We start from the raw sequence: 72089 nt of genomic DNA on the forward strand, positions 1-72089 counted from the left end.
ACACATATAGTAAAATGTCATAAGAAATAAAGGTACAATAACGACAAATTGAATGGTTTATTCATAGATAATCATTCATTGTTTCACCAAGAAATATTTCCTCTATCAGAGTGGTTGCCAAGCAACGCCTAGACTCATTCATAACTTCAAAGACTGGAACTAATCAGTTTTAGGCTAAATTAATTTGGTAAACAGGACTGAGAAGTGGAAGGGTAATATGAAATTCATATGTATGTTATTACTTAAAAACTGTGTGAATTCATTATGAGTTGTTTTCATTGATAATAATACCGTATAATTTCAGTAATCTCCCAATAATCCCATGTTCAAATAAGTATCTGAGTCGTGATCAGTTTGATGGGAATAGCATGTGACTTTCTACACACATTGAAAACATTGCAATCCTGTTATTGATATTTTAGGCAGCGCGAGATAGTTATAGCGCAACTTGACTAGGCGGTGTCTGTGTTGGCCAACTCCATAGCGCAGTTGTTGATCAGCGCGCGATGGTCTCTGGTTAGCGCAACTTGACTAGGCGGTGTCTGTGTTGGCCAACTCGATAGTGCAGTTGTAACATTGGACAGCGCACGATGGTCTTAGGTTAGCGCAGCTTGACTCAATAGCGCGAAGTGCAACTGAATGGGTGGTGTCTGTGTTGGCCAGGCTTTTGATTTGTTTGGCTCGCCATAGCAGGTTGTTTGCGCCATGCCCAATTTGAGGGGAAAACATTCCCTCAGAACAAGCCAGAGTGAACCGGTAGACATGTACCAACCACACAGCTAAGAACCCCCTGACAGAAGAAAATTATGGCTACAAGCCATAAGAAGAGAAGACCGTATGACACTTCTGGTCACTGAGTGGGGTTGTTGCACCACTTCGTACTCGGGAGACTGAAGGGACATGTTTTTATATTAATTGAATTAAGCTTTTGTAGGTATCTTTCACGGTCAACGACTGGCAAAGTGGTTATGTATTGAGTGGTCATATTGATTTGTGGTATTTTTTGTTATTATTTACTCCTGCGATTTCTGTACGAATTACGTTTATTGACCCTAATTTGCGTTGGAGTTAATGAGAGGGGTTGTTTGTTTTCCCCCCGAAAGGGGCGGGAACGTTTGTCACGAGTCAAGTTCCCGGATGTGCCGGTCTAACGTATAGTGGCTGCCCAGAGGCATTGAGCATACTTGGAAGGCATTGTGATAAAAGGTGAATGGGCCTAGGCGCTAGGGCTGACAAAAAATTAGGGAGACGGGAAAAATAATAATAAATATAACCGCAAGCGGTGATTTACGGGGTCCGAGCAAAACGAACAAGATTTGGATCAAATCTTGAAAATGGCTTGTTCAAAGGGAAACAAGGATCATGAAATTGGATTAGATCACATAATCTATTCTTAGTTTTGATCTGGATAAAACCTTCACTTTGTGTTGTTCAAAACTTTTGAGTTGGATTGGAATAAATTTGATGGATAAAATTAGGATTACCCTGTGCTGTATAGTTGTGTTGTACGTTATAGTGTGCTAACCAGGGTGCGATTTGTGTAAAAACCAGAGGGGGGGGGGGATGATTTTGAATAAGTTTGTAACCCCCCCCCAAAAAAATGAACGAACGATTCATAGCCTAGTAATGTCATGGCTAATAATAGCCTATATTAATTTTGCCACCTTTGTAACATTTTAGTTTTAGTTTACCGTGGTGTATGACTTTAAACAGCTAGTGTGTTTGGTATGATGATCAGCTCCTCTAATGTAGGGTAGGACTACGTTTTGACAAGCATACAAATTCACCTTGTTCTTGCACCATCTGAAATTACTCCGCTACTTTTGCTGCCTCCATCCTTTCTGTATTTGTTGTGCTAAAAAACGTTGTATATGATGGCACTGAAGTCTTAAGTTAGTGAATTGGCTAACAGTGTTGTAGGCTACGTGCATTCTCTCTCCTGCTGATTTGCGTTGAAAAAGTTGAAAAAATAAATGTGTTTATTGTAGCCTACAGAAAATAAATAGCCTACTATCATACTGTCAGTTAATTGGCTACAGTGCAGTGAAGAGTTTGGAGAGTAAAGTTATAGGGCAACTTGAAGTTTTATGAAAATAATTTACGAACCAGAACATGAAGCTTCTATTTCTTGCAGCTGTTAAAACACCCGCTAGATAGTTTAAATACCCACCAACATTCGTTTTTGCAGTACAAATTATTTCTGAAAGTTATTTGTCTACTAGGCGTAGCCTAGGCTACTGGCTGATTTATCAAACAAGTGCTTTCTCGTTCGTCCTCCGCAAACTACAGGTGTTTCGATAGAGAGCCATTGAATAAGCGATGCCAAGCAATTTCTGTAACACTTTTTGTGACATTCAGCAAATATCTCCTCATTTAATGTAAGTTCCTTCGGACAATAGGCCTATACGTTCTACTCTACGTGCAGTTGTCCTTCATCTCAGTTGCATCAGTTTTCTAATTTTGAAGGTTCTAAAATATGACTATATGCTTCACTGAATCCTTCTCGTATTCTTTCATTTGTCCAGCTAACTTTTCTATTGAAACTAGCCATTTATGATGGATTACACACTCGACATTCTGAAATATCCTGCACGATCAAGGCCAACTTAAGTTATCAAGCAGCCACTGCGTCATCACAGCAGCATAAGTGCTGACGGTGATGGTGCATTTCTGATGTCAGATTATTATGTAGGCTAGCCTACTAGACTGTTCTCACGTTGCAGCGCTTTACTTATATGAAGTAGCATTAATCAATATGAAGGGCAGAGGGGGATAAATGTTGTCCCCACCGGGGATAAAAATAATTTAGCAGAGGTAGGGATAGGAAAACCAGAGGGGGGGGGGAATCCTCACCATCCCCCCCTACAAATCGCACCCTACAACCTAATAGTATTCTAACAATACCCTATTCTAGTGTGCTAACCTCCACAACCCAACAGTATTCTAACAGTAGTATTCTAGTGCGCTAATCTCCACAACTCAATAGTATTCTAACAATACTCTATTCTACAGGACTATGCATTGGTCATGGATAAGATGAAGGGTCTGATAATGGAAGGCAGTGTTTCCCACAGAATGTAATTGTATTTGTGGTGGTAGGTGAAGGGGGTGGGTTCTGTGTTGGAGTCAATAAGATGAACAGTCTATAATTATGCAGTTATTCTTGCCTTGCACCACAAGTCCTGACAAGTAGCTGTAACGTTATAGTGTGCTAACCTCCACAACCCAACAGTATTCTTAACAGTATTCTATTCTAGTATGCTAACCTCCACAACCCAACCGAAGGAACTGTAGGGGGCGATGTGGGTCGAGGTAGAGTGAGTGTGTGGCGAGCAGGCAGAGCCTCAGTCAGAAGGCTCAATGGTATGGAGTGATGACGCGGAGATGGCAGGTTTCGGTGCAACACAAGTGAACTTTATTTGAGTTTCAATTCATCTGTTCTTTACTTGTATGTGTGCTGCATCAAAGAGGAAACAAACAGAAAATGCAGTAATCAGTGAAATGGGGTAAATCAGTACAGATCCCAACTCGCAAACAAACCAATTGACATTTGAACAATAAACTGAAATCATATGGCTATATAAGGTACAACTAAACAATACTTGACATCCCAAGTCAACCAACATCACCTAATCATCTCTCACATGGGACTCAAACACACCAAACCAACAAAGACCTTAACTTTACACATGATGGCAGAGCTACTCTACAAACTGATAAACATCACAAAAGTCATAGTGAGGGTCAGTAAAGTGATGACTTACGTTAACTCAAAGACGCACACAGAGCAGGACACACTGGAGTGCTGGGTTGAGATGAACAAAAGAGTGAACTGAGGGCGAGCAAACAATTTATCCTGGTCTGAGCCCCTGCTCCGGAGCTACAGGGTTTCCCAGCAGGTAAACACTGCATGAAAAGTGTGATTTTCGTCCCCGTAAACGACCGGAGATCTCCCTCATTTTCGGTAGTTGACGACAATTTGCAACCCGCGCTTGTCGCCGTTTGTCTGTGCCACAAATTGTCGGAACCGGACAATGACGTATGTGGAGAGCTTTCAGAGTGCTAATGGCCCTAATTAGCATATGAATGCAGCGAAACCGCGGCTGGCCTGGCTTGAATATCCTTACTCAGTATTGGATGAAACCACTACTTTCAAACAAGAAAAATCACTCGTGATTGGCAGCAAAACCACACCTGGCCAGGCCAGGCTTGAATATCCTTACTCAGTATTGGATGAAACCACAACTTTCAAACAAGTAAAATCACTCGTGATTGGTTGGCAGATCCCCAATAATAATGTAGAGACCCAGCCAACAACGCCATCTTCTTCGTCAGACATGAGGTCTACGGTGGCGGACTTCCAGAGTTCCACCTAGTCATCTGCTAGCACACTCTGTCTCGATTCCAGCAGCTGGAAAAAAAACAATGAATCAGTACTGTGTGATGCGATGCACTGCGTATGGACACAACACATCTATCAATGCACCTGAAAAATAGTCACCAAATAAAGTCTTACCCTCTTTCTTCTCGCTCGACTCCGAGCTGAACTCTTCGCAGCTTCCGCCCGCAATGAGTTTTCTGGCTGGGTATATCTAAAGCTCCTGCGTACCGTCTCGTAATATGTCTTACAGGCGGCTGGAAAACAATTAAATGAGAGTGGTATGAATAAAAACAAACGCAAGTCACAGTAACATTAAACAAGGAAGGAGAAACAGTAAAAACAAGTCACTTACACACAATGTCGTCTATCAACATCGTGTAAATCTGGACTTGCAGATATTGTTCCGAGCAAATAGGAGGTCACCGCCTCATTATGAGGCGAGATTAGTCTGTGAAAACAAAATGTACAGTTATGATCGGTATCTATCCTATGGTGTCTATACGTATCCATTTCCTTATAGCCTACCGCAGAATGAAAGCATATTCTTTAAATCCTACCCTTGCTCCAGTTCGTAGCGCCTGCAATTTGTCTCCGAGTTGTGAAGGCGGCGTACTGCTTCCTGTAAATGACGACACAAAAAAATACACTTTAATAAAGCTGGTTCTGCTCACATGTTCTTTTGCAAGGCTACTAGGCTACTCTTAGCTTTGGTTTTAGGCTAGGGTACTTTTAGCTTAGCTAGCAGTCAAACATATTCTTACCGCAAGCTTGGGATTGTGCACCAGTCTTCTCTTCTTAAAGTTTTTCTCTCCCACGACCCCATTAAGAGGCAAAGTTAGTCTGTGAAAGCAAAATGTACAGTTAAGATCTGTATCTATCAATGTAGCCTATCTATTTCCTTATAGCCTACAGCAGAATGAAAGCATATGTAACGGAATGACACGGGTGTTTATATAAACTCAAACCATACCATTTCAGTTACATAAAAAAAAGGAGGAACAAGCAGACCAGAGGCGGAAATTATTCGTTCTACCATTTATTAATTTGGAATAAAAGTAGTCTGGAAGCAGCTGTGGGAATAAATCATTGATATAATAATTTATTATTAAAGCAGATCAGTGCAACGGACACATAAAATAGCTACAGCTACAACAGAACTAGCAGTCTTCCAGCCAGGGATTTAGCCAAGGCTCCAGGAGAAGCAGCGCTGCCTGTGAGGAAAAGGGTGGAGTGTCAACTACTCAGGCCATCCTTAAAAATATTTTTGTTTGCAGTAACAGCCAAAAATAAAAATAAAAAAATGGGTCGGTAGGTAGGTCAATATTTTTTTTTTTCAAGATTCAAAGTAAAAAAAAAAAGTACAATTTTGGTCATGGTGATTACGTAGGAATGAATTTACACAAATGTGCATATCGTGACGTAACTGACTGGGTCTTCAACCCGTGCCTTCAGGCGCACCATTGCAAACCTCATTCTGATGCAGGTTATATAGACCAGCCTTTCTCAAACTTCTTTGACCTGAGGCCCGGTCATGGCAGACTTTTGGGTCATAGGGCTCATCTACATGTACCCAGAAAGAAGGCTACAATAGCTCTTGGCCACGTTATATTGAAATTTGACTATAGGCTACAATACTCAATGCTATACAGTGTATTATACAGTCTCTGCTCTGTTTCTAAGGAAGTTCCAAAAAACAACGTCGTTCTATTAAGTTTCGTTAAATAAATAAATAGCCTTCCAACAGGTTGAAGCGGAGCTTTGATACCAACGTTATCGATTAGTTTCAGTTTCTCTCGCGCAGACGCGCACTGAATGAAGGCTCATACCACCACTTAATTGTAGGGCTCCATGTTTAATGACATCGATAGCAGAAACGTTTGTTTTCTTTTTTCGTCGATCCGCGGTTTCTTGATCAACTGCGCAGCAAATTATCAGATGAAGCACCGGGCCTAATTTCACTCCACGACTCCGCGGACCAGCAGTCTCCATGTTGTGGACCCATATTTTGAGAAATGCTGAATAGACCACAACCAATTTCAATACTCCGACACGGTCACCGTTAGACTAGGGGGAGGAGGGATGAGAAAAGATCTGGCCACAGTTCTTCCAGAACTTCGTGCCAAGTAAAAGCGTTATCAGTTTGTGTGAATGAAACTAAGCGTAGGCCATAGTGTGACATGCGTAAAACCAATGGTGTAGAGATGACGCCACAGGTTTTTTTTTAAGTGAGCCACGTTTGCATGTAGGCAATTTATATTCACAATACTTGGGCCTACTAAAAGAAATATTATTTTATTGCATTTGTATTGGTTGTTTAGAGTAAAAAAAAACAAATCGGTCGGTATTAACGCAAGTTTACAACCGGCAAGTCGGTCGGACTAAAAGGGGAAAAAAATAAATATTTTGGTCGGTTCTAAATTGACAGGGTCGGTCGGGTTACGGCAAACGAAAATATTTTTAAGGATGGCCTCACCACTAGGGAACCTCGCAACACATGCAATCACTCAGGTGTTTCGTGGGTACGATCACGCCATGCGCTACACTGCAAGTCTAGAAAATGTGGAGATCAAAGAGTAAGGTGCAAATATAGCTGCAAGCAGCAATGAGGGGGCCAAGCAGATTAGGCCGGACTAGCCACGGCGACAAGATAGAACTCAGCAGACAGTCGCGATCAACACTTTCAACAAGTGTCACATCAAACATAACTGATTTTGTAGGGCTGAAACAGGGCTGAGTATTGCCACCGCCTCCGCCAGCCAGCCCCCCCACCTAATCACCCCTGTCCGTCCCACCCCGTCCTGCCCCGCCCTACCACGCACGCATTAGAATGAACTGGATGGAATATGTTGTCATCTGTTTCACATCCAAAAATAAAAGATCGATAAAACACATCGCAACTACAGATCAAAATGCAATATTGCTAATTGCAGCACCCCCTACAGGTCAAAGGTCAACTACTTTCGAAGTGTTATCATTTTTAATAACCCACGTTTCACAATATACTGTGCAAATAAAGGCCTAGACTCGCGATCAACTAATGTTGTTGCGCTGCATTGCCTCTAAGTGTCGCCAACTGACGATACACATTGGAAATGTGCGTAGGCCTACGCCAGACATGAAGTTTGCGTGGAGGACCTCACATTCTCACGTTCAAGTCAGCCTTCGTACATCCGCACGTGAGCGTGAGAAGTGACGTACGCAGCATTTTTGTGCGTATGCAAGCTTTGTACATGAGGCCCCTGGTCTGTTTTATTTCACGTGAATATTGCAAAGTACCACACACACACATGCTTTCATCATGTGATCACATGTGTTGCATGCATGCACCTGATTACGCAAATGAAGTCGCGCTGACAACGTGTTACAATTGTCACGAGAATAACAGGACACGCAAATATCTCTGCTCTTACCTCAGACGGATGTTCAATGTCCACATCAGAGTCGTCATTAGATGTAAAAATAACCCTGATCTCTTCATCAGTAAGCTGACGCCTTTTCAAATGTGCCATGACTAATATTATCGATGAAATTGTATAGCGTCTGTAAATACTACGAATGTTTTCTGAATGAATGAACTTCGAGATGCCGGTCGCTGTAATGTTTTGCATTGACGGACTTGATGGATGCACTGCTATTGCGCAAATAAAGCTGTGATTATAATGGGACAAGATAAAGATGTATGTGCATTTCTTGTGCGAGTTTTAATGTCATGAATGTAGCAAACTAGGTTTCCTGAGCCGTGCGTTACTGAAAGCTTCATAGCTCGTGAATGAACGATGTTTGTTTCCAGCATTCCGTACATTTCGCGGTCATTTTGATTTTCATCTTTTCAGTGGCCATGAGATTTGACTAAACACTGAATAACATCATCATTTAATTTAGAAAAATCACTCATTTTGCTTGTTTTATTGTGCTTGGTGTAATGACTGACATTCAGAAATATGGCAATAAATGGCAGTGAAGCTAGAAACATTTGTAGCCTCCTGTAAATAAACGTCTTCCCAATACTTGCCACTTCCGTGGATTTTGTCATGTACAGTATAGCCCGACCACACAATCATAATATAAACTAGATCTGCAAAATGTGGACATAACAAAATGGTAGTGGCAAAGTGATTTGCGAGAGACCATTTTTGACTTTGAGAATGTACAATGTCAGCCCATGTTAGCCAAACAGTGGTAGCCCATTGTTAAGCAGCAATTAGAATACTTATGTAGCAACATTCCAAACACAAAAGTGTGACGGTACGCTTTTACGGATAGTTACGTTCTTAAGGGTTAAGCAGTCACAGCAAGTTCCATGCCATACAACCCAAGATTGGCTGAGTTACAAGGTCAAGTTTCACATCAAAACATAACTGATTTTGTGGGGCTGAACCAGGGCTGAGTGTCGCAGCCCCCTCCCCCAGCCAGCCCACCGCCGCAACCGCCTCTGCCCATCCCACCCCGTCCCACCCTTGCACGCACACATTAGAATGAACTAGATGGAACTTGCTGTCATCAGTTTCACATCAAAAATAAAAGATTGACTGAGATATGATCACACTTGCTGTGATTTAAACATAGAGGTCAAGAATTGACGTCATAGGGTGTGTTGAACTCGGCTTGGCCCAAGGATTCCAATGATACCTCATTTTGCCATTCGGGTCAACAGGTCAAAAGTTACGTCCGTGAACACAAGTCCAACTTTGGCCTGTTGGTGGCGCTAGAGCGCTTGAGGTGCCGGCATGAAACTTGGTGAAATGAATTATTGGACTGTCCCCAATTAGTGTGCAAAATGTTATAACTTTTTACCAGACGGTTCTATGGGCTGCCATTGACTTCCATTGCAAAATAATGCGCATCAGCAACTAAATGCATTTTTGTCAATTACGGTGCCCCCTAGAGGTCAAATGTCACCAAATTTCTTGAGCGTCCTCCCGATGGGGTCTGAGGTACATGTACTAAGTTTGGTTTTGATACATGAAAGCGTTGCTGAGATATGAAATCACTTCCTGTTTGGCGGCTTCGCCACCAATTTCGATTGGCTGTTACGGGTGAACGCTTTTGTCAATCGTTCCAGAAAATTAAACACTGATAAGGCATGGTCTGAAGATGGTCTGAGCCAATTTTGGTTAAAGTCAGATGAAATTTGTGACCAGTGAAAACTTTTTAGTGTTTTTGATTAAATTCAATATGGCGGCCGAATCAATTATGTTGACATCACAAGTTGGCCTGGGTCAGCCTAAGGACATCCAAAAGTACTACCAGACACCACTAGTATGTTTTAATTCCAAACACATCAACAGCTACAGGCCAAAATGCATTTTCGCTAATTACAGCGCCCCCTAGAGGTCAAAGGTCACCAGATTTTTTGAGTGCTCTACAGATGGGGATATAAGTCCATGTACTAAGTTTGGTTATGACAGATGAAAGGGTTGCTGAGATATGAGCTCACTTCCTGTTTGGCGGCTTCGCCGCATATTTTGATTGGTTGTTACGGGCGAACGGTTTTAGTTCCGAAGACAAAAATCGATAACTTTTGTGCGGATTGGTCTGAAGATCATATGTATTAAGTTTCGTTAAAATCGGACAAACTATGTGAGGCGTGAAACTTTAGTTTCACTTTCGATAAAATCCAAAATGGCGGAAAATCCATCATGGCGGAAAATGACGTCATAGGGTGCGTTGAACTCGGCTTGGTCCAAGGATTCCAACGGTACCTCATTTTTCAAAATCGGATCAACAGGTCAAAAGTTACGTGCGTGAACGCACGTCCAACTTTGGCCTGTTGGTGGCGCTAGAGCGCTGGAGGTGCCGGCATGAAACTTGGTGCAATTAATTTTTGGCCTGTCCCCAATCAATGTGCCAAATTTCACAACTTTTTACCAGACGGTTCTATGGGCTGCCATAGACTCCCATGGCGGAAGAAAGTATAAATATAGCTGCAAGCAGCAATGAGGGGGCCAAGCAGTGAGATCAGCAGGCCAGATTTGCCATGTAAGTCAATGCCGTTGCATCAGACATATAGCCTTAAGCAGTCACAGCAAGTTCCATGCCATACAACCCAAGATTGGCTGAGTTACAAGGTCAAGTTTCACATCAAAACATAACTGATTTTGTGGGGCTGAACCAGGGCTGAGTGTCGCCGCCCCCTCCCCCAGCCAGCCCACCGCCGCAACCGCCCCTGCCCATCCCACCCCGTCCCACCCTTGCACGCACACATTAGAATGAACTAGATGGAACTTGCTGTCATCAGTTTCACATCAAAAATAAAAGATTGACTGAGATATGATCACACTTGCTGTGATTTAAACACAGAGGTCAACAATTGACGTCATAGGGTGTGTTGAACTCGGCTTGGCCCAAGGATTCCAATGATACCTTATTTTGCCATTCGGGTCAACAGGTCAAAAGTTACGTCCGTAAACACAAGTCCAACTTTGGCCTGTTGGTGGCGCTAGAGCGCTTGAGGTGCCGGCATGAAACTTGGTGAAATGAATTATTGGACTGTCCCCAATTAGTGTGCAAAATTGTAAAACTTTTTACCAGATGGTTCTATGGGCTGCCATTGACTTCCATTGCAAAATAATGCGCATCAGCAACTACTGGCCAAAATGCATTTTTGTCAATTACGGTGCCCCCTAGAGGTCAAATGTCACCAAATTTCTTGAGCGTCCTCCTAATGGGGTCATGAACATATGTAGTAAGTTTGGTGATGATACATGGCAGGGTTGCTGAGATATGAGCTCACTTCCTGTTTGGCCGCTTCGCTGCAAGTTTCGATTGGCTGTTACAGCCGAATGCTACTGTCAATCGTTCCAAAAAGCGATGCACTGATAAGGCATGGTCTGAAGATGTTCTCTGCCAATTTTGGTGAGGATCCGCTGAAATTTGTGACCTGCGAAAATTCGTACGTGTTTTTGATTAAATCCAATATGGCGGCCGAATCAATTACGATGACATCACAAATTGGCCTGGGTCGGCCTAAGGACCTCCAACAGTATTACCAGACACCACTAGTGCGTTTTAATTCTAAGCACAACAGCAGCTACAGGCCAAAAGGCATGTTTCTTAATTACAGCGCCCCCTAGAGGTCAAAGGTCACCAGATTTCTTGAGCGTCCCCCTGATTGGGTCCTGAGTCCATGCACCAAGTTTGGCTTTGATACATGCAAGGGTTGCTGAGATATGAGCTCACTTCCTGTTTGGCGGCTTCGCCGCAAATTTCGATTGGCTGTTACGCGCGAACGGTTTTAGTTCCGAAGACGAAAAGGAATAACTTTTGTGCGGCTTGGTGTGAAGAGCATGTGTGTCAAGTTTGGTGTTGATCGGACAAAATTTGTGACCTGTGAAGTTTTAGTTTCACTTTCACTAAAATCCAATATGGCGGAAAATCCATCATGGCGGAAATTGACGTCATAGGGTGCGTTGAACTCGGCTTGGTCCAAGGATTCCAAAGATACCTCATTTTTGACAATCGGGTCAACAGGTCAGAAGTTACGTGCGTGAACGCAAGTCCAACTTTGGCCTGTTGGTGGCGCTAGAGCGCTCAAGGTGCCGGTATGAAACTTGGTGAAATGAATTATTGGACTGTCCCCAATTAGTGTGCAACATTTTATAACTTTTTACCAGACGGTTCTATGGGCTGCCATTGACTTCCATTGCAAAATAATGCGCATCAGCAGCTACTGGCCAAAATGCATTTTTGTCAATTACGGTGCCCCCTAGAGGTCAAATGTCACCAAATTTCTTGAGCGTCCTCCCGATGGGGTCTGAGGTACATGTACTAAATTTGGTTTTGATACATGAAAGCGTTGCTGAGATATGAAATCACTTCCTGTTTGGTGGCTTCGCCGCAAATTTCGATTGGCTAGTACAGGTCAATGCTTCTGTCAATTGTTCCAGAAAGCAATGCACTCATCAGGCATGGTGTGTTGATGGTCTCTGCCAATTTTGGTGAGGATCCGCTGAAATTTGTGACCTGCAAAAACGTGTACGTGTTTTTGATTAAATCCAATATGGCGGCCGAATCAATTACGATGACATCACAAGTCGGCTTGGGTCGGCCTAAGGACCTCCAACAGTATTACCAGACACCACTAGTGCATTTTAATTCTAAGCAAAACAGCAGCTACAGGCCAAAAGGCATGTTTCTTAATTACAGCGCCCCCTAGAGGTCAAAGGTCACCAGATTTTTTGAGCGTCCCCCTGATTGGGTCCTGAGTCTATGTACTAAGTTTGGTTATGATAGATGAATGGGTTGCTGAGATATGAGCTCACTTCCTGTTTGGCGGCTTCGCCGCATATTTCGATTGGCTGTTACGGTCAAACGGTTTGAGTTCCGAAGACGAAAAGTGATAACTTTTGTGCGGCTTGGTCTGAAGAGCATGTGTGTCAAGTTTGGTGACGATCGGACAAAATTTGTGACCTGTGAAGTTTTAGTTTCACTTTCACTAAAATCCAATATGGCGGAAAATCCATCATGGCGGAAAATGACGTCATAGGGTGCGTTGAACTCGGCTTGGTCCAAGGATTCCAACGATACCTCATTTTTCAAAATCGGGTCAACAGGTCAAAAGTTACGTGCGTGAACGCACGTCAAACTTTGGCCTGTTGGTGGCGCTAGAGCCCTCGAGGTGCCGACATGAAACTTGGTGAAATTAATCAATGTACTATCCCCAATCAGTGTGCCAAATTTCACAACTTTTTACCAGACGGTTCTATGGGCTGCCATAGACTTCAATGGCAGAGGAAAGATGTTAAATAAATATAGCTGCAAGCAGCAATGAGGGGGCCAAGCAGAATAGGCCGGAGTAGCTACGGCGACAAGATAGAACTCAGCAGACACCCGCGATCAACAGGGCTGAGTATTGCCACGCCTCCGCCAACCAGCCCCCCCCACCTAATCACCCCAGCCCGTCCCACCCCGTCCTGCCATGCCCTTGCACGCACGCATTAGAATTAACTGGATGGAACATGATGTCATCAGTTTCACAACAAAAAAAAAAAGATTGATAAAACACATCAGCAACTACACATCAAAATGCAATATTGCTAATTGCAGCACCTCCTACAGGTCAAAGGTCACCAAATTTTTTGAGTGTCCTCCTAATGGGGTCATGAATCCATATAGTAAGTTTGGTTATGATACATGGCAGGGTTGTTGAGATATGAGCTCACTTCCTGTTTGGCGGCTTCGCCACCAATTTTGATTGACTGTTACAAGCGAATGCTTTTGCCAATTGTTCCAAAAAGCAATATATTGATAGATTATGGTCTGAAGATGGTCTCTGCCAATTTTGGTGAGAATCCGCTGAAATTTGTGACCTGTGAAAACTTGTACGTGTTTTTGATTAAATCCAATATGGCGGCCGAATCAATTACTATGACATCACAAATTCGCTTGGGTCGGCCTAAGGACCTCCAACAGTATTACCAGACACCACTAGTGCATTTTAATTCCAAACACAACAGCAGCTACAGGCCAAAAGGCATGTTTCTTAATTACAGCGCCCCCTAGAGGTCAAAGGTCACCAGATTTATTGAGTGTCCCCCTGATTGGGTCCTGAGTCTATGCACCCAGTTTGGCTTTGATACATGCAAGGGTTGCTGAGATATGAGCTCACTTCCTGTTTGGCGGCTTCGCCGCAAATTTCGATTGGCTGTTACAGCCGAATGCTTCTGTCAATTGTTCCAGAAAGCAATGCACTGATAAGGCATGGTCTGAAGATGATCTCTGCCAATTTTGGTGAGGATCCACTGAAATTTGTGACCTGCGAAAATTTTTACGTGTTTTTGATTAAATCCAATATGGCGGCCGAATCAATTACGATGACATCACAAATTGGCTTGGGACGGCCTAAGGACCTCCAACAGTATTACCAGACACCAGTAGTGCGTTTTAATTCTAAGCACAACAGCAGCTACAGGCCAAAAGGCCTGTTTCTCAATTACAGCGCCCCCTAGAGGTCAAAGGTCACCAGATTTCTTGAGGGTCCCCCTGATTGGGTCCTGAGTCCATGTACTAAGTTTGGTTATGATAGATGAATGGGTTGCTGAGATATGAGCTCACTTCCTGTTTGGCGGCTTCGCCGCAAACTTCGATTGGCTGTTACGCGCGAACGGTTTTAGTTCCGAAGACAAAAAGCAATATATTAATTAGTCATGGTCTGTAGATGATATCTCTGAAATTTGGTGTCGATCGGACAAAATTTGTGACCTGTGAAGACTTTTAAGTGTTTTTGATGAAATCCAATATGGCGGAAAATCCATCATGGCGGAAATTGACGTCATAGGGTGCGTTGAACTCGGCTTGGTCCAAGGATTCCAACGATACCTCATTTTTGACAATCGGCCATACGGGTCAAAAGTTACATGCGTGAACGCAAGTCCAACTTTGGCCTGTTGGTGGCGCTAGAGTGCTTGAGGTGCCATCATGAAACTTGGTGACATTAATCATGGGACTGTCCCTAATCAGTGTGCCAAATTTCACAACTTTTCACCTGACGGTTCTATGGGCTGCCATTGACTTTAATGGCAGAGGAATAATAATAATAATAATAAATATAGCTGCAAGCAGCAATGAGGGGGCCAAGCAGTGAGATCAGCAGGCCAGATTTGCCATGTAAGTCAATGCCGTTGCATCAGACATATAGCTTTAAGCAGTCACAGCAAGTTCCATGCCATACAACCCAAGATTGGCTGAGTTACAAGGTCAAGTTTCACATCAAAACATAACTGATTTTGTGGGGCTGAACCAGAGCTGAGTGTCGCCGCCCCCTCCCCCAGCCAGCCCACCGCCGCAACCGCCCCTGCCCATCCCACCCCGTCCCACCCTTGCACGCACACATTAGAATGAACTAGATGGAACTTGCTGTCATCAGTTTCACATCAAAAATAAAAGATTGACTGAGATATGATCACACTTGCTGTGATTTAAACACAGAGGTCAAAAATTGACGTCATAGGGTGTGTTGAACTGGGCTTGGCCCAAGGATTCCAATGATACCTCATTTTGCCATTCGGGTCAACAGGTCAAAAGTTACGTCCGTGAACACAAGTCCAACTTTGGCCTGTTGGTGGCGCTAGAGCGCTTGAGGTGCCGGCATGAAACTTGGTGAAATGAATTATTGGACTGTCCCCAATTAGTGTGCATAATTGTATAACTTTTTACCAGACGGTTCTATGGGCTGCCATTGACTTCCATTGCAAAATAATGCGCATCAGCAACTACTGGCCAAAATGCATTTTTGTCAATTACGGAGCCCCCTAGAGGTCAAATGTCACCAAATTTCTTGAGCGTCCTCCCGATGGGGTCTGAGGTACATGTACTAAATTTGGTTTTGATACATGAAAGCGTTGCTGAGATATGAAATCACTTCCTGTTTGGCGGCTTCGCCGCAAATTTCGATTGGCTGGTACAGGTCAATGCTTCTGTCAATTGTTCCAGAAAGCAATGCACTCATCAGGCATGGTCTGTAGATGGTCTCTGCCAATTTTGGTGAGGATCTGCTGAAATTTGTGACCTGCAAAAATGTGTACGTGTTTTTGATTAAATCCAATATGGCGGCCGAATCAATTACGATGACATCACAAGTCGTCTTGGGTCGGCCTAAGGACCTCCAACAGTATTACCAGACACCACTAGTGTGTTTTAATTCTAAGCACAACAGCAGCTACAGGCCAAAAGGCATGTTTCTTAATTACAGCGCCCCCTAGAGGTCAAAGGTCACCAGATTTCTTGAGCGTCCCCCTGATTGGGTCCTGAGTCCATGGACTAAGTTTGGTTATGATAGATGAATGTGTTCTTGAGATATGAGCTCACTTCCTGTTTGGCGGCTTCGCCGCAAATTTCGATTGGCTGTTACGCGCGAACGGTTTTAGTTCCGAAGACGAAAAAGAATAACTTTTGTGCGGCTTGGTCAGAAGAGCATGTGTGTCAAGTTTGGTGACGATCGGACAAAATTTGTGACCTGTGAAGTTTTAGTTTCACTTTCACTAAAATCCAATATGGCGGAAAATCCATCATGGCGGAAAATGACGTCATAGGGTGCGTTGAACTCGGCTTGGTCCAAGGATTCCAACGATACTTCATTTTTGACAATCGGGTCAACAGGTCAGAAGTTACGTGCGTGAACGCAAGTCCAACTTTGGCCTGTTGGTGGCGCTAGAGCGCTCAAGGTGCCGGTATGAAACTTGGTGAAATTAATTATGGGACTATCCCTAATCAGTGTGCCAAATTTCACAACTTTTCACCAGACGGTTCTATGGGCTGCCATTGACTTCAATGGCGGAATAATAATAATAATAAATATAGCTGCAAGCAGCAATGAGGGGGCCAAGCAGTATAGGCCGAAGTAGCCACGGCGACAAGATAGAACTCAGCAGACACTCGTGATCAACACTTTCAACAAGTGTAACATCAAACATAACTGATTTTGTAGGGCTGAAACAGAGCTGAGTATTGCCACCGCCTCCGCCAGCCAGCCCCCCCACCTAATCACCCCAGCCCGTCCCACCCCGTCCTGCCCTGCCCTGCCCTTGCACGCACGCATTAGAATTAACTGGATGGAACATGTTGTCATCAGTTTCACATCAAAAAATAAAAAGATTGATAAAACTCATCAGCAACTACAGATCAAAATGCAATATTGCTAATTGCAGCACCCCCTACAGGTCAAAGGTCACCACATTTTTTGAGCGTCCTCCTAATGGGGTCATGAATATATGTAGTAAGTTTGGTGATGATATGAGCTCACTTCCTGTTTGGCGGCTTCGCCACTAATTTGGATTGGCTGTTACAGCCGAATGCTTCTGTCAATTGTTCCAGAAAGCAATGCACTGATAAGGCATGGTCTGAAGATTGTCTCTGCCAATTTTGGTGAGGATCCGCTGAAATTTGTGACCTTGGAAAATTTTTATGTGTTTTTGATTAAATCCAATATGGCGGAAAATCCATCATGGCGGAAATTGACGTCATAGGGTGCGTTGAACTCGGCTTGGTCCAAGGATTCCAACGATACCTCATTTTTGACAATCGGCCATACGGGTCAAAAGTTACGTGCGTGAACGCACGTCCAACTTTGGCCTGTTGGTGGCACTAGAGTGCTCTAGGTGCCGGCATGAAACTTGGTGAAATGAATTATTGGACTGTCCCCAATTAGTCTGCAAAATTGTATAACTTTTTACCAGACGGTTCTATGGGCTGCCATTGACTTCCATTGCAAAATAATGCGCATCAGCAACTACTGACCAAAATGCATTTTTGTCAATTACGGAGCCCCCTAGAGGTCAAATGTCACCAAATTTCTTGAGCATCCTCCCGATGTGGTCTGAGGTACATGTACTAAGTTTGGTTTTGATACATGAAAGCGTTGCTGAGATATGACATCACTTCCTGTTTGGCGGCTTCGCCGCAAATTTTGATTGGCTGGTACAGGCCAATGCCTCTGTCAATTGTTCCAGAAAGCAATGCACTCATCAGGCATGGTCTGTAGATGGTCTCTGCCAATTTTGGTGAGGATCCGCTGAAATTTGTGACCTGCAAAAACGTGTACGTGTTTTTGATTAAATCCAATATGGCGGCCGAATCAATTACGATGACATCACAAGTTGGCTTGGGTCGGCCTAAGGACCTTCAACAGTAGTACCAGACACCACTAGTGGGTTTCAATTCTAAGCACAACAGCAGCTACAGGCCAAAAGGCATGTTTCTTAATTACAGCGCCCCCTAGAGGTCAAAGGTCACCAAATTTCTTGAGTGTCCCCCTGATTGGGTCCTGAGTCCATGGACTTAGTTTGGTTATGATAGATCAATGGGTTGCTGAGATATGAGCTCACTTCCTGTTTGGCGGCTTCGCCGCAAATTTCGATTGGCTGTTACGCGCGAACGGTTTTAGTTCCGAAGACGAAAAAGAATAACTTTTGTGCGGCTTGGTCTGAAGAGCATGTGTGTCAAGTTTGGTGACGATCGGACAAAATTTGTGACCTGTGAAGTTTTAGTTTCACTTTCACTAAAATCCAATATGGCGGAAAATCCATCATGGCGGAAAATGACGTCATAGGGTGCGTTGAACTCGGCTTGGTCCAAGGATTCCAACGATACCTCATTTTTGACAATCGGGTCAACAGGTCAGAAGTTACGTGCGTGAACGCAAGTCCAACTTTGGCCTGTTGGTGGCGCTAGAGCGCTCAAGGTGCCGGTATGAAACTTGGTGAAATTAATTATGGGACTATCCCTAATCAGTGTGCCAAATTTCACAACTTTTCACCAGACGGTTCTATGGGCTGCCATTGACTTCAATGGCGGAATAATAATAATAATAATAATAAGAACAAATAGAAACACAATGGTTGCCTCGCAGCTTCGCTGCTTGGCCCCCAATAAATATAGCTGCAAGCAGCAATGAGGGGGCCAAGCAGAATAGGCTGGAGTAGCCACGGCGACAAGATAGAACTCAGCAGACACTCGCGATCAACACTTTCAACAAGTGTCACATCAAACATAACTGATTTTGTAGGGCTGAAACAGGGCTGAGTATTGCCACAGCCTCTGCCAGCCAGCCCCCCCACCTAATCACCTCTGCCCGTCCCACCCCGTCCTGCCCCGCCCCGCCCTACCACGCACGCATTAGAATGAACTGGATGGAACATGTCATCAGTTTCACATCCAAAAATAAAAGATCGATAAAACACATTGCAACTACAGATCAAAATGCAATATTGCTAATTGCAGCACCCCCTACAGGTCAAAGGTCAACACATTTTTGAGCGTCCTCCTAATGGGGTCCTGAACCTATGTAGTAAGTTTGGTTATGATACATGGCAGGGTTGCTGAGATATGAGCTCACTTCCTGTTTGGCGGCTTCGCCGCAAGTTTCGATTGGCTGTTACAGCCGAATGCTACTGTCAATCGTTCCAAAAAGCGATGCACTGATAAGGCATGGTCTGAAGATGTTCTCTGCCAATTTTGGTGAGGATCCGCTGAAATTTGTGACCTGCGAAAATTCGTACGTGTTTTTGATTAAATCCAATATGGCGGCCGAATCAATTACGATGACATCACAAGTTGGCTTGGGTCGGCCTAAGGACCTCCAACAGTATTACCAGACACCACTAGTGCGTTTTAATTCTAAGCACAACTGCTGCTACAGGCCAAAAGGCATGTTTCTTAATTACAGCGCCCCCTAGAGGTCAAAGGTCACCAGATTTCTTGAGCGTCCCCCTGATTGGGTCCTGAGTCCATGGACTAAGTTTGGTTATGATAGGTGAATGGGTTGCTGAGATATGAGCTCACTTCCTGTTTGGCGGCTTCGCCGCATATTTCGATTGGCTGTTACGGGCGAACGGTTTGAGTTCCGAAGACGAAAAGGAGTATCTTTTGTGAGGCTTGGGCTGAAGATCATGTGTGTCAAGTTTGGTGACGATCGGACAAAATTTGTGACCTGTGAAGAATTAGTTTCACTTTCACTAAAATCCAAAATGGCGGAAAATCCATCATGGCGGAAAATGATGTCATATGGTGCGTTGAACTCGGCTTGGTCCAAGGATTCCAATGATACCTCATTTTTGACAATTGGGCCTATGGGTCAAAAGTTACGTGTGTGAACGCACGTCCAACTTTGGCCTGTTGGTGGCGCTAGAGCGCTCAAGATCCCGGCATGAATCTTGGTGAAATTAATCATTGGCCTGTCCCCAATCAGTGTGCCAAATTTCACAACTTTTCACCAGACGGTTCTATGGGCTGCCATAGACTCCAATGGCAGAGGAAAGATGTTAAATAATAATAATAAATATAGCTGCAAGCAGCAATGAGGGGGCCAAGCAGTGAGATCAGCAGGCCAGATTAACCATGTAAATCAATGCCGTTGCATCAGACATATAGCCTTAAGCAGTCACAGCAAGTTCCATGCCATACAACCCAAGATTGGCTGAGTTACAAGGTCAAGTTTCACATCAAAACATAACTGATTTTGTGGGGCTGAACCAGGGCTGAGTGTCGCCGCCCCCTCCCCCAGCCAGCCCACCGCCGCAACCGCCCCTGCCCATCCCACCCCGTCCCACCCTTGCACGCACACATTAGAATGAACTAGATGGAACTCGCTGTCATCAGTTTCACATCAAAAATAAAAGATTGACTGAGATATGATCACACTTGCTGTGATTTAAACACAGAGGTCAAAAATTGACGTCATAGGGTGAGTGGGGGTGTGAACTCGGCTTGGCCCAAGGATTCCAATGATACCTCATTTTGCCATTCGGGTCAACAGGTCAAAAGTTACGTCCGTGAACACAAGTCCAACTTTGGCCTGTTGGTGGCGCTAGAGCGCTTGAGGTGCCGGCATGAAACTTGGTGACATTAATCATGGGACTGTCCCCAATTAGTGTGCCAAATTTTATAACTTTTTACCAGACGGTTCTATGGGCTGCCATTGACTTCCATTGCAAAATAATGCGCATCAGCAACTACTGGCCAAAATGCATTTTTGTCAATTACGGAGCCCCCTAGAGGTCAAATGTCACCAAATTTCTTGAGCGTCCTCCCGATGTGGTCTGAGGTACATGTACTAAGTTTGGTTTTGATACATGAAAGCGTTGCTGAGATATGAAATCACTTCCTGTTTGGCGGCTTCGCCGCAAATTTTGATTGGCTGGTACAGGCCAAAGCTTCTGTCAATTGTTCCAGAAAGCAATGCACTCATCAGGCATGGTCTGAAGATGGTCTCTACCAATTTTGGTGAAGAACAGATGAAATTTGTGACCTGCGAAAACTTGTACGTGTTTTTGATTAAATTCAATATGGCGGCCGAATCAATTACGATGACATCACAAGTTGGCTTGGGTCGGCCTAAGGACCTTCAACAGTAGTAGCAGACACCACTAGTGGGTTTCAATTCTAAGCACAACTACTGCTACAGGCCAAAAGGCATGTTTCTTAATTACAGCGCCCCCTAGAGGTCAAAGGTCACCAAATTTGTTGAGCGTCCCCCTGATTGGGTCCCGAGTCCATGGACTAAGTTTGGTTATGATATATCAATGGGTTGCTGAGATATGAGCTCACTTCCTGTTTGGCGGCTTCGCCTCAAATTTCGATTGGCTGTTACGCACGAACGGTTTTAGTTCCGAAGACAAAACACCACAACTTTTGTTAGGCTTGGTCTGAAGATCATGTATGTCAAGTTTGGTGACGATCGGACAAAATTTGTGACCTGTGAAAAATTAGTTTCACTTTCACTAAAATCCAATATGGCGGAAAATCCATCATGGCGGAAAATGACGTCATAGGGTGCGTTGAACTCGGCTTGGTCCAAGGATTCCAACGGTACCTCATTTTTCAAAATCGGATCAACAGTTCAAAAGTTACGTGCGTGAACGCACGTCCAACTTTGGCCTGTTGGTGGCGCTAGAGCGCTGGAGGTGCCGGCATGAAACTTGGTGCAATTAATTATTGGCCTGTCCCCAATCAGTGTGCCAAATTTCACAACTTTTTACCAGACGGTTCTATGGGCTGCCATAGACTCCCATGGCGGAAGAAAGATGTTAAATAATAATAATAAATATAGCTGCAAGCAGCAATGAGGGGGCCAAGCAGTGAGATCAGCAGGCCAGATTAAGCATGTAAGTCAATGCCGTTGCATCAGACATATAGCCTTAAGCAGTCACAGCAAGTTCCATGCCATACAACCCAAGATTGGCTGAGTTACAAGGTCAAGTTTCACATCAAAACATAACTGATTTTGTGGGGCTGAACCAGGGCTGAGTGTCGCCGCCCCCTCCCCCAGCCAGCCCACCGCCGCAACCGCCCCTGCCCATCCCACCCCGTCCCACCCTTGCACGCACACATTAGAATGAACTAGATGGAACTTGCTGTCATCAGTTTCACATCAAAAATAAAAGATTGACTGAGATATGATCACACTTGCTGTGATTTAAACACAGAGGTCAAAAATTGACGTCATAGGGTGTGTTGAACTCGGCTTGGCCCAAGGATTCCAATGATACCTCATTTTGCCATTCGAGTCAACAGGTCAAAAGTTATGTCCGTGAACACAAGTCCAACTTTGGCCTGTTGGTGGCGCTAGAGCGCTTGAGGTGCCGGCATGAAACTTGGTGAAATGAATTATTGGACTGTCCCCAATTAGTGTGCCAAATTGTATAACTTTTTACCAGACGGTTCTATGGGCTGCCATTGACTTCCATTGCAAAATAATGCGCATCAGCAACTACTGGCCAAAATGCATTTTTGTCAATTACGGAGCTCCCTAGAGGTCAAATGTCACCAAATTTCTTGAGCGTCCTCCCGATGTGGTCTGAGGTACATGTACTAAGTTTGGTTTTGATACATGAAAGCGTTGCTGAGATATGAAATCACTTCCTGTTTGGCGGCTTCGCCGCAAATTTTGATTGGCTGGTACAGGCCAAAGCTTCTGTCAATTGTTCCAGAAAGCAATGCACTCATCAGGCATGGTCTGAAGATGGTCTCTGCCAATTTTGGTGAGGAACAGATGAAATTTGTGACCTGCCAAAACTTTTTTGTGTTTTTGATTTAATCCAATATGGCGGCCGAATCAATTACGATGACATCACAAGTTGGCTTGGGTCGGCCTAAGGACCTTCAACAGTAGTACCAGACACCACTAATGGGTTTTAATTCTAAGCACAACTGCTGCTACAGGCCAAAAGGCATGTTTCTTAATTACAGCGCCCCCTAGAGGTCAAAGGTCACCAGATTTCTTGAGCGTCCCCCTGATCGGGTCCTGAGTCCATGGACTAAGTTTGGTTATGACAGATCAATGGGTTGCTGAGATATGAGCTCACTTCCTGTTTGGCGGCTTCGCCGCAAATTTCGATTGGATGTTACGCGCGAACGGTTTTAGTTCCGAAGACGAAAAGGGATAACTTTTGTGCGGCTTGGTCTGAAGAGCATGTGTGTCAAGTTTGGTGACGATCGGACAAAATTTGTGACCTGTGAAGTTTTAGTTTCACTTTCACTAAAATCCAATATGGCGGAAAATCCATCATGGCGGAAAATGACGTCATAGGGTGCGTTGAACTCGGCTTGGTCCAAGGATTCCAACGATACCTGATTTATGACAATCGGGTCAACAGGTCAGAAGTTACGTGCGTGAACGCAAGTCCGAATTTGGCCTGTTGGTGGCGCTAGAGCGCTCAAGGTGCCGGTATGAAACTTGGTGAAATTAATTATGAGACTGTCCCCTATCAGTGTGCCAAATTTCACAACTTTTCACCAGACGGTTCTATGGGCTGCCATAGACTTCAATGGCAGAGGAATAATAATAATAAGAAAACCAACAAACACAATGGGTGCCTTCGCAGCTTCGCTGCTTGGCCCCCAATAATAAATATAGCTGCAAGCAGCAATGAGGGGGCCAAGCAGTGAGATCAGCAGGCCAGATTTGCCATGCAACTCAATGCCGTGGCATCAGGCATATAGCATTTAGCAGTCACAGCAAGTTCCATGCCAAACAACCCAAGATTGGCTGAGTTACAAGGTCAAGTTTCACATCAAAACATAACTGATTTTGTGGGGCTGAACCAGGGCTGAGTGTCGCCGCCCCCTCCCCCAGCCAGCCCACCGCCGCAACCGCCCCTGCCCATCCCACCCCGTCCCACCCTTGCACGCACACATTAGAATGAACTAGATGGAACTTGCGGTCATCAGTTTCACATCAAAAATAAAAGATTGACTGAGATATGATCACACTTGCTGTGATTTAAACACAGAGGTCAAAAATTGACGTCATAGGGTGTGTGGGGGTGTGAACTCGGCTTGGCCCAAGGATTCCAATGATACCTCATTTTGCCATTCGGGTCAACAGGTCAAAAGTTACGTCCGTGAACACAAGTCCAACTTTGGCCTGTTGGTGGCGCTAGAGCGCTTGAGGTGCCGGCATGAAACTTGGTGAAATGAATTATTGGACTGTCCCCAATTAGTGTGCAAAATTGTATAACTTTTTACTAGACGGTTCTATGGGCTGCCATTGACTTCCATTGCAAAATAATGCGCATCAGCAACTACTGGCCAAAATGCATTTTTGTCAATTACGGAGCCCCCTAGAGGTCAAATGTCACCAAATTTCTTGAGCGTCCTCCCGATGTGGTCTGAGGTACATGTACTAAGTTTGGTTTTGATACATGAAAGCGTTGCTGAGATATGAAATCACTTCCTGTTTGGCGGCGTCGCCGCAAATTTCGATTGGCTGGTACAGGTCAATGCTTCTGTCAATTGTTCCAGAAAGCAATGCACTCATCTGGCATGGTCTGTAGATGGTCTCTGCCAATTTTGGTGAGGATCCGCTGAAATTTGTGACCTGCAAAAACGTGTACGTGTTTTTGATTAAATCCAATATGGCGGCCGAATCAATTACGATGACATCACAAGTAGGCTGGGGTCGGCCTAAGGACCTCCAACAGTATTACCAGACACCACTAGTGCGTTTTAATTCTAAGCACAACAGCAGCTACAGGCCAAAAGGCATGTTTCTTAATTACAGCGCCCCCTAGAGGTCAAAGGTCACCAGATTTTTTGAGCGTCCCCCTGATTGGGTCCTGAGTCCATGTACTAAGTTTGGTTATGATAGATGAATGGGTTGCTGAGATATGAGCTCACTTCCTGTTTGGCGGCTTCGCCGCATATTTCGATTGGCTGTTACGGTCAAACGGTTTGAGTTCCGAAGACGAAAAGTGATAACTTTTGTGCGGCTTGGTCTGAAGAGCATGTGTGTCAAGTTTGGTGACGATCGGACAAAATTTGTGACCTGTGAAGTTTTAGTTTCACTTTCACTAAAATCCAATATGGCGGAAAATCCATCATGGCGGAAAATGACGTCATAGGGTGCGTTGAACTCGGCTTGGTCCAAGGATTCCAACGATACCTCATTTTTCAAAATCGGATCAACAGGTCAAAAGTTACGTGCGTGAATGCACGTCCAACTTTGGCCTGTTGGTGGCGCTAGAGCCCTCGAGGAGCCGACATGAAACTTGGTGAAATTAATCATGGGCCTGTCCCCAATCGGTGTGCCAAATTTCACAACTTTTTACCAGACGGTTCTATGGGCTGCCATAGACTCCCATGGCGGAAGAAAGATGTTAAATAATAATAATAATAAGAAATCATAGAAAAACAATGGGGCTTCGCAGCTTCGCTGCTTGGCCCCCAAATATAGCTGCAAGCAGCAATGAGGGGGCCAAGCAGTGAGATCAGCAGGCCAGATTAACCATGTAAGTCAATGCCGTTGCATCAGACATATAGCCTTAAGCAGTCACAGCAAGTTCCATGCCATACAACCCAAGATTGGCTGAGTTACAAGGTCAAGTTTCACATCAAAACATAACTGATTTTGTGGGGCTGAACCAGGGCTGAGTGTCGCCACCCCCTCCCCCAGCCAGCCCACCGCCGCAACCGCCTCTGCCCATCCCACCCCGTCCCACCCTTGCACGCACACATTAGAATGAACTAGATGGAACTTGCCGTCATCAGTTTCACATCAAAAATAAAAGATTGACTGAGATATGATCACACTTGCTGTGATTTAAACATAGAGGTCAACAATTGACGTCATAGGGTGTGTTGAACTCGGCTTGGCCCAAGGATTCCAATGATACCTCATTTTGCCATTCGGGTCAACAGGTCAAAAGTTACGTCCGTAAACACAAGTCCAACTTTGGACTGTTGGTGGCGCTAGAGCGCTTGAGGTGCCGGCATGAAACTTGGTGAAATGAATTATTGGACTGTCCCCAATTAGTGTGCAAAATTGTATAACTTTTTACCAGACGGTTCTATGGGCTGCCATTGACTTCCATTGCAAAATAATGCGCATCAGCAACTACTGGCCAAAATGCATTTTTGTCAATTACGGAGCCCCCTAGAGGTCAAATGTCACCAAATTTCTTGAGCGTCCTTCCGATGTGGTCTTAGGTACATGTACTAAGTTTGGTTTTGATACATGAAAGCGTTGCTGAGATATGAAATCACTTCCTGTTTGGCGGCTTCGCCGCAAATTTTGATTGGCTGGTACAGGCCAAAGCTTCTGTCAATTGTTCCAGAAAGCAAGGCACTCATCAGGCATGGTCTGAAGATGGTCTCTGCCAATTTTGGTGAGGAACAGATGAAATTTAGGACCTGCCAAAACTTTTTCGTGTTTTTGATTTAATCCAATATGGCGGCCGAATCAATTACGATGACATCACAAGTTGGCTAGGGTCGGCCTAAGGATCTTCAACAGTAGTACCAGACACCATTAGTGGGTTTCAAGTCTAAGCACAACTGCTGCTACAGGCCAAAAGGCATGTTTCTTAATTACAGCGAGCCCTAGAGGTCAAAGGTCACCAAATTTCTTGAGCGTCCCCCTGATTGGGTTCTGACTCCATGGAATAAGTTTGGTTATGATAGATCAATGGGTTGCTGAGATATGAGCTCACTTCCTGTTTGGCGGCTTCGCCGCAAATTTCGATTGGATATTACGGGTGAACGGTCATAGTTCCGAAGACAAAACACCACAACTTTTGTGAGGCTTGGTCTGAAGATCATGTATGTCAAGTTTGGTGACGATCGGACAAAATTTGTGACCTGTGAAAAATTAGTTTCACTTTCACTAAAATCCAATATGGCGGAAAATCCATCATGGCGGAAAATGACGTCATAGGGTGCGTTGAACTCGGCCTGGTCCAAGGATTCCAATGGTACCTCATTTTTCAAAATCGGGCCAACGGGTCAGAAGTTACATGCATGAACGCATGTCCAAATTTGGCCTGTTGGTGGCGCTAGAGCGCTCGTGGTGCGGACTCGAAACTTGGTGAAATTAATTCTGGGACGCAGCCTAATTAGTGTGCCAAATTTCACAACTTTTCACCAGACGGTTCTATGGGCTGCCATAGACTTCAATGGCAGAGGAATAATAATAATAAGAAAACTAACAATAACAATGGGTGCCTTCGCAGCTTCGCTGCTTGGCCCCCAAATATAGCTGCAAGCAGCAATGAGGGGGCCAAGCAGTTAGTTCAGCAGGCCAGATTAACCATGTAAGTCAATGCCGTTGCATCAGACATATAGCCTTAAGCAGTCACAGCAAGTTCCATGCCATACAACCCAAGATTGGCTGAGTTACAAGGTCAAGTTTCACATCAAAACATAACTGATTTTGTGGGGCTGAACCAGGGCTGAGTGTCGCCGCCCCCTCCCCCAGCCAGCCCACCGCCGCAACCGCCCCTGCCCATCCCACCCCGTCCCACCCTTGCACGCACACATTAGAATGAACTAGATGGAACTTGCTGTCATCAGTTTCACATCAAAAATAAAAGATTGACTGATATATGATCACACTTGCTGTGATTTAAACATAGAGGTCAACAATTGACGTCATAGGGTGTGTTGAACTCGGCTTGGCCCAAGGATTCCAATGATACCTCATTTTGCCATTCGGGTCAACAGGTCAAAAGTTACGTCCGTAAACACAAGTCCAACTTTGGCCTGTTGGTGGCGCTAGAGCGCTTGAGGTGCCGGCATGAAACTTGGTGAAATGAATTATTGGACTGTCCCCAATTAGTGTGCAAAATTGTATAACTTTTTACCAGACGGTTCTATGGGCTGCCATTGACTTCCATTGCAAAATAATGCGCATCAGCAACTACTGACCAAAATGCATTTTTGTCAATTACGGAGCCCCCTAGAGGTCAAATGTCACCAAATTTCTTGAGCATCCTCCCGATGTGGTCTGAGGTACATGTACTAAGTTTGGTTTTGATACATGAAAGTGTTGCTGAGATATGACATCACTTCCTGTTTGGCGGCTTCGCCGCAAATTTTGATTGGCTGGTACAGGCCAATGCCTCTGTCAATTGTTCCAGAAAGCAATGCACTCATCAGGCATGGTCTGTAGATGGTCTCTGCAAATTTTGGTGAGGATCCGCTGAAATTTGTGACCTGCAAAAACGTGTACGTGTTTTTGATTAAATCCAATATGGCGGCCGAATCAATTACGATGACATCACAAGTTGGCTTGGGTCGGCCTAAGGACCTTCAACAGTAGTACCAGACACCACTAGTGGGTTTCAATTCTAAGCACAACTGCAGCTACAGGCCAAAAGGCATGTTTCTTAATTACAGCGCCCCCTAGAGGTCAAAGGTCACCAAATTTCTTGAGTGTCCCCCTGATTGGGTCCTGAGTCCATGGACTTAGTTTGGTTATGATAGATCAATGGGTTGCTGAGATATGAGCTCACTTCCTGTTTGGCGGCTTCGCCGCAAATTTCGATTGGCTGTTACGCGCGAACGGTTTTAGTTCCGAAGACGAAAAAGAATAACTTTTGTGCGGCTTGGTCTGAAGAGCATGTGTGTCAAGTTTGGTGACGATCGGACAAAATTTGTGACCTGTGAAGTTTTAGTTTCACTTTCACTAAAATCCAATATGGCGGAAAATCCATCATGGCGGAAAATGACGTCATAGGGTGCGTTGAACTCGGCTTGGTCCAAGGATTCCAACGATACCTCATTTTTGACAATCGGGTCAACAGGTCAGAAGTTACGTGCGTGAACGCAAGTCCAACTTTGGCCTGTTGGTGGCGCTAGAGCGCTCAAGGTGCCGGTATGAAACTTGGTGAAATTAATTATGGGACTATCCCTAATCAGTGTGCCAAATTTCACAACTTTTCACCAGACGGTTCTATGGGCTGCCATTGACTTCAATGGCGGAATAATAATAATAATAATAATAAGAACAAATAGAAACACAATGGTTGCCTCGCAGCTTCGCTGCTTGGCCCCCAATAATAAGAAATCATAGAAAAACAATGGGGCTTCGCAGCTTCGCTGCTTGGCCCCCAATAATAAGAAATCATAGAAACACAATGGGTGCCTTCGCAGCTTCGCTGCTTGGCCCCCAAATATAGCTGCAAGCAGCAATGAGGGGGCCAAGCAGAATAGGCCGGAGTAGCTACGGCGACAAGATAGAACTCAGCAGACACCCGTGATCAACAGGGCTGAAACAGGGCTGAGTATTGCCACGCCTCCGCCAGCCAGCCCCCCCACCTAATCACCCCAGCCTGTCCCACCCCATCCTGCCATGCCCTTGCACGCACGCATTAGAATTAACTGGATGGAACATGTTGTCATCAGTTTCACATCAAAAAATAAAAGATTGATAAAACACATCAGCAACTACACATCAAAATGCAATATTGCTAATTGCAGCACCTCCTACAGGTCAAAGGTCACCAAATTTTTTGAGCGTCCTTCTAATGGGGTCATGAATCCATATAGTAAGTTTGGTTATGATACATGGCAGGGTTGTTGAGATATGAGCTCACTTCCTGTTTGGCGGCTTCGCCACCAATTTTGATTGACTGTTACAAGCGAATGCTTTTGCCAATTGTTCCAGAAAGCAATATATTGATAGATTATGGTCTGAAGATGGTCTCTGCCAATTTTGGTGAGAATCCGCTGAAATTTGTGACCTGTGAAAACTTGTACGTGTTTTTGATTAAATCCAATATGGCGGCCGAATCAATTACGATGACATCACAAGTTGGCTTGGGTCGGCCTAAGGACCTCCAACAGTGTTACCAGACACCACTAGTGCATTTTAATTCCAAACACAACAGCAGCTACAGGCCAAAAGGCATGTTTCTTAATTACAGCGCCCCCTAGAGGTCAAAGGTCACCAGATTTATTGAGTGTCCCCCTGATTGGGTCCTGAGTCTATGCACCCAGTTTGGCTTTGATACATGCAAGGGTTGCTGAGATATGAGCTCACTTCCTGTTTGGCGGCTTCGCCGCAAATTTCGATTGGCTGTTACAGCCGAATGCTTCTGTCAATTGTTCCAGAAAGCAATGCACTGATAAGGCATGGTCTGAAGATGATCTCTGCCAATTTTGTTGAGGATCCACTGAAATTTGTGACCTGCGAAAATTCGTACGTGTTTTTGATTAAATCCAATATGGCGGCCGAATCAATTACGATGACATCACAAGTTGGCTTGGGTTGGCCTAAGGACCTCCAACAGTATTACCAGACACCACTAGTGCGTTTTAATTCTAAGCACAACTGCTGCTACAGGCCAAAAGGCATGTTTCTTAATTACAGCGCCCCCTAGAGGTCAAAGGTCACCAAATTTCTTGAGCGTCCCCCAGATGGGGTCCTGAGTCCATGGAATAAGTTTGGTTATGATAGATCAATGGGTTGCTGAGATATGAGCTCACTTCCTGTTTGGCGGCTTCGCCGCATATTTCGATTGGCTGTTACGGGCGAACGGTTTGAGTTCCGAAGACGAAAAGGAGTATCTTTTGTGAGGCTTGGGCTGAAGATCATGTGTGTCAAGTTTGGTGACGATCGGACAAAATTTGTGACCTGTGAAGTTTTAGTTTCACTTTCACTAAAATCCAATATGGCGGAAAATCCATCATGGCGGAAAATGACGTCATAGGGTGCGTTGAACTCGGCTTGGTCCAAGGGTTCCAATGATACCTCATTTTTGACAATCGGGTCAACAGGTCAGAAGTTACGTGCGTGAACGCAAGTCCAACTTTGGCCTGTTGGTGGCGCTAGAGTGCTTGAGGTGCCATCATGAAACTTGGTGACATTAATCATGGGACTGTCCCTAATCAGTGTGCCAAATTTCACAACTTTTCACCAGACGGTTCTATGGGCTGCCATTGACTTTAATGGCGGAATAATAATAATAATAATAATAATAATAATAAATATAGCTGCAAGCAGCAATGAGGGGGCCAAGCAGTGAGATCAGCAGGCCAGATTAACCATGTAAGTCAATGCCGTTGCATCAGACATATAGCCTTAAGCAGTCACAGCAAGTTCCATGCCATACAACCCAAGATTGGCTGAGTTACAAGGTCAAGTTTCACATCAAAACATAACTGATTTTGTGGGGCTGAACCAGGGCTGAGTGTCGCAGCCCCCTCCCCCAGCCAGCCCACCGCCGCAACCGCCTCTGCCCATCCCACCCCGTCCCACCCTTGCACGCACACATTAGAATGAACTAGATGGAACTTGCTGTCATCAGTTTCACATCAAAAATAAAAGATTGACTGAGATATGATCACACTTGCTGTGATTTAAACATAGAGGTCAACAATTGACGTCATAGGGTGTGTTGACCTCGGCTTGGCCCAAGGATTCCAATGATACCTCATTTTGCCATTCGGGTCAACAGGTCAAAAGTTACGTCCGTAAACACAAGTCCAACTTTGGCCTGTTGGTGGCGCTAGAGCGCTTGAGGTGCCGGCATGAAACTTGGTGAAATGAATTATTGGACTGTCCCCAATTAGTGTGCAAAATTGTATAACTTTTTACCAGACGGTTCTATGGGCTGCCATTGACTTCCATTGCAAAATAATGCGCATCAGCAACTACTGGCCAAAATGCATTTTTGTCAATTACGGTGCCCCCTAGAGGTCAAATGTCACCAAATTTCTTGAGCGTCATCCCGATGGGGTCTGAGGTACATGTATTAAATTTGGTTTTGATACATGAAAGCGTTGCTGAGATATGAAATCACTTCCTGTTTGGCGGCTTCGCCGCAAATTTCGATTGGCTGGTACAGGTCAATGCTTCTGTCAATTGTTCCAGAAAGCAATGCACTCATCAGGCATGGTCTGAAGATAGTCTCTACCAATTTTGGTGAAGAACAGATGAAATTTGTGACCTGCGAAAACTTGTACGTGTTTTTGATTAAATCCAATATGGCGGCCGAATCAATTACGATGACATCACAAGTTGGCTTGGGTCGGCCTAAGGACCTCCAACAGTATTAACAGACACCACTAGTGCATTTTAATTCTAAACACAACTGCAGCTACAGGCCAAAAGGCATGTTTCTTAATTACAGCGCCCCCTAGAGGTCAAAGGTCACCAAATTTCTTGAGCGTCCCCCTGATTGGGTCCTGAGTCCATGGACTAAGTTTGGTTATGATAGATCAATGGGTTGCTGAGATATGAGCTCACTTCCTGTTTGGCGGCTTCGCCGCAAATTTCGATTGGCTGTTACGCGCGAACGGTTTTAGTTCCGAAGACAAAAAGCAATGCATTAATGAGGCATGGTCTGTAGATGATATATATGAAGTTTGGTGTCGATCGGACAAAATGTGTGACCTCTGATACGTTTTAAGTGATTTTGATGAAATCCAAAATGGCGGAAAATCCATCATGGCGGAAAATGACGTCATAGGGTGCGTTGAACTCGGCTTGGTCCAAGGATTCCAACGGTACCTCATTTTTGACAATCGGGTCAACGGGTCAGAAGTTACGTGCGTGAACGCAAGTCCAACTTTGGCCTGTTGGTGGCGCTAGAGCGCGGGAGGTGCCGACATGAAACTTGGTGACATGAATCATTGGACTGTCTCCAATCAGTGTGCCAAATTTCACAACTTTTTGCCAGACGGTTCTATGGGCTGCCATAGACTTCCATGGCGGAATAATAATAATAATAAGAAAACTAACAAACACAATGGTTGCCTCGCAGCTTCGCTGCTTGGCCCCCAATAATAAGAACAAATAGAAACACAATGGTTGCCTCGCAGCTTCGCTGCTTGGCCCCCAATAATAATAAGAAAAAATAGAAACACAATGGGTGCCTTCGCAGCTTCGCTGCTTGGCCCCCAATAAGAACAAATAGAAAAACAATGGGTGCCTTCGCAGCTTCGCTGCTTGGCCCCCAAATATAGCTGCAAGCAGCAATGAGGGGGCCAAGCAGTGAGATCAGCAGGCCAGATTTGCCATGTAAGTCAATGCTGTTGCATCAGACATATAGCCTTAAGCAGTCACAGCAACTTCCATGCCATACAACCCAAGATTGGCTGACTTACAAGGTCAAGTTTCACATCAAAACATAACTGATTTTGTGGGGCTGAACCAGGGCTGAGTGTCGCCGCCCCCTCCCCCTGCCAGCCCACCGCCGCAACCGCCCCTGCCCATCCCACCCCGTCCCACCCTTGCACGCACACATTAGAATGAACTAGATGGAACTTGCTGTCATCAGTTTCACATCAAAAATAAAAAATTGACTGAGATATGATCACACTTGCTGTGATTTAAACACAGAGGTCAAAAATTGACGTCATAGGGTGTGTTGAACTCTTGGCCCAAGGATTCCAATGATACCTCATTTTGCCATTCGGGTCAACAGTTCAAAAGTTACGTCCGTGAACACAAGTCCAACTTTGGCCTGTTGGTGGCGCTAGAGCGCTTGAGGTGCCGGCATGAAACTTGGTGAAATGAATTATTGGACTGTCCCCAATTAGTGTGCAAAATTGTATAACTTTTTACCAGACGGTTCTATGGGCTGCCATTGACTTCCATTGCAAAATAATGCGCATCAGCAACTACTGGCCAAAATGCATTTTTGTCAATTACGGAGCCCCCTAGAGGTCAAATGTCACCAAATTTCTTGAGCGTCCTCCCGATGTGGTCTGAGTTACATGTACTAAGTTTGGTTTTGATACATGAAAGCGTTCCTGAGATATGAAATCACTTCCTGTTTGGCGGCTTCGCCACAAATTTTGATTGGCTGGTACAGGCCAAAGCTTCTGTCAATTGTTCCAGAAAGCAATGCACTCATCAGGCATGGTCTGAAGATGGTCTCTGCCAATTTTGGTGAGGATCCGCTGAAATTTGTGACCTGCCAAAACTTATATGTGTTTTTGATTAAATCCAATATGGCGGCCGAATCAATTACGATGACATCACAAGTTGTCCTGGGTTGGCCTAAGGACCTCCAACAGTATTATCAGACACCACTAGTGTGTTTTAATTCTAAGCACAACTGCTGCTACAGGCCAAAAGGCATGTTTCTTAATTACAGCGCCCCCTAGAGGTCAAAGGTCACCAGATTTCTTGAGCGTCCCCCTGATTGGGTCCTGAGTCCATATACTAAGTTTGGTTATGATAGATGAATGGGTTGCTGAGATATGAGCTCACTTCCTGTTTGGCGGCTTCGCCGCATATTTCGATTGGCTGTTACGGTCAAACGGTTTGAGTTCCGAAGACGAAAAGTGATAACTTTTGTGCGGCTTGGTCTGAAGAGCATGTGTGTCAAGTTTGGTGACGATCGGATAAAATTTGTGACCTTTGAAGTTTTAGTTTCACTTTCACTAAAATCCAATATGGCGGAAAATCCATCATGGCGGAAAATGACGTCATAGGGTGCGTTGAACTCGGCTTGGTCTAAGGATTCCAACGGTACTTCATTTTTCAAAATCGGATCAACAGGTCAAAAGTTACGTGCGTGAACGCACGTCCAACTTTGGCCTGTTGGTGGCGCTAGAGCCCTCGAGGAGCCGACATGAAACTTGGTGAAATTAATCATGGGACTGTCCCCAATCGGTGTGCCAAATTTCACAACTTTTTACCAGACGGTTCTATGGGCTGCCATAGACTCCCATGGCGGAAGAAAGATGTTAAATAATAATAATAGTAAGAAATCATAGAAACACAATGGGGCTTCGCAGCTTCGCTGCTTGGCCCCCAATAATAAGAACAAATAGAAACACAATGGTTGCCTCGCAGCTTCGCTGCTTGGCCCCCAATAATAAATATAGCTGCAAGCAGCAATGTGGGGGCCAAGCAAATAAGCAGAAGTTGGGATTGGACTGGACTAGACTAAGCTAGACTAGACAAGGCTGGACTGGACTGGACTGGACTGGATTGGATTGGATTGGACTGGACTGGACTGGATTGGATTGGATTGGATTGGACTGGATTGGGATTGGGATTGCAGAGATATGAGCCTACTTCATGTGATTGTTGATTGGATTGGATTGGATTTAATTGGACTGGATTGGATTGGACTGGATTGGATTTGATTGGACTGGATTGGGATTGCTGAGATATGAGCCTACTTGATGTGATTGTTGATTGGATTGGATTGAATTGGACTGGATTGGATTGGATTGGGATTGGACTGGACTGAATTGGACAGGACTGGACTGGATTGGATTGGAATGGACTGGATTGGATTGGATTGGGATTGCTGAGATATGAGCCTACTTGATGTGATTGTTGATTGGATTGGATTGAATTGGACTGGATTGGATTGGGATTGGACTGGACTGAATTGGACAGGATTGGATTGGAATGGAATGGACTGGATTGGATTGGATTTGGATTGCTGAGATATGAGCCTACTTCATGTGATTGTTGATTGGATTGGATTGAATTGGATTGGATTGGACTGGACTGGATTGGGATTGGGATTGCAGAGATATGAGCCTACTTCATGTGATTGTTGATTGGATTGGATTTAATTGGACTGCATTGGATTGGACTGGACTGGATTGGATTTGATTGGACTGGATTGGGATTGCTGAGATATGAGACTACTTCATGTGATTGTTGATTGGATTGGATTGAATTGGACTGGATTGGATTGGATTGGGATTGGACTGGACTGAATTGGACAGGACTGGACTGGACTGGATTGGATTGGAATGGACTGGATTGGATTGGATTGGGATTGCTGAGATATGAGCCTACTTGATGTGATTGTTGATTGGATTGGATTGAATTGGACTGGATTGGATTGGGATTGGACTGGACTGAATTGGACAGGATTGGATTGGATTGGAATGGAATGGACTGGATTGGATTGGATTTGGATTGCTGAGATATGAGCCTACTTCATGTGATTGTTGATTGGATTGGATTGAATTGGATTGGATTGGACTGGACTGGATTGGGATTGGGATTGCAGAGATATGAGCCTACTTCATGTGATTGTTGATTGGATTGGATTTAATTGGACTGCATTGGATTGGACTGGACTGGATTGGATTCGATTGGACTGGATTGGGATTGCTGAGATATGAGACTACTTCATGTGATTGTTGATTGGATTGGATTTAATTGGACTGGATTGGATTGGATTGGGATTGGACTGGACTGAATTGGACAGGACTGGACTGGATTGGATTGGATTGGAATGGACTGGATTGGATTGGATTGGGATTGCTGAGATATGAGCCTACTTGATGTGATTGTTGATTGGATTGGATTGAATTGGACTGGATTGGATTGGGATTGGACTGGACTGAATTGGACAGGATTGGATTGGAATGGAATGGACTGGATTGGATTGGATTTGGATTGCTGAGATATGAGCCTACTTCATGTGATTGTTGATTGGATTGGATTGAATTGGATTGGATTGGACTGGACTGGATTGGGATTGGGATTGCAGAGATATGAGCCTACTTCATGTGATTGTTGATTGGATTGGATTTAATTGGACTGCATTGGATTGGACTGGACTGGATTGGATTTGATTGGACTGGATTGGGATTGCTGAGATATGAGACTACTTCATGTGATTGTTGATTGGATTGGATTGAATTGGACTGGATTGGATTGGATTGGGATTGGACTGGACTGAATTGGACAGGACTGGACTGGATTGGATTGGATTGGAATGGACTGGATTGGATTGGATTGGGATTGCTGAGATATGAGCCTACTTGATGTGATTGTTGATTGGATTGGATTGAATTGGACTGGATTGGATTGGGATTGGACTGGACTGAATTGGACAGGATTGGATTGGAATGGAATGGACTGGATTGGATTGGATTTGGATTGCTGAGATATGAGCCTACTTCATGTGATTGTTGATTGGATTGGATTGAATTGGATTGGATTGGACTGGACTGGATTGGGATTGGGATTGCAGAGATATGAGCCTACTTCATGTGATTGTTGATTGGATTGGATTTAATTGGACTGCATTGGATTGGACTGGACTGGATTGGATTTGATTGTACTGGATTGGGATTGCTGAGATATGAGACTACTTCATGTGATTGTTGATTGGATTGGATTGAATTGGACTGGATTGGATTGGATTGGGATTGGACTGGACTGAATTGGACAGGACTGGACTGGATTGGATTGGATTGGATTGGATTGGGATTGCTGAGATATGAGCCTACTTGATGTGATTGTTGATTGGATTGGATTGAATTGGACTGGATTGGATTGGGATTGGACTGGACTGAATTGGACAGGATTGGATTGGAATGGAATGGACTGGATTGGATTGGATTTGGATTGCTGAGATATGAGCCTACTTCATGTGATTGTTGATTGGATTGGATTGAATTGGATTGGATTGGACTGGACTGGACTGGATTGGGATTGGGATTGCAGAGATATGAGCCTACTTCATGTGATTGTTGATTGGATTGGATTTAATTGGACTGCATTGGATTGGACTGGACTGGATTGGATTTGATTGGACTGGATTGGGATTGCTGAGATATGAGACTACTTCATGTGATTGTTGATTGGATTGGATTGAATTGGACTGGATTGGATTGGATTGGGATTGGACTGGACTGAATTGGACAGGACTGGACTGGATTGGATTGGATTGGAATGGACTGGATTGGATTGGATTGGGATTGCTGAGATATGAGCCTACTTGATGTGATTGTTGATTGGATTGGATTGAATTGGACTGGATTGGATTGGGATTGGACTGGACTGGATTGGATTGGAATGGAATGGACTGGATTGGATTGGATTTGGATTGCTGAGATATGAGCCTACTTCATGTGATTGTTGATTGGATTGGATTGAATTGGATTGGATTGGACTGGACTGGATTGGGATTGGGATTGCAGAGATATGAGCCTACTTCATGTGATTGTTGATTGGATTGGATTTAATTGGACTGCATTGGATTGGACTGGACTGGATTGGATTTGATTGGACTGGATTGGGATTGCTGAGATATGAGACTACTTCATGTGATTGTTGATTGGATTGGATTGAATTGGACTGGACTGGACTGGATTGTACTGGACTGGACTGGACTGGACTGGATTGGATTGGATTGGACTGGATTGGACTGGACTGGATTAGATTTGATTGGACTGGATTGGGATTGCTGAGATATGAGACTACTTCATGTGATTGTTGATTGGATTGGATTGAATTGGACTGGATTGGATTGGGATTGGACTGGACAGAATTGGACAGGATTGGATTGGATTGGATTGGATCGGATTGGAATGGACTGGACTGGACTGGATTGGATTGGATTGGGATTGCTGAGATATGAGCCTACTTCATGTGATTGTTGATTGGATTGGATTGAATTGGACTGGACTGGACTGGATTGGATTGTACTGGACTGGATTGGATTGAATTGGACTGGACTGGATTGGATTGGGATTGGACTTGACTGAATAGGACAGGACTGGATTGGATTGGAATGGACTGGATTGGATTGGCATTGCTGAGATATGAGCCTACTTCAAGTGATTGTTGATTGGATTGGATTGAATTGGACTGGACTGGACTAGATTGGATTGTACTGGACTGGATTGGACTGGACTGGATTAGATTTGATTGGACTGGATTGGGATTGCTGAGGTATGAGCCTACTTCATGTGATTGTTGATTGTATGGGATTGAATTGGACTGGATTGGATTGGATTGGGATTGGATTTGGATTGTTGAGATATGAGCCTACTTCATGTGATTGTTGATTGGATTGGATTGAATTGGATTGGGATTGGGTCTTGAGTCCATGTACAAAGTTTGGTTTCAATCCATGAAAGCGTTAGTAAGATATGAGCCTAATTCAAGTCATAGTTTTCCCTAGTGGTCAAAAGACACCAAATGTATTGTAGCTATTCAGGATGTGTTCATGAGTCCACGTCCCAAGTTTGGTGTTGATACGAGAAAGTCTTGCTAATTATAGCACCCCTAGTGGTCAAAAGTCACCAAATTTATTGTGCGTCCTCAGGTTGTGACCACTAGTCCACGTACTAAGTTTGAGGTTGATGCGAGAAAGTATTGCTAATTATAGCGCCCCTAGTGGTCGTCAAAGTACACTAAATGTTTTGTGTGTCCTCAGGATGGGGTCCCAAGTCTATGAATCAAGTTTGGTTTTGATATGTGAAAGCGTTGCTGAGAGAGAAGCTAACTTCCTGTAACTCTAGCGCCCCCCTAGTGGTCGAAGGTCACCAAATTGATTGTGTGTCCTCAGGGAGGGGTTCCAAGTCCATATACCAAGTTTGGTTTTGATATGTGAAAGTGTTGCTGAGATATGAGCCTACTTCCTGTGATTATAGCGCCCCCATAGTGGTCAAAAGTCACCAAATTTATTGAGCATTCTCCTAATTGGGTCCTGAGCCCATGTACCGAGTTTGGTTTTGATACGTGAAAGCTTGGCGGAGATAACATTTCACTTCCTGTTTGGAGGCTTCGCCGCCAATTTCGATTGATCGTCATGGCTGACTTGTTTTGAATAAAGGTCCAAAAAGCAATGTGTTTGTGACGGTTGGTCTGAAGATCATCTGTGTCAAGTTTCGTGAGAATTGGATGAAGTTTGTGACCTGTGAAAACTTTTAAGTGTTTTTGATGAAATCCAATATGGCGGTCCAATCAATTATGTTAATGTCAAAAGTTGAGATGTGACAGCCTAAGGACCTCCCAAAGTATTGATAGAGATCACTAATATGTTTTAATTTCAAACACATCACCCCATACAGGCCAAAACGTAGTTTTGTTAATTATAGCGCCACCTGTAGGTCAAAAGTCATGAAATTTATTGAGCCTCCTCTTAATTGGGTCCTGAGCCCATGTAGTGAGTTTGGTTTTGATATGTGAAAGCCTTGCCGAGATCTGAGTTCACTTCCTGTTTGGCGGCTTCGCCGCCAATTTTGATTGGTCGTGACTGGCGACCAGCTTTGAGTATGGGTGTCAAAGGCAATGTAATTATGAGACATGGTCTGAAGATCATCTGTGTCAAGTTTCGTGAAAATTGGATGAAGTTTGTGACCTGTGAAAACTTTTAAGTGTTTTTGATGAAATCCAATATGGCGGTCCAATCAATTATGTTAATGTCAAAAGTTGATATGTGTCAGCCTAAGGACCTCCCAAAGTATTAACAGAGATCACTAATATGTTTTAATTTCAAACACATCACCCCATAGAGGCCAAAACGTAGTTTTGTTAATTATAGCGCCACCTGTAGGTCAAAAGTCATGAAATGTATTGAGCCTCCTCCTAATTGGGTCCTGAGTCCATGTACTGAGTTTGGTTTTGATATGTGAAAGCCTTGCCGAGATCTGAGTTCACTTCCTGTTTGGCGGCTTCGCCGCCAATTTTGATTGGTCGTGACTGGCGACCAGTTGTGAGTATGGGTGTCAAAGGCAATGCAATTATGAGGCATGGTCTGAAGATCATCTGTGCCAAGTTTCGTGAAAATTGGATGAAGTTTGTGACCTATGAAAACTTTTAAGAGTTTTTGATGAAATCCAATATGGCGGAGGTCCAATATGGCGGAAAGTAATGTAATAGGAGTCAGTGAACTCAGGTCGGTCCAGGGGTTCCAACTGTATATGGATGTTCAAAATTGGACATACGGTTGAAAAGTTAAGTGCATGGATGCAACGCCAACTTTGAGACATTGGTGGCGCTAGACTGCCTGGGGTTCAGACTTGAAAATTTGTGAAATGGAATATGGGAAGGTATGGAATGAATGTGCCAAATTTCACAACTTTTTACTGTACGGTTCTATGGGCTGCCATAGACTTCAATGGCAGCGGAAAGATGTGTAATAATAATAATAATAAGAAAAGGTAGAATCACTAGGGGTTGCCGCGCAGCTTCGCTGCTTGGCCCCCAAATATAGCTGCAAGCAGCAATGAGGGGGCCAAGCAGTGAGATCAGCAGGCCAGATTTGCCATGTAAGTCAATGCCGTTGCATCAGACATATAGCCTTAAGCAGTCACAGCAAGTTCCATGCCATACAACCCAAGATTGGCTGAGTTACAAGGTCAAGTTTCACATCAAAACATAACTGATTTTGTGGGGCTGAACCAGGGCTGAGTGTCGCCGCCCCCTCCCCCAGCCAGCCCACAGCCGCAACCGCCCCTGCCCATCCCACCCCGTCCCACCCTTGCACGCACACATTAGAATGAACTAGATGGAACTTGCTGTCATCAGTTTCACATCAAAAATAAAAGATTGACTGAGATATGATCACACTTGCTGTGATTTAAACACAGAGGTCAAAAATTGACGTCATAGGGTGTGTTGAACTCGGCTTGGCCCAAGGATTCCAATGATACCTCATTTTGCCATTCGGGTCAACAGGTCAAAAGTTACGTCAGTGAACACAAGTCCAACTTTGGCCTGTTGGTGGCGCTAGAGCGCTTGAGGTGCCGGCATGAAACTTGGTGAAATGAATTATTGGACTGTCCCCAATTAGTGTGCAAAATTTTATAACTTTTTACCAGACGGTTCTATGGGCTGCCATTGACTTCCATTGCAAAATAATGCGCATCAGCAACTACTGGCCAAAATGCATTTTTGTCAATTACGGAGCCCCCTAGACGTCAAATGTCACCAAATTTCTTGAGCGTCCTCCCGATGTGGTCTGAGGTACATGTACTAAGTTTGGTTTTGATACATGAAAGCGTTGCTGAGATATGAAATCACTTCCTGTTTGGCGGCTTCGCCGCAAATTTTGATTGGCTGGTACAGGCCAAAGCTTCTGTCAATTGTTCCAGAAAGCAATGCACTCATCAGGCATGGTCTGAAGATGGTCTCTGCCAATTTTGGTGAGGAACAGATGAAATTTGTGACCTGCCAAAACTTTTTTGTGTTTTTGATTTAATCCAATATGGCGGCCGAATCAATTACGATGACATCACAAGTTGGCTTGGGTCGGCCTAAGGACCTTCAACAGTAGTACCAGACACCACTAGTGGGTTTCAATTCTAAGCACAACTGCAGCTACAGGCCAAAAGGCATGTTTCTTAATTACAGCGCCCCCTAGAGGTCAAAGGTCACCAAATTTCTTGAGCGTCCCCCGGATTGGGTCCTGAGTCCATGGGATAAGATTGGGTATGATAGATCAATGGGTTGCTGAGATATGAGCTCACTTCCTGTTTGGCGGCTTCGCCGCAAATTTCGATTGGCGGTTACGCGCGAACGGTTTTAGTTCCGAAGACAAAAAGCAATGCATTAATGAGGCATGGTCTGTAGATGATATCTATGAAGTTTGGTGTCGATCGGACAAAATGTGTGACCTCTGATACGTTTTAAGTGATTTTGATGAAATCCAAAATGGCGGAAAATCCATCATGGCGGAAAACGACGTCATAGGGTGCGTTGAACTCGGCTTGGTCCAAGGATTCCAACGATACCTCGTTTTTCAAAATCGGATCAACAGGTCAAAAGTTACATGCGTGAACGCACGTCCAACTTTGGCCTGTTGGTGGCGCTAGAGCGCTTGAGGTGCCATCATGAAACTTGGTGACATTAATCATGGGACTGTCCCTAATCAGTGTGCCAAATTTCACAACTTTTCACCAGACGGTTCTATGGGCTGCCATTGACTTCCATGGCGGAAGAAGGTATAATAATAATAAGAAAAGCTAGAAACACAATGGGTGCCTTCGCAGCTTCGCTGCTTGGCCCCCAATAAGAAAAAATAGAAACACAATGGGTGCCTTCGCAGCTTCGCTGCTTGGCCCCCAATAATAATAAGAAATCATAGAAACACAATGGGTGCCTTCGCAGCTTCGCTGCTTGGCCCCCAATAATAAGAAATCATAGAATCACAATGGGTGCCTTCGCAGCTTCGCTGCTTGGCCCCCAACTACACACTAATGCACACACACAGTGAAGAGGAGGGCTAGCTACAAGAACACCCCCACCACCAGACAGCGCGCCACGCCAGGAGGCCTTAGCATCACAAACTAGGAAACAGTATCTACACATTTAAAAAGAGACTACGCTACCAGTTGACCCGCTCACAAACAGTACATACATACATGCGCTACAGTTGGGTTACAATCACCGCCTCACGAGGGAGGAATCCAACGCAGACAAAGGCAAACAATTACACACAATTACACCCGGGCAAAACAGCAACCAGTTGATGGCACCCCTAAAACACAGAGGCACCCAGATAAGCTTGACATGGGGCAAGGCAGTTCAACATTACAATTAGGCAACACTAAATCACTGCAATCCTTATGAAGCAGATATTACCTGCGCTGTCAATATCTACCCATACCGAATGCGGAAATGTGGAGGCCGCCAGGGAGTCATAGCGAATTCAGTGATCTCTAATGCCAGTAGATGCACACCGAGTGGGACCTGTATGAAGGGAAAGATTACTTTATGAAGAGCGATCTATATTCACAGAACATGGAAGAGAGTATTAGGCTACCTACCGCCATTCACCTCTGTGAAAGCGTTTGCGCTAGCATGCCATAGAGGGAAAATGTCCTGCAAGTGGAGGAACCAGGCTGACTTAAATAGCCTCAGTCTAACAAGCAATCAGCTCGTCCCTCCCCCTAATCAAGGTTGCCTGCTTGACTAGGCTACTATGCAGTATTCCACTACACATAGTATTCTTTAAATCTTACCATTGCTCCGGTAGCGCCTATGTGTCTCCGAGTGAACCCTGGTAGGCTACGGCTGGCTCTGATTTTCCAAAAGCAGATGTCCATTCTCTGCATTCAGTTTTGCATATATTTTTGTTGAATGAAGATTGTCTTTATCACTATCATTTATATATTTGCCTCTGAAATTCTCATTGTGTTGGTGTGAAGGGAAAATCTGAATCTAAACTCTTTCGACTGTTTTAAGTCAGGTTACATTATTGGAGCTTGCAGGGAACAGACATGTCATACCCAGCATCATTTCTGCCTGTTGAGCGTATTACTGGGAGTTGTTTAAGCAAGACCAAAGGCCACAGTCATGCCAGCATGCACAGTTCACTCTCCCTGCTACCCTGATTTGCATTTGTATAGCTCACAGCATTTTCATTTACATGTTAAAGCCTCCCCTAGAATTAGGAGGAGGGGGGTCATGGGGGGACGACTGCCAAGCAAGGCCCACGTCAATTTCTGACAAGTCATGGCAGTTTTCAGCATTGCCTGCAAACTGCCGCAAACAGCCATTAAACTGAACTTCCACAACAATCTATAGTGCCGCATACTGACGGAAATCACACTTTTCATGCAGTGAAACTGGGTGTGGTTAGGTGGTAGAGCCAAACAATCCTGCAATTTCTCCACAGCACTTTCACCTCAAGCCCTCCTTACACTGACAGACTTTGGAAAGATTTGCAAAGATTTGGAAAAGATTTTTGAAAGACTACAGTCTCAGACCCTCTCACATCTAAAGACAAGTAGTAGAGTTTTAAGTCACAGACTATGATTTTGCAATGACTAGGGATCTTGCAGGGTCACTATTTACAAGACTGCAACACGATTCCTTTAAATCATTACCCATCGTGCAATAGATAAACAGGAACGGAAAATTATAGCCTACTAAACTCAAAGTCGTATTTTCGTGTTTCTGCAGCATTGTTTCATGCGTGACATCCTTAACCAATATAGAGTTGTTCTGTCAAGTGGAAGAGCCGACTAAATATGTATAAGAAATGACAAATAATATAAGAATAACAAATAATTATAGGCTACAGCTGTGTCTGAGTCAATACGATAAACAGCCTATAATTATACTTGCCTTGCACTACAAGTCCATATTGACAAGTAGCTGTAATGTTATAGTGTGCTAACCTCCACAACCGTACAGCATTCTATTGTAGTATGCTAACATCCACAACCCAACAGTATTCTAACACTAATGCTTCAAGTGGGATTTGAACTCTCAACCTAAGGATTGCCAGTACAAGGCATTATCCCACTGAGCCACTGTCAACCCTACATGTTGGCCAGTCACATTCACATAGTAATAATGTGTATTGGTAAACACACAACAAGAAAAACTCCAAGCATACATTTGACAATAAAATGAAGGGCTTCCCTAAAAGAGGACACCTGTAAACTTTTTGAAATTCTGGGGCAATTAGACATTTGTAGAGATGAACACTAATGGATGAAATATAAATATGATAGACGTAATGATGAAGAAAAAATAGTAAAACAAAGAAGTTCCCCTAAATGTAAGAGAGTCCCGGCATTCTGATTCTTGGCAACTGATGAGTGTGAATGTTGATTGACTGATGTCATTCAGGTGCTGTTCAATGGTGTGAATCTTAAATGACAAATCCTAAAGCTCTAACGGGGATTCGAACACTCAACCTAAGAAACACCAGTACAAGGCATTATCCCACTGAGACAATAACAATCATACACATTGGGCAGTCACATTCACATGGTGAAAATGTGTGTTGGTAAACACACAAGAAAAACTCCAAGCATACATTTGACAATAAAATGAAGGGCTTTCCTGAAAGAGCACACCTGAAATCTTGTTGAAATTCTGGGGCAATTAGACATTTGTAGAGAAGAACACTAATGGATGAAATATAAATATGATAGACTTAATGATGAAGGAAAAATAGTAAACAAAGAAGTTCCCCTAAATGTCAGAGTGTCTCGGCATTCTGATTCTTGGCAACTAATGACTGTGTATGTTGATTGCCTGATGTCATTCAGGTGCTGTTCAATGGTGTGAATCTTCAATAACCAATAGTATTCGAGCTAGAGCCTAAAGCACTAACGGGGATTCGAAATCTCAACCTAACAAACACCAGCACTAGGCATTATCCCACTGAGCCACTGACAATCCTACATATTTGGCAGTCACATTCACATGATGAAAATGTGTGTTGGCAAACACACAACATCAAGAAAATTCCTAGCATACATTTGACAATAGAATTAAGGGCTTTATAAAAAAACAGTACAGATCTGAAAATGTGCACTGTTAATGGTATCCACATAATGATGGTTGTATGGTTGTTCTCCAAGGGAAAAAAAATTACTCATATAGGAATATAGGTGATATAGGAGAAATGGGCTGAGTGGTCGAACTTTATTGGTCTATATCTCTGAAATGGAACAACATATCCAAATTCTTTTGATAACTTTTGTGAGGCTTTGTCTAAACATTGTCTGTGAGAATTTTGGTGAAGATTTGATCATTTTTGAAGTCTGTGAAACTTTTTATGATGTTTGGCTTTTCTCTGAAATTGTGGCAAAAACATTTTTAGAGCATAAGACCAGGGTGAAAAAGATGCATCTAAATGTAGAGATTAATATGATGAAAGAATTTTGAGTCTAGGTCAATCTGGTAAGGAGAAATAAGCATTTTTGACAAGAGTGCCACCTTTGGGTGCAGTACCCCAAATTTTGGGTTATGGGTAGTGGGGGGTACTGGTAACAATACTTGAAAATGTGAAGTTTCTAGGACTTACGGTTTATAGGAATATAGGTGATCTAGGAAAAATGGCCTAAGTGGTCTAACTTTATTGGCCTATATCTCTGAAATGGAACAAAATATCAAAATTCTGACCGATAACTTTTGTGAGGCTTGGTCTAAACATTGTCTGTGAGAATTTTGGTGAAGATTTGATTATTTTTGAAGAGTGTGAAACTTTTTATAATGTTTGGCTTTTCCATGAAATTGTGTCAAAAGTAAACATTTTTAGACCATAAGACCAGGGCCAGAAAGATGCATCTGAGTTTAGAGATTAATATTATGAAAGAATTTTGAGTCTGGGTCAATCTGGTAAAGAGAAATTAGCATAATTAACTTTTTTTTTCCAATAGCGCCACCTTTGGGTGCAGTACCCCAAATTTTGGGTTATGGGCAGAGGGGGGTACTGGTAACCATACCTGAAAATTTGAAGAGTTTTGGAGTTACGGTTTAGGCTGCAGTATGACTTTTACAGAATGTTGGCCAAAAATGAACGGTACAGAAACAATAGGGGTCCTGCAGCTACACTGCTCGGACCCCTAATAAAATTTAAGAAGAACAATAAGTGTGCTTTGCAAGCACACTTAATTAATCTGTTAATCTGCAATTGGTCGCCATTGTTTGTAGTCTTTAATATGACTCGTTCTTTCATCTGGTTCAACGGCATCATCAACAGTGGACCTCGGACCACATTAATTATGGTGGAGTATAATCGTGCAATGCACAGTTAACACAAGTATAAAGTTAATTTGCTTCTATTATGCTTCAGAAAATCACTTAAATGTCTCAATTGGAAATGCATTTAATTTAAATAGGGAAATTTGTATTTATTTAACTGTTAATGAATGTCCTAAAACAAGCCATATACGTACAGTTCTTTCTCCTAAAGGCTTAGAAACCATGGGAAATTCTTTCAGAACAAAATGAAAGACACATATTTCATTTAGGCTACTTTTCTTTATTTAACAATATGAATGTTGTTGTTCACTGTTTCAAGGCTTTGTGGTTGGCTTCTTGCAGACATATTCATATGAAATGTCACACAGCTCATTAGATCAGACAGTTGTGTGGTAATCTGTGACTTGAAACAAGACATCTGATTTAAAGAGCACAACACAACAGACAAAGTGGCACATTTATTTTATAATGAAGCCGAAATATGAGCCTTGGAAAAGGAAATCAAATTCCCCAATTAATCCCAGTAGCAAGGACCACAATAACCAAAAGAGTGGTGGGATGGTGATGGGATGTTAACATTCTTACCTGGATAATTCATGACAATGCAATTGTTGTCTGGGATTTGTGTTGGTTGACTCAATGCCCACTGTGTGTAGTCAAATGGTGTTTGGTCAGTCCACCTAAGGAAGTGAACACAGGCTATGTGACTTTTGAAATAGTGTTTGGACCTCAAAATTATACTTTTGGATTTCAGTGATGCAATAGGATTTATGGAGAACAGAAAGAGTTTTGACAAATTGAATTAATAAATGCTCACCATATTCTTTGGATTCCTGTTTCCTCCAATCCAGGTAAACTCCAGGTCCCCAATCAGGCTTTTCAAGAAGTTATCTTCATCGCGACTGTGTACTGAGGCCAACTTCCCACCATCATCTCAACAGTTTTTCTAGATGAGCACAGAATAAGACACATGTCAGTGAACAAATGACCCATATGAAGGCTGATTTCCTTGCAATTGAGCCTTTAAAAATGTCATTCATATATCAAAATGTTTGTCATTGGTTATAGACATAACCTAGTACAACTGTATTAAAACGAAAGGGAGAGGTATGACATAGCTGTTATGATTTTGTGTGATATTTACCTGTGCATCAAGAAACCATAATTTCTCTTGTCTGTAAATATAGCAGTTGGAGCCATACAGAGAGTAGCCCTCATTACAGATGGGTTTGGTGTCTTCTTCACATATTAATGAGAATGAGAAAAAATACATTATATAATAATTTAAGACTAAAGGAAGCTGAGATATAACCTTTTCTCTTTTCGGCGGGGGCCATTTTGGATTTTATGGATAACTGCCACTAGGGGGGCCATCCCAACCATGTACTCTGCACAGCGATGTCTTGTCCATTGTGCTACGGCAGCAATGCTGAATGAAGTGCTCCGTGTTACATTACATTACATTACATTACATTTGGCTGACGCTTTTTAACCAAAGCGACTAACAACATAGTAAACAGTAAGTTTTAGAACAATTCTCACAATTTTAGGACAGTTTAAAAAAACATTAGAGTACAGTAAGAATAAGTGCGTCGGTGAGTGCTGTTTTTAACAGTCAGTTTAAAACGGCTGGTGAGTGCTAGGATCAGTAAGACTTGTTGTAAGTGTTGCTATGAGAGTAGATGTTCTCTAAAGACCTGGGTCTTCAGGAGTTTTTTGAAAGTGGAAAAGGATGTCCCTGCCCTTGTAGGAACTGGCAGTGTGTTCCACCAACGAGGAACAACAGATGAGAAAAGTTTGGATTGGCTTGAGCGTACCGGTGGTAGAGCTAGACGTCGTTCGTCAGAGGAGCGAGGTAGGAGGTAGTGTAAGTCTGTATGAGGGCATTCAAGTAGGTGGGAGCAGAACCGGAGACTACTTTGTAGGCAAGCGTTAGAGACTTGAATTTGATGCGGGCCGCCATAGGTAGCCAGTGTAGCTGGATGAGCAGCGGGGTAACATGTGCCCTTTTGGGTTGGTTGTAGACCAGGCGCGCCGCCGCGTTCTGGATCATCTGAAGTGGTTTTACTGCGCAGGCTGGGAGACCTGTCAGGAGGGCATTGCAGTAGTCGAGTCGTGAGATGACTATTGCCTGAACCAGAAGTTGGGTAGCATCTTGAGTCAAGTAAGTCCTGATTTTCCGTATGTTGTAGAGTGCAAAACGGCATGACCGGGCGACTGAGGCAACATGATCTGAGAAGTTTAATTGGTTGTCAAGAACAACTCCTAGATTTCTTGCAGTCCTGGTCGGTGAAACAGACAGGGAGTCAAATTTGATGTTGATGTCGTGGTGTATGGTAGGTTTAGCTGGGATGACCAGCAGTTCAGTCTTTGAGAGGTTCAGCTGGAGGTGGTGTGCCTTCATCCATGTAGCTATGTCTGAAAGGCAATCCGAGATCCGTGCTGAAACCAGGGGGTCGTCAGGTGGAAAGGACAGATAGAGCTGTGTGTTATATCCATTATTATACAACATTTGGGTTCTATGGAAATATTTATTTGTTTCTGATTGGCCGAGAGACATTCCATGAGTTGGAATATCCCTGGACATTTCAACTCGGACTTTGCACAGCTAATAATAAATCACTCCGCGATACAATGCGAAGATTTGACACAATGTTCTCATCCCAGCTCTCCACTATTTTAAGCAAAGGGTTACTCCTTAGCAAACCATAACGAAACAGTGCTTCACCACATCTGTGGATTAAGCCACACAGTCAACTTAATGTAAGTAAGATAAACGAGGATGCTAATTGTTCTCAGCATTGCCAGCATTGTGTATAATATGATTGTCACTTGGAGGAGACTTGTAGATAACTAACGTTAGCATAGTTAGCTAACCGCTGCTAACGTGCTAGCATCGTCACGTCAGGCTGTGCACAGTAGTGTAACATTTATTCACCATAAATGAATAAAGTTGAGTGGCTCTGCAATGTAGGCTATGTTTCCGTTTTTTTGCAGTACCATGTCCCTTACATGACATGGCCCAGTGTCCTTGTAACATGCATGCAGCAAACCTAGATATGAATGTGATTTCAGCCCGACTTTCAACATTTCTTTCAAGAAGACACGTAAACCACAAAGACCCGTAACAAGGGATCTGGAATGTTGGTTACCTAGCAACCAAGACGCTGTCTATTGAAAAGGGAACTATTTTTTGATGCGTAAGAACGATGTCAAAATTAACATTTTTAAACAATATTGGGGTGTTTTCAGATTATTTAGTTTGTGGTAGAATTGTTGTATAAAAGCAATATAGCACTCGTGATCGTGGGATTGGTCATGGATATTCCCACGGCTGTTGTGGCCTCGTGGCTACGGCCGAACAACACCTGTGGGAATATCCATGACCAACCCCACTCTCACTCGTGCTATATTGCTTAATTAGAGTCTTGTGACGCTGGCTGTAGCGTGTGTAGGTCAAAGGCCCTCGTTTTCATAAAAAAAGCAGCACAGCAAACAGACAGCAAACCAGTGCTCGAATTACGTGGGAGCCAGAGGGAGCCAAGCTCCCATAGAGTGAGGACTGGCTCCCATGAAAGCAACAAAGTAAAAAATCTGAGGGGGTCTCTCATTTCTGAAGGTGTCTGGCATTGTAATTTAATCTTAAACAACCGCTCATTATCCATCCCTGTGCGATGTCCTACCATTAAAGACGTTATTAAAACATAGGCTACTATGGGACGCAGACCTACCCTTGAATCCTACGTCTTGAACGCAGCATGACTGCACTTCACCACCACACCACTAGAGTAACTGCAAACCGCATACGATCGATTTGACAGCACTCAAAAATCTGAAGAAGTCACCCTGCTTTAATTCGAGTGTTTTGTCTATTTACATAGGTGTTCATTGGGCTAGCCTACATGGTTTGATACGTGCTAAAAAGTCCTGTTTGCTGTTGAACTTGCGCTTCACCTCTTCTATGTTGATTGACAAAGCCAGAAATTATGGCCCATAATGCAGCCTACATATGATTGTGTTGCAGTGTTCTAGTGCCACTAGGTGGCACTCTAAGGAAGAACCTAAATATACAGCCTACCACTACAGAGCAAGCCGGTTTTAGATAACGCGGGAGAGCAAGCAAGCTGTAATTGTACGTGCTGCAAGTTATCTGAATAAAGCTCACGGAATTCTTCTAGTCTACATCTGCCTCATGACTGACATCTTTCAACATGGTGTCAGAAGTCTAACCTGGATGCCTTTTGGACACGTGAACGAACGGTGAGCAGACTAGAAATCCGACTTAAACCACAAGAAAGAAAGCAACTTTCAGAATGGCGTATCACATCCCAGTCCCGGAGCCCATGGACATGAAGGGCGATGTGTTCAACAATTGGATGTTTTTCTGCGCGCAGTGGGACAACTACGAAATCGCAACTGGATTAGACAAAAAAGACAACAACATTCGCTTGGCCACACTGCTATCAGTAATGGGGAAAGAATGCCATCAACTGCAGCGTCACCTTCATATGCCTGACACGGACCGGGCAAATCCGAAGAAAGTCCTAGATGCACTACAAAAACACTTTGAACCGACCAGAAACGTGATCTACGAAAGGTTTGTGTTTAACAATTGCAAACAAAGCCAAAAGTACCAGTACATAGCCAAGCTAAGAAAGCTAGCAGACACTTGAGACTTTGGCTGCCTGAGAGATGATTTACTCCGAGACAAACTTGTCACAGGCACAAAAGATACGAACGCACAAGCTCGGATGCTGCGCGAGCCGAAACTGACATTCACTCAAGCTGTTGATATGTGCCGTGCAAGTGAACAAACTTTAGCTCAACTTAAGAAAATTGCCGGCGAGGATCAGCAAACCGCCAACTATGCGTCACGAGACGGTCGCCAGGGGCAAAGGGGAAGTAAACAGCCAAATGTGCCAGAACACACCAGGCAAAAATCATTGCATATAAACACATGTTGTTATTGTGGAACTGTCCACGGCAAGGCCAACTGTCCAGCTTATGGTGTACTATGTAAAGCATATGGGAAACGGAATCATTTTGCAAGAGTCTGCAAACAAGCACAGCGCAAGCCACAACTTAATCTAGTTGAAGAGGATGAGGAGAGGGAAAATGAAAATGATTCAATGCTTTATCTCTCTCACATACATTTCATGCAAGCCAACAGGAACAAGTGGTTCATACACCTGAAATTAGCCCCACACAATGACGAAATGCTTCAGTATGGCCCCTTACAGGTCATAAAATGCCAACTAGACACTGGTTCCATTGTCAATGTCATTGGTTTTCGAGACCTCCAGCCTGCTCCAAGATGGCAATCCGCCCCTGTCACCAAGCAAAGCCACTCTCAAGCTATATGATGGGACACTGATACAGCCAAAAGGGGAATGCAGTCTCAAGGCAGAACATGATGGCAACGCATACGTCCTTAAATTCCATGTAATGGAGACATTACAAACCCCTATGCTCTCAGCAGACACCTGCCTACGACTCAACTTACTCCAGATTACCAGCAGCCACGTCGTACACAGTATTGATGCAGGACAAGCAGACGGCGCCACCACACCAAAGACAACAGAGGAGCTCATAGCCTCATATGATGACGTGTTCGATGGCCTGGGATGCCTCCCTAGTGAGCTCCATCTGAAGGTTGACCCCACCATAAGACCTGTGCAGCAGCTCCCTCGCAGGGTCCCGATTCCCATCAAAGACAAAGTCACAAAGGCCATAGAACACATGGAAACAAGGGGCATCATTGCCAAAGTCACAGACCCAACTCCATGGATCAGCAATATGGTAGTGGTGGAAAAGAAGGACAAGCTCTGCATTTGCATCGACCCCACAGTACTGAACAAAGCTTTACTTCGATCGCACTATCAGATGCCGACAGTAGAGGAGATTCTACCTGAAATAGCCAAGGCAAAAACATTTTCAGTCTTAGATGCGAAAGATGGCTACTGGCAAATACAGCTGGACAAGGCAAGCAGCTATCTCACTACATTCTGGACACCTTTAGGGCGCTACAGGTGGCTCAGAATGCCTTTTGGGATTAAGCCAGCGGCCTCAGACTAAATCTCCCTAGTGTGACATACATGGGACACCTACTCACCACTGAAGGATTATGCCCAGATCCAGACAAGGTAACTGCTGTAAAGAACATGCAAATGCCACATAATGCGAAGTCTCTTCAACGACTGCTTGGATTTGTCAACTACCTCTCCAAATTCTTGCCCCACTTGTCAGATGTCTGTGAGCCCCTCAGGCGTCTGACCGACAAGGATGTCGAATGGGCCTGGCTCTCACAGCATGAAGAAGCATTGCGCTGTAACAAACAGCTCGTCACACAGCATCCTGTCCTAAAATACTACGACCTTAATGAAGAGGTCACCCTGCAATGTGACACAAGTGAAACAGGCCTAGAAGCAGCCCACCTTCAAAATGGACAGCCTTTGCCTCGAGGACGCTGACGCCAACTGAACAGAGGTACGTGTCACAGGGTGGGAACTAAAATGGCATCTGAAATTCCATGGGGACTGGTTTTGGGGTGGAACACTATTAGGCCAAGATGGCAGCCCCCTTAAGCACACAGTGTTTACAAATCAGACACAGGTGTGTAGCGGGAATGGTTTTGGGTGATTGGCACTTGAGGTGTAGATTAATTAGACACAGGTGTGTAGCGGGAACGGTGGGTTCGGTGATTGGTACTTTGGGGGGGGGGACTGGGCTTTTTCTAGAGTGGCCACTCTCAGTCGTGGCGGGGTAGCCTTTGGAGAAGGACGTGACAAGCAGCGGAGCTGGAGTCCCAAAGAGAGGGCGAGCTACAGACGACACGACAGCAGCGTGTGAACGCTGAGTGTGAGCCGCAGCCAAAGACTTCACTCGCCTCCAGTTATCAAGCCTTTTGGGCAAGTCTGCCGGTCTGTCCAGGCGCTGTCCAGGCCGATGTCCGAGGGGTGGAGACGTCCACCCCTCACAGAGCTAAGTACCCGTTTTCTGCCTACCCTCTGCTTGTTGCTGTGCGGTGATTACTGCTATTGTTCCTGAGCCTACCCTCTCTTCTCCTGCATTAGAGGCGGCTTACTCGCTACCGGCTTGGTGGATTGCCACGCCGAATCGACCGCAGCATTCCAAGCATCGGTTAGGACTTCACTCGCCGGTTTCCAAGTGAGCTACGGACTACACTCGCCTCCAGTTATCAAGTGAGCTACGGACTACACGCCTCCAGTTATCAAGTGAGCTACGGACTACACGCCTCCAGTTATCAAGTGAGCTACGGACTACACGCCTCCAGTTATCAAGTGAGCTACAGACTTCGCTCGTCCCCTGTTCAACGGCGGCCGACTGTGTGTTCAAGCGTCATTGGATGTCAGAGGGGTGGAAACGTCCGCCCCTCGCAGAGCTAAGTATTTGTTAATTGCCTCCTGAATGCCCATTGCTGGGCCATAGGCCTTTCTATATCTCTGGTGCTACTGCACTACATTATTGACTGTCCCTACCTAGCAGCTCCTATCCCCTGGCCCCCTTGACTGCATTTTTGGTGCTGTTTAGAACTGTGTTGGACTGGTTGCACTCCCTGCCTAGCGCCACCCGGCTACGGCCTTTGTGTCCTTACCTCTCTGCTCCTGCTGTCTGCCCGTTGCAGCTGACTACCTCATGAACTGTAGCTACACTCCACCCCCCCCCCCCCCCCTTTGCCTACAGCCCGAGTCCAAGTCGCTTTATAGCCAAGTGGTGTGGTGTGGATTGCAGTGGTTGGATTTCTGTGCTTATGATCGGCCTTATGTAACGTGTGATGAACTGTGTGTATTTTGGTGCAGTGAATTGTGTTTTTGTTACTCGGATGTGCTGGGGTCTATAGGAGGGATTTAGCTGCGTTCACTAAAGTAGCCTCTGTTCTGCCACCAAACAGCTGCCACTGGGACGCAGGTCTGCTGACGGCGGGACCTGTTCCGATCGGAGGAGCCGACCACTGGGCAAAGTTGCTTCCGCTGACTTGGCCGCCGGCTCGTTGGGGGTGCTGGACATTCGAACACTGGGAAGGGAGCTCATTTGGTCGATGGGACTTTTAGCATTAAGCTCTTTTTATATGTAACTTAATAAAATACTGGTTTTTAATATATTTCTCGGACTCTTGGCATTATTGAGGAGTAGAGTGTTCTCCCCACTGCTAGAGATTGTGTTAAGGAGGCAATAGCGCCCTCCGCCTGTGACATACGCGCAAATAGAAAAGGAATGCCTCGCCATTGTCTTTGCATGTGACAAATTTGATCAGTACCTTCATGGCAGGGATCATATCACTGTTCACAGTGATCACAAGCCCCTCGAAGCAATTTTCAAGTCATTGCTCATGGCACCAAAGAGACTGCAACGGATGTTGCTCAGATTACAGAGGTACCAGATACACCTGCTGTACAAACCAGGCAAAGACCTCCATTTAGCTGACTTCTTGTCCAGAACCCCACAGCCTAATGTGGAACACCCACAAATTCAGGCACCATTCTCGGTATATGCCTTGGGACTGACGTCAGCAGACCTTGAACATGTCAGTCACAGCAGCAACACTAACATCACTACAAAGACACTGGAGACCATCAAGACACACTCTGCTCAAGATCCAGTGCCACAGGCGCTGAACAGACACATCAACAAGGGCTGGCCAGAGCACAGGCAAGCTGTGGACCCTTTGCTTCGTCCATTCTGGACATACAGAGAAGAACTTAAAACAGAAGAAGGCCTAATTTTCAAAGGACAGCGGATCTTCATCCCTGAAACATAGCGCAACAGCTTCCTGCAGAAGATTCACATAGGGCACTCTGGTATTGAGGCCAGTCAGAGGAAGGCCCGTGAGGCCATTTTCTGGCCAGGAATCGCGGATGACATCAAGAACTTCACAAATGGCTGTACCACCTATAATGCCACTCAGGGGAAACAACAAAAAGAAACACTCACTGCACACCACATTCCAGACATCCCGTGGTCCAAAGTCGGAATAGACATTTTCAGCATCAAGAGCTGCACATATCTCATCATGGTGGACTACTACTCCGACTACTGGGAGATTGATAATCTTTTAGACTACACTCCATCCACTGTCATTGAAGCATGCAAGAAAAATTTTTGCAGTGCTGCAGGTTATCTGAATAAAGCTCACGGAATTCTTCTACATCTGCCTCATGACTGACATCTTTCAACAGATTGTGTGAACTGATCTGTAGCTATTCTCTGCCATTCAGAGCTCCGGAAAGTTCCCAGATATTTTGAAACACCTGTTAGCAATCTCTGATGGCCGAATATTCAATGGCTACCTGACAACATCTCAGTGCAAATTCCAAAATTGTTTGTCTATTAATTTTCCACGGTTCAACACACGAGACGACTGAACCAGGTGTTGTTATATGTGTTAGCCTATAATACTACATAGTTTGGCAGCAATTACTTTATTAATTTCTGACAGTTAGTGCATTTTCCCTGTGTATAAGTTATACTAAATGTTAACTGTTTGTTAACTGTGAAATATAATTTGTTGTATTTACTATGAAATCACCTAGGAACTTTTATTGTGTAGAAAACACCTAGGGACTGTTTTTGTATAGGAACCGGATGTGGAGTCTGGGGAGTGGATGAGCGAGGGTGGATGACGGTGGTCATTAAAAAGTTAGAGAACTTGACGTTGTGTCTTATCTTTGAATAACACTAAATACATTTTTGTGGTTAACTGAGGATAGCCTATCTGAGACGGTAGTCTGGTTCAAATGAGTTACGTTGTGAAATTGAGAATGGCACAAACTAAATCGTTTAGTCTATTTCTTTGTATTGTGAAATTGAAATGAAATATGGACTTACAATCAATAATATGTTGAAATGAATTAAAAGGAATACATTTTTATGAAAAATCTCTGTCTGTTGTGTGCGTGTACTGCTTGTGTAAAACCAAGGTAAAAAATATAAAGCGCAAAAGCGCCACTTGCGCCTAGGGTATTTAATTGTACCACTTTGTTAGGTTATGTGCGGGGTGTGCCAACCTTTTATGAGATAGAGAGACCCCCTTAAAGACAAAAAGATAATTCGAGCCCTGCAGCAAACAGTTACAAACAGTCACACACTTGGTGTCATGAGGGATCGCGCGTGCCCACCCGCCCGCACGCATGTACGGACTCGCGATAGCGGTGACTACCGGACAGCGGTAAAATTAACGGGAGATCGCCTGACTGCGGCGGCCACGTCATCAAGCATGTTTCGAACTGGCAATACTGGAATAATTCTCCATCTGCTCCGCACAGCGAGGTCTTGTCCATACTGCTACTGCAGCGATGTTGAATGAAGTGCTCCGTGTTACATCCATTATTAGAGTCTCGTGATGCTGGCTGTAGCGTGTGTAGGTCAAAGGCCCTCATTTTCGTAAAAAAAGATTTTTATTTCTCTGGCTGTTGCAATTGATATCAGTGATTAATATGAATGCCCTCAGTAAACAGCACAGCAAACAGTCACAAACAGTCACACACTTGGTTTCATGAAAAATCACGCGTGCCCACCCGACTGCACGCACGGACTAGCGATTGCGATGACTACCGAACAGCGGTAAAATTAACGGGATTTCACCCGACTGTGGTGGCCACGTCATCAAGCAGGTTTCGAACCGGCGATGCTGGAACAATTCTTCATGTGCTCCGCACAGCGAGGTCTTGTCCATACTGCTACTGCAGCGATGCTGAATAAAGTGCTCCGTGTTACTTACATCCATTATTAGAGTCTCGTGACGCTGGCTGTAGCGTGTGTAGGTCAAAGGCCCTCGTTTTTGTAAAAAAAGATTTTTATTTCTCTGGATGTTGCAATTGATATCAATGATTAATATGATTGCCCTCAGTAAAAAAGCACAAGAAACAGGACGCAAACAGTTACAAACAGTCAGGTTCTTGGCTTCATAAGATGTACCTGGAGGCTCATAGAGTCTCTTGACGCTGGCTACTGCGTGTGTAGGTCAAAGTCCGACGATCGCAGCATTCCCCTATTTTGTCAAATGTATTTTTATTCCTCTGGGTGTTGCAATTGATATCAATGATTCATATGATTGCCCTCAGTAAAAAAGCACAAGAAACAGGACGCAAACAGTTACAAACAGTCAGGTTCTTGGCTTCATAAGATGTCGCGGGCGATCGACACTCGATGACCAGATGGCGGCGTCGCGTAAAACAACGCGAGCCAGCGGAAACGGACTAAATGGGGCCGGTGCATCAGGCCGGATTCGAACCTGCGATGCAATTCTTAAAGTGCTATATAGCACAGCGCTGCCTTTCCTATGTGTGCCACGGAGAAGACGCTGATTAATGCAATGCTCAGTATATACATGATTAGAGTCTCGTGACGCCGGCTACTGCGTGTGTAGGTCAAAGTCCACGATCGCGGCATTCCCCTATTTTGTCAAATGTATTTTTATTCCTCTGGGTGTTGCAATTGATATCAATGATTAATATGATTGCCCTCAGTAAAAAAGCACAAGAAACAGGACGCAAACAGTTACAAACAGTCAGGTTCTTGGCTTCATAAGATGTCGCGGGCGATCGACACTCGATGACCAGATGGCGGCGTCGCGTAAAACAACGCGAGCCAGCGGAAACGGACTAAATGGGGCCGGTGCATCAGGCCGGATTCGAACCTGCGATGCAATTCTTAAAGTGCTATATAGCACAGCACTGCCTTTCCTATGTGTGCCACGGAGAAGACGCTGATTAATGCAGTGCTCAGTATATACATGATTAGAGTCTCGTGACGCCGGCTACTGCGTGTGTAGGTCAAAGTCCGACGATCGCGGCATTCCCCTATTTTGTCAAATGTATTTTTATTCCTCTGGGTGTTGCAATTGATATCAATGATTAATATGATTGCCCTCAGTAAAAAAGCACAAGGCTACTGCGTGTGTAGGTCAAAGTCCGACGATCGCGGCATTCCCCTATTTTGTCAAATGTATTTTTATTCCTCTGGGTGTTGCAATTGATATCAATGATTAATATGATTGCCCTCAGTAAAAAAGCACAAGAAACAGGACGCAAACAGTTACAAACAGTCAGGTTCTTGGCTTCATAAGATGTACCTGGAGTCTCATAGAGTCTCGTGATGCTGGCTACTGCGTGTGTAGGTCAAAGTCCGACGATCGCGGAATTCCCCTATTTTGTCAAATGTATTTTTATTCCTCTGGGTGTTGCAATTGATATCAATGATTAATATGATTGCCCTCAGTAAAAAAGCACAAGAAACAGGACGCAAACAGTTACAAACAGTCAGGTTTTTGGCTTCATAAGATGTACCTGGAGTCTCATAGAGTCTCGTGACGCTGGCTACTGCGTGTGTAGGTCAAAGTCCGACGATCGCGGCATTCCCCTATTTTGTCAAATGTATTTTTATTCCTCTGGGTGTTGCAATTGATATCAATGATTAATATGATTGCCCTCAGTAAAAAAGCACAAGAAACAGGACGCAAACAGTTACAAACAGTCAGGTTTTTGGCTTCATAAGATGTACCTGGAGTCTCATAGAGTCTCGTGACGCTGGCTACTGCGTGTGTAGGTCAAAGTCCGACGATCGCGGCATTCCCCTATTTTGTCAAATGTATTTTTATTCCTCTGGGTGTTGCAATTGATATCAATGATTAATATGATTGCCCTCAGTAAAAAAGCACAAGAAACAGGACGCAAACAGTTACAAACAGTCAGGTTCTTGGCTTCATAAGATGTCGCGGGAGTCTCATAGTCTCGTGATGCCAGCTACTACGTGTGTAGGTCAAAGTCCGACGATCGCGGCATTCCCCTATTTTGTCAAATGTATTTTTATTCCTCTGGGTGTTGCAATTGATATCAATGATTCATATGATTGCCCTCAGTAAAAAAGCACAAGAAACAGGACGCAAACAGTTACAAACAGTCAGGTTCTTGGCTTCATAAGATGTCGCGGGCGATCGACACTCGATGACCAGATGGCGGCGTCGCGTAAAACAACGCGAGCCAGCGGAAACGGACTTAACGGGGCCGGTGCATCAAGCCGGATTCGAACCTGCGATGCAATTCTTAAAGTGCTATATAGCACAGCGCTGCCTTTCCTATGTGTGCCACGGAGAAGACGCTGATTAATGCAGTGCTCAGTATATACATGATTAGAGTCTCGTGACGCCGGCTACTGCGTGTGTAGGTCAAAGTCCGACGATCGCGGAATTTCCCTATTTTGTCAAATGTATTTTTATTCCTCTGGGTGTTGCAATTGATATCAATGATTAATATGATTGCCCTCAGTAAAAAAGCACAAGGCTACTGCGTGTGTAGGTCAAAGTCCGACGATCGCGGCATTCCCCTATTTTGTCAAATGTATTTTTATTCCTCTGGGTGTTGCAATTGATATCAATGATTAATATGATTGCCCTCAGTAAAAAAGCACAAGAAACAGGACGCAAACAGTTACAAACAGTCAGGTTCTTGGCTTCATAAGATGTACCTGGAGTCTCATAGAGTCTCGTGATGCTGGCTACTGCGTGTGTAGGTCAAAGTCCGACGATCGCGGCATTCCCCTATTTTGTCAAATGTATTTTTATTCCTCTGGGTGTTGCAATTGATATCAATGATTAATATGATTGCCCTCAGTAAAAAAGCACAAGAAACAGGACGCAAACAGTTACAAACAGTCAGGTTTTTGGCTTCATAAGATGTACCTGGAGTCTCATAGAGTCTCATGACGCTGGCTACTGCGTGTGTAGGTCAAAGTCCGACGATCGCGGCATTCCCCTATTTTGTAAAATGTATTTTTATTCCTCTGGGTGTTGCAATTGATATCAATGATTAATATGATTGCCCTCAGTAAAAAAACACAAGAAACAGGACGCAAACAGTTACAAACAGTCAGGTTCTTGGCTTCATAAGATGTACCTGGAGTCTCATAGAGTCTCGTGATGCTGGCTACTGCGTGTGTAGGTCAAAGTCCGACGATCGCGGAATTCCCCTATTTTGTAAAATGTATTTTTATTCCTCTGGGTGTTGCAATTGATATCAATGATTAATATGATTGCCCTCAGTAAAAAAGCACAAGAAACAGGACGCAAACAGTTACAAACAGTCAGGTTTTTGGCTTCATAAGATGTACCTGGAGTCTCATAGAGTCTCGTGACGCTGGCTACTGCGTGTGTAGGTCAAAGTCCGACGATCGCGGCATTCCCCTATTTTGTAAAATGTATTTTTATTCCTCTGGGTGTTGCAATTGATATCAATGATTAATATGATTGCCCTCAGTAAAAAAGCACAAGAAACAGGACGCAAACAGTTACAAACAGTCAGGTTCTTGGCTTCATAAGATGTACCTGGAGGCTCATAGAGTCTCTTGACGCTGGCTACTGCGTGTGTAGGTCAAAGTCCGACGATCGCAGCATTCCCCTATTTTGTCAAATGTATTTTTATTCCTCTGGGTGTTGCAATTGATATCAATGATTCATATGATTGCCCTCAGTAAAAAAGCACAAGAAACAGGACGCAAACAGTTACAAACAGTCAGGTTCTTGGCTTCATAAGATGTCGCGGGCGATCGACACTCGATGACCAGATGGCGGCGTCGCGTAAAACAACGCGAGCCAGCGGAAACGGACTAAATGGGGCCGGTGCATCAGGCCGGATTCGAACCTGCGATGCAATTCTTAAAGTGCTATATAGCACAGCGCTGCCTTTCCTATGTGTGCCACGGAGAAGACGCTGATTAATGCAATGCTCAGTATATACATGATTAGAGTCTCGTGACGCCGGCTACTGCGTGTGTAGGTCAAAGTCCACGATCGCGGCATTCCCCTATTTTGTCAAATGTATTTTTATTCCTCTGGGTGTTGCAATTGATATCAATGATTAATATGATTGCCCTCAGTAAAAAAGCACAAGAAACAGGACGCAAACAGTTACAAACAGTCAGGTTCTTGGCTTCATAAGATGTCGCGGGCGATCGACACTCGATGACCAGATGGCGGCGTCGCGTAAAACAACGCGAGCCAGCGGAAACGGACTTAACGGGGCCGGTGCATCAAGCCGGATTCGAACCTGCGATGCAATTCTTAAAGTGCTATATAGCACAGCGCTGCCTTTCCTATGTGTGCCACGGAGAAGACGCTGATTAATGCAGTGCTCAGTATATACATGATTAGAGTCTCGTGACGCCGGCTACTGCGTGTGTAGGTCAAAGTCCGACGATCGCGGAATTTCCCTATTTTGTCAAATGTATTTTTATTCCTCTGGGTGTTGCAATTGATATCAATGATTAATATGATTGCCCTCAGTAAAAAAGCACAAGGCTACTGCGTGTGTAGGTCAAAGTCCGACGATCGCGGCATTCCCCTATTTTGTCAAATGTATTTTTATTCCTCTGGGTGTTGCAATTGATATCAATGATTAATATGATTGCCCTCAGTAAAAAAGCACAAGAAACAGGACGCAAACAGTTACAAACAGTCAGGTTCTTGGCTTCATAAGATGTACCTGGAGTCTCATAGAGTCTCGTGATGCTGGCTACTGCGTGTGTAGGTCAAAGTCCGACGATCGCGGAATTCCCCTATTTTGTCAAATGTATTTTTATTCCTCTGGGTGTTGCAATTGATATCAATGATTAATATGATTGCCCTCAGTAAAAAAGCACAAGAAACAGGACGCAAACAGTTACAAACAGTCAGGTTTTTGGCTTCATAAGATGTACCTGGAGTCTCATAGAGTCTCATGACGCTGGCTACTGCGTGTGTAGGTCAAAGTCCGACGATCGCGGCATTCCCCTATTTTGTAAAATGTATTTTTATTCCTCTGGGTGTTGCAATTGATATCAATGATTAATATGATTGCCCTCAGTAAAAAAACACAAGAAACAGGACGCAAACAGTTACAAACAGTCAGGTTCTTGGCTTCATAAGATGTACCTGGAGTCTCATAGAGTCTCGTGATGCTGGCTACTGCGTGTGTAGGTCAAAGTCCGACGATCGCGGAATTCCCCTATTTTGTAAAATGTATTTTTATTCCTCTGGGTGTTGCAATTGATATCAATGATTAATATGATTGCCCTCAGTAAAAAAGCACAAGAAACAGGACGCAAACAGTTACAAACAGTCAGGTTTTTGGCTTCATAAGATGTACCTGGAGTCTCATAGAGTCTCGTGACGCTGGCTACTGCGTGTGTAGGTCAAAGTCCGACGATCGCGGCATTCCCCTATTTTGTAAAATGTATTTTTATTCCTCTGGGTGTTGCAATTGATATCAATGATTAATATGATTGCCCTCAGTAAAAAAGCACAAGAAACAGGACGCAAACAGTTACAAACAGTCAGGTTCTTGGCTTCATAAGATGTACCTGGAGGCTCATAGAGTCTCTTGACGCTGGCTACTGCGTGTGTAGGTCAAAGTCCGACGATCGCAGCATTCCCCTATTTTGTCAAATGTATTTTTATTCCTCTGGGTGTTGCAATTGATATCAATGATTCATATGATTGCCCTCAGTAAAAAAGCACAAGAAACAGGACGCAAACAGTTACAAACAGTCAGGTTCTTGGCTTCATAAGATGTCGCGGGCGATCGACACTCGATGACCAGATGGCGGCGTCGCGTAAAACAACGCGAGCCAGCGGAAACGGACTAAATGGGGCCGGTGCATCAGGCCGGATTCGAACCTGCGATGCAATTCTTAAAGTGCTATATAGCACAGCGCTGCCTTTCCTATGTGTGCCACGGAGAAGACGCTGATTAATGCAATGCTCAGTATATACATGATTAGAGTCTCGTGACGCCGGCTACTGCGTGTGTAGGTCAAAGTCCACGATCGCGGCATTCCCCTATTTTGTCAAATGTATTTTTATTCCTCTGGGTGTTGCAATTGATATCAATGATTAATATGATTGCCCTCAGTAAAAAAGCACAAGAAACAGGACGCAAACAGTTACAAACAGTCAGGTTCTTGGCTTCATAAGATGTCGCGGGCGATCGACACTCGATGACCAGATGGCGGCGTCGCGTAAAACAACGCGAGCCAGCGGAAACGGACTTAATGGGGCCGGTGCATCAAGCCGGATTCGAACCTGCGATGCAATTCTTAAAGTGCTATATAGCACAGCGCTGCCTTTCCTATGTGTGCCACGGAGAAGACGCTGATTAATGCAGTGCTCAGTATATACATGATTAGAGTCTCGTGACGCCGGCTACTGCGTGTGTAGGTCAAAGTCCGACGATCGCGGCATTCCCCTATTTTGTCAAATGTATTTTTATTCCTCTGGGTGTTGCAATTGATATCAATGATTAATATGATTGCCCTCAGTAAAAAAGCACAAGAAACAGGACGCAAACAGTTACAAACAGTCAGGTTTTTGGCTTCATAAGATGTACCTGGAGTCTCATAGAGTCTCGTGACGCTGGCTACTGCGTGTGTAGGTCAAAGTCCGACGATCGCGGCATTCCCCTATTTTGTCAAATGTATTTTTATTCCTCTGGGTGTTGCAATTGATATCAATGATTAATATGATTGCCCTCAGTAAAAAAGCACAAGAAACAGGACGCAAACAGTTACAAACAGTCAGGTTCTTGGCTTCATAAGATGTACCTGGAGGCTCATAGAGTCTCTTGACGCTGGCTACTGCGTGTGTAGGTCAAAGTCCGACGATCGCAGCATTCCCCTATTTTGTCAAATGTATTTTTATTCCTCTGGGTGTTGCAATTGATATCAATGATTCATATGATTGCCCTCAGTAAAAAAGCACAAGAAACAGGACGCAAACAGTTACAAACAGTCAGGTTCTTGGCTTCATAAGATGTCGCGGGCGATCGACACTCGATGACCAGATGGCGGCGTCGCGTAAAACAACGCGAGCCAGCGGAAACGGACTAAATGGGGCCGGTGCATCAGGCCGGATTCGAACCTGCGATGCAATTCTTAAAGTGCTATATAGCACAGCGCTGCCTTTCCTATGTGTGCCACGGAGAAGACGCTGATTAATGCAATGCTCAGTATATACATGATTAGAGTCTCGTGACGCCGGCTACTGCGTGTGTAGGTCAAAGTCCACGATCGCGGCATTCCCCTATTTTGTCAAATGTATTTTTATTCCTCTGGGTGTTGCAATTGATATCAATGATTAATATGATTGCCCTCAGTAAAAAAGCACAAGAAACAGGACGCAAACAGTTACAAACAGTCAGGTTCTTGGCTTCATAAGATGTCGCGGGCGATCGACACTCGATGACCAGATGGCGGCGTCGCGTAAAACAACGCGAGCCAGCGGAAACGGACTTAACGGGGCCGGTGCATCAAGCCGGATTCGAACCTGCGATGCAATTCTTAAAGTGCTATATAGCACAGCGCTGCCTTTCCTATGTGTGCCACGGAGAAGACGCTGATTAATGCAGTGCTCAGTATATACATGATTAGAGTCTCGTGACGCCGGCTACTGCGTGTGTAGGTCAAAGTCCGACGATCGCGGAATTTCCCTATTTTGTCAAATGTATTTTTATTCCTCTGGGTGTTGCAATTGATATCAATGATTAATATGATTGCCCTCAGTAAAAAAGCACAAGGCTACTGCGTGTGTAGGTCAAAGTCCGACGATCGCGGCATTCCCCTATTTTGTCAAATGTATTTTTATTCCTCTGGGTGTTGCAATTGATATCAATGATTAATATGATTGCCCTCAGTAAAAAAGCACAAGAAACAGGACGCAAACAGTTACAAACAGTCAGGTTCTTGGCTTCATAAGATGTACCTGGAGTCTCATAGAGTCTCGTGATGCTGGCTACTGCGTGTGTAGGTCAAAGTCCGACGATCGCGGAATTCCCCTATTTTGTCAAATGTATTTTTATTCCTCTGGGTGTTGCAATTGATATCAATGATTAATATGATTGCCCTCAGTAAAAAAGCACAAGAAACAGGACGCAAACAGTTACAAACAGTCAGGTTTTTGGCTTCATAAGATGTACCTGGAGTCTCATAGAGTCTCATGACGCTGGCTACTGCGTGTGTAGGTCAAAGTCCGACGATCGCGGCATTCCCCTATTTTGTAAAATGTATTTTTATTCCTCTGGGTGTTGCAATTGATATCAATGATTAATATGATTGCCCTCAGTAAAAAAACACAAGAAACAGGACGCAAACAGTTACAAACAGTCAGGTTCTTGGCTTCATAAGATGTACCTGGAGTCTCATAGAGTCTCGTGATGCTGGCTACTGCGTGTGTAGGTCAAAGTCCGACGATCGCGGAATTCCCCTATTTTGTAAAATGTATTTTTATTCCTCTGGGTGTTGCAATTGATATCAATGATTAATATGATTGCCCTCAGTAAAAAAGCACAAGAAACAGGACGCAAACAGTTACAAACAGTCAGGTTTTTGGCTTCATAAGATGTACCTGGAGTCTCATAGAGTCTCGTGACGCTGGCTACTGCGTGTGTAGGTCAAAGTCCGACGATCGCGGCATTCCCCTATTTTGTAAAATGTATTTTTATTCCTCTGGGTGTTGCAATTGATATCAATGATTAATATGATTGCCCTCAGTAAAAAAGCACAAGAAACAGGACGCAAACAGTTACAAACAGTCAGGTTCTTGGCTTCATAAGATGTACCTGGAGGCTCATAGAGTCTCTTGACGCTGGCTACTGCGTGTGTAGGTCAAAGTCCGACGATCGCAGCATTCCCCTATTTTGTCAAATGTATTTTTATTCCTCTGGGTGTTGCAATTGATATCAATGATTCATATGATTGCCCTCAGTAAAAAAGCACAAGAAACAGGACGCAAACAGTTACAAACAGTCAGGTTCTTGGCTTCATAAGATGTCGCGGGCGATCGACACTCGATGACCAGATGGCGGCGTCGCGTAAAACAACGCGAGCCAGCGGAAACGGACTAAATGGGGCCGGTGCATCAGGCCGGATTCGAACCTGCGATGCAATTCTTAAAGTGCTATATAGCACAGCGCTGCCTTTCCTATGTGTGCCACGGAGAAGACGCTGATTAATGCAATGCTCAGTATATACATGATTAGAGTCTCGTGACGCCGGCTACTGCGTGTGTAGGTCAAAGTCCACGATCGCGGCATTCCCCTATTTTGTCAAATGTATTTTTATTCCTCTGGGTGTTGCAATTGATATCAATGATTAATATGATTGCCCTCAGTAAAAAAGCACAAGAAACAGGACGCAAACAGTTACAAACAGTCAGGTTCTTGGCTTCATAAGATGTCGCGGGCGATCGACACTCGATGACCAGATGGCGGCGTCGCGTAAAACAACGCGAGCCAGCGGAAACGGACTTAATGGGGCCGGTGCATCAAGCCGGATTCGAACCTGCGATGCAATTCTTAAAGTGCTATATAGCACAGCGCTGCCTTTCCTATGTGTGCCACGGAGAAGACGCTGATTAATGCAGTGCTCAGTATATACATGATTAGAGTCTCGTGACGCCGGCTACTGCGTGTGTAGGTCAAAGTCCGACGATCGCGGCATTCCCCTATTTTGTCAAATGTATTTTTATTCCTCTGGGTGTTGCAATTGATATCAATGATTAATATGATTGCCCTCAGTAAAAAAGCACAAGAAACAGGACGCAAACAGTTACAAACAGTCAGGTTTTTGGCTTCATAAGATGTACCTGGAGTCTCATAGAGTCTCGTGACGCTGGCTACTGCGTGTGTAGGTCAAAGTCCGACGATCGCGGCATTCCCCTATTTTGTCAAATGTATTTTTATTCCTCTGGGTGTTGCAATTGATATCAATGATTAATATGATTGCCCTCAGTAAAAAAGCACAAGAAACAGGACGCAAACAGTTACAAACAGTCAGGTTTTTGGCTTCATAAGATGTACCTGGAGTCTCATAGAGTCTCGTGACGCTGGCTACTGCGTGTGTAGGTCAAAGTCCGACGATCGCGGCATTCCCCTATTTTGTCAAATGTATTTTTATTCCTCTGGGTGTTGCAATTGATATCAATGATTAATATGATTGCCCTCAGTAAAAAAGCACAAGAAACAGGACGCAAACAGTTACAAACAGTCAGGTTCTTGGCTTCATAAGATGTCGCGGGAGTCTCATAGTCTCGTGATGCCAGCTACTACGTGTGTAGGTCAAAGTCCGACGATCGCGGCATTCCCCTATTTTGTCAAATGTATTTTTATTCCTCTGGGTGTTGCAATTGATATCAATGATTCATATGATTGCCCTCAGTAAAAAAGCACAAGAAACAGGACGCAAACAGTTACAAACAGTCAGGTTTTTGGCTTCATAAGATGTACCTGGAGTCTCATAGAGTCTCGTGACGCTGGCTACTGCGTGTGTAGGTCAAAGTCCGACGATCGCGGCATTCCCCTATTTTGTAAAATGTATTTTTATTCCTCTGGGTGTTGCAATTGATATCAATGATTAATATGATTGCCCTCAGTAAAAAAGCACAAGAAACAGGACGCAAACAGTTACAAACAGTCAGGTTCTTGGCTTCATAAGATGTACCTGGAGGCTCATAGAGTCTCTTGACGCTGGCTACTGCGTGTGTAGGTCAAAGTCCGACGATCGCGGCATTCCCCTATTTTGTCAAATGTATTTTTATTCCTCTGGGTGTTGCAATTGATATCAATGATTCATATGATTGCCCTCAGTAAAAAAGCACAAGAAACAGGACGCAAACAGTTACAAACAGTCAGGTTCTTGGCTTCATAAGATGTCGCGGGCGATCGACACTCGATGACCAGATGGCGGCGTCGCGTAAAACAACGCGAGCCAGCGGAAACGGACTAAATGGGGCCGGTGCATCAGGCCGGATTCGAACCTGCGATGCAATTCTTAAAGTGCTATATAGCACAGCGCTGCCTTTCCTATGTGTGCCACGGAGAAGACGCTGATTAATGCAATGCTCAGTATATACATGATTAGAGTCTCGTGACGCCGGCTACTGCGTGTGTAGGTCAAAGTCCACGATCGCGGCATTCCCCTATTTTGTCAAATGTATTTTTATTCCTCTGGGTGTTGCAATTGATATCAATGATTAATATGATTGCCCTCAGTAAAAAAGCACAAGAAACAGGACGCAAACAGTTACAAACAGTCAGGTTCTTGGCTTCATAAGATGTCGCGGGCGATCGACACTCGATGACCAGATGGCGGCGTCGCGTAAAACAACGCGAGCCAGCGGAAACGGACTAAATGGGGCCGGTGCATCAGGCCGGATTCGAACCTGCGATGCAATTCTTAAAGTGCTATATAGCACAGCGCTGCCTTTCCTATGTGTGCCATGGAGAAGACGCTGATTAATGCAATGCTCAGTATATACATGATTAGAGTCTCGTGACGCCGGCTACTGCGTGTGTAGGTCAAAGTCCACGATCGCGGCATTCCCCTATTTTGTCAAATGTATTTTTATTCCTCTGGGTGTTGCAATTGATATCAATGATTAATATGATTGCCCTCAGTAAAAAAGCACAAGAAACAGGACGCAAACAGTTACAAACAGTCAGGTTTTTGGCTTCATAAGATGTACCTGGAGTCTCATAGAGTCTCGTGACGCTGGCTACTGCGTGTGTAGGTCAAAGTCCGACGATCGCGGCATTCCCCTATTTTGTCAAATGTATTTTTATTCCTCTGGGTGTTGCAATTGATATCAATGATTAATATGATTGCCCTCAGTAAAAAAGCACAAGAAACAGGACGCAAACAGTTACAAACAGTCAGGTTCTTGGCTTCATAAGATGTCGCGGGAGTCTCATAGTCTCGTGATGCCAGCTACTACGTGTGTAGGTCAAAGTCCGACGATCGCGGCATTCCCCTATTTTGTCAAATGTATTTTTATTCCTCTGGGTGTTGCAATTGATATCAATGATTCATATGATTGCCCTCAGTAAAAAAGCACAAGAAACAGGACGCAAACAGTTACAAACAGTCAGGTTTTTGGCTTCATAAGATGTACCTGGAGTCTCATAGAGTCTCGTGACGCTGGCTACTGCGTGTGTAGGTCAAAGTCCGACGATCGCGGCATTCCCCTATTTTGTAAAATGTATTTTTATTCCTCTGGGTGTTGCAATTGATATCAATGATTAATATGATTGCCCTCAGTAAAAAAGCACAAGAAACAGGACGCAAACAGTTACAAACAGTCAGGTTCTTGGCTTCATAAGATGTACCTGGAGGCTCATAGAGTCTCTTGACGCTGGCTACTGCGTGTGTAGGTCAAAGTCCGACGATCGCGGCATTCCCCTATTTTGTCAAATGTATTTTTATTCCTCTGGGTGTTGCAATTGATATCAATGATTCATATGATTGCCCTCAGTAAAAAAGCACAAGAAACAGGACGCAAACAGTTACAAACAGTCAGGTTCTTGGCTTCATAAGATGTCGCGGGCGATCGACACTCGATGACCAGATGGCGGCGTCGCGTAAAACAACGCGAGCCAGCGGAAACGGACTAAATGGGGCCGGTGCATCAGGCCGGATTCGAACCTGCGATGCAATTCTTAAAGTGCTATATAGCACAGCGCTGCCTTTCCTATGTGTGCCACGGAGAAGACGCTGATTAATGCAATGCTCAGTATATACATGATTAGAGTCTCGTGACGCCGGCTACTGCGTGTGTAGGTCAAAGTCCACGATCGCGGCATTCCCCTATTTTGTCAAATGTATTTTTATTCCTCTGGGTGTTGCAATTGATATCAATGATTAATATGATTGCCCTCAGTAAAAAAGCACAAGAAACAGGACGCAAACAGTTACAAACAGTCAGGTTCTTGGCTTCATAAGATGTCGCGGGCGATCGACACTCGATGACCAGATGGCGGCGTCGCGTAAAACAACGCGAGCCAGCGGAAACGGACTAAATGGGGCCGGTGCATCAGGCCGGATTCGAACCTGCGATGCAATTCTTAAAGTGCTATATAGCACAGCGCTGCCTTTCCTATGTGTGCCACGGAGAAGACGCTGATTAATGCAATGCTCAGTATATACATGATTAGAGTCTCGTGACGCCGGCTACTGCGTGTGTAGGTCAAAGTCCACGATCGCGGCATTCCCCTATTTTGTCAAATGTATTTTTATTCCTCTGGGTGTTGCAATTGATATCAATGATTAATATGATTGCCCTCAGTAAAAAAGCACAAGAAACAGGACGCAAACAGTTACAAACAGTCAGGTTTTTGGCTTCATAAGATGTACCTGGAGTCTCATAGAGTCTCGTGACGCCGGCTACTGCGTGTGTAGGTCAAAGTCCGACGATCGCGGCATTCCCCTATTTTGTCAAATGTATTTTTATTCCTCTGGGTGTTGCAATTGATATCAATGATTAATATGATTGCCCTCAGTAAAAAAGCACAAGAAACAGGACGCAAACAGTTACAAACAGTCAGGTTTTTGGCTTCATAAGATGTACCTGGAGTCTCATAGAGTCTCGTGACGCTGGCTACTGCGTGTGTAGGTCAAAGTCCGACGATCGCGGCATTCCCCTATTTTGTCAAATGTATTTTTATTCCTCTGGGTGTTGCAATTGATATCAATGATTAATATGATTGCCCTCAGTAAAAAAGCACAAGAAACAGGACGCAAACAGTTACAAACAGTCAGGTTCTTGGCTTCATAAGATGTCGCGGGAGTCTCATAGTCTCGTGATGCCAGCTACTACGTGTGTAGGTCAAAGTCCGACGATCGCGGCATTCCCCTATTTTGTCAAATGTATTTTTATTCCTCTGGGTGTTGCAATTGATATCAATGATTCATATGATTGCCCTCAGTAAAAAAGCACAAGAAACAGGACGCAAACAGTTACAAACAGTCAGGTTCTTGGCTTCATAAGATGTCGCGGGCGATCGACACTCGATG

The 72089-nt window shown here is 44.3% G+C and overlaps 1 long non-coding RNA gene across 3 annotated transcripts; it reads right to left on the minus strand.

The window, feature by feature from the left end:
- Positions 1-4359: 4359 nt before the first annotated feature.
- LOC121708643 lies at positions 4360-43766 on the minus strand. Of its 3 annotated transcripts, XR_006031718.1 has the most exons (8): positions 43583-43766; positions 43398-43505; positions 43178-43293; positions 5143-5221; positions 4939-5000; positions 4734-4829; positions 4517-4635; positions 4360-4411 (listed from the first exon to the last, which is right to left on the minus strand). It is a non-coding gene; the product is annotated as an uncharacterized LOC121708643 (long non-coding RNA). The 3 variants fall into 3 exon arrangements; XR_006031717.1 differs by having other exon boundaries at positions 43178-43505; XR_006031716.1 differs by lacking the exons at positions 43178-43293; positions 43398-43505; positions 43583-43766 and having other exon boundaries at positions 5143-5620.
- Positions 43767-72089: the final 28323 nt, after the last annotated feature.

This window comes from Alosa sapidissima, chromosome 5 (assembly GCF_018492685.1).
Source record: "Alosa sapidissima isolate fAloSap1 chromosome 5, fAloSap1.pri, whole genome shotgun sequence".
Taxonomy (NCBI): Eukaryota; Metazoa; Chordata; class Actinopteri; order Clupeiformes; family Clupeidae; genus Alosa; species Alosa sapidissima.